This window comes from Gossypium raimondii, chromosome 13, assembly GCF_025698545.1.
Source record: "Gossypium raimondii isolate GPD5lz chromosome 13, ASM2569854v1, whole genome shotgun sequence".
Lineage (NCBI taxonomy): Eukaryota > Viridiplantae > Streptophyta > Magnoliopsida > Malvales > Malvaceae > Gossypium > Gossypium raimondii.
In genome coordinates, this window is record NC_068577.1 from 30,593,146 (window position 1) to 30,665,234 (window position 72,089).

The 72,089-nt window shown below is 33.0% G+C and overlaps 4 protein-coding genes across 10 annotated transcripts in view; 2 read left to right on the forward strand and 2 right to left on the reverse strand.

The window, feature by feature from the left end:
* Positions 1–686: 686 nt before the first annotated feature.
* On the forward strand, positions 687–29,356 carry LOC105784264 (uncharacterized). 3 transcript variants are annotated; one of them, XM_052626532.1, is made up of 4 exons: positions 687–956; positions 1,043–1,243; positions 1,329–1,601; positions 11,153–11,585. In XM_052626532.1, the coding sequence occupies exons 1-4, from the start codon at positions 951–953 to the stop codon at positions 11,216–11,218; spliced, it is 546 nt and encodes a 181-aa protein (XP_052482492.1). In that variant the 5' UTR covers positions 687–950; the 3' UTR covers positions 11,219–11,585. The 3 variants fall into 3 exon arrangements, with proteins under 3 accessions (XP_052482492.1, XP_012465549.1, XP_012465551.1); XM_012610095.2 differs by lacking the exon at positions 11,153–11,585 and adding an exon at positions 28,973–29,356 and having other exon boundaries at positions 692–956; XM_012610097.2 differs by lacking the exon at positions 11,153–11,585 and adding an exon at positions 28,973–29,356 and having other exon boundaries at positions 697–956; positions 1,332–1,601.
* Positions 29,357–40,725: 11,369 nt separating this feature from the next.
* Positions 40,726–43,844, forward strand: LOC105783643 (anaphase-promoting complex subunit 13). 2 transcript variants are annotated; one of them, XM_052625944.1, is made up of 5 exons: positions 40,726–40,893; positions 41,230–41,332; positions 42,075–42,128; positions 42,385–42,490; positions 42,922–43,844. In XM_052625944.1, the coding sequence occupies exons 2-4, from the start codon at positions 41,257–41,259 to the stop codon at positions 42,444–42,446; spliced, it is 192 nt and encodes a 63-aa protein (XP_052481904.1). In that variant the 5' UTR covers positions 40,726–40,893; positions 41,230–41,256; the 3' UTR covers positions 42,447–42,490; positions 42,922–43,844. The 2 variants fall into 2 exon arrangements, with proteins under 2 accessions (XP_052481904.1, XP_012464668.1); XM_012609214.2 differs by lacking the exon at positions 42,922–43,844 and having other exon boundaries at positions 42,385–42,647.
* A 2,087-nt stretch (positions 43,845–45,931) lies between these two features.
* Positions 45,932–50,227, reverse strand: LOC105783641 (U-box domain-containing protein 9). The gene is made up of 3 exons (XM_012609213.2): positions 48,788–50,227; positions 47,927–48,609; positions 45,932–47,217 (listed from the first exon to the last, which is right to left on the reverse strand). Exons 2-3 carry the CDS (start codon positions 48,158–48,160, stop codon positions 46,144–46,146), a joined length of 1,308 nt encoding a protein of 435 aa, XP_012464667.1. The 5' UTR covers positions 48,161–48,609; positions 48,788–50,227; the 3' UTR covers positions 45,932–46,143.
* Positions 50,228–66,192: 15,965 nt separating this feature from the next.
* The window catches only part of LOC105782733 (U11/U12 small nuclear ribonucleoprotein 48 kDa protein), a 6,068-nt gene continuing 171 nt past the window's right edge, over positions 66,193–72,089 (reverse strand). The window contains exons 1-5 of one of the 4 annotated variants that reach the window (XM_012607682.2): positions 70,831–72,089; positions 70,421–70,535; positions 68,708–68,815; positions 67,520–68,287; positions 66,193–66,422 (exon numbers count right to left, since the gene is read on the reverse strand). The exon at positions 70,831–72,089 is cut by the window's right edge and continues 171 nt beyond it. In XM_012607682.2, the coding sequence (XP_012463136.1) occupies positions 67,586–68,287; positions 68,708–68,815; positions 70,421–70,535; positions 70,831–72,089 (2,184 nt within the window). In that variant the 3' untranslated portion in view covers positions 66,193–66,422; positions 67,520–67,585. Of the gene's footprint in view, positions 67,403–67,501; positions 68,288–68,707; positions 68,816–70,420; positions 70,536–70,830 lie in introns of all 4 variants that reach the window. The other 3 variants (XM_012607680.2, XM_012607681.2, XM_012607679.2) reach the window with 3 other exon arrangements.

Here is a 72,089-nt window from a genome sequence, read left to right on the forward strand (position 1 = left end):
ATTTTTTAATTTTTAATAAACCACCATTAGATTAAATCATCAAAATTATTATAAAAAATAATTTACTTATCTTAATCGATGATATAACCTATAAGAATTATCTATAATATTACATTTATGTTTGTTAATCTTAATAAATAGATATTATTTTTATTTTGATAAGATTTTTATTTAAAAATTTGATGATATATCTATAATATGATTTTATTATAAAATTAAATTTTAATGAATAATTAAAAAGAAAAAATAGAGAAAACGCCACTTGACGAAAAAACAAGGCATGTACTTTTTTATATTTTATATATGTATATATATCATATGATATCTAGATTGACTCCAAATCTAATTTTACTAAATATATATTTTTTATTTTGCACAAAATTTACATTAATTTATATAATAAATCATATAAAATTAAAATTATTAATTAAATATAAAATAATTATAAAATTTAAAATGATTATTTTAGTAAATATTTCAAGACAAATTTAGAGAAAATAGCACTTCTACCTCAATTTTTTTTGAAAAAAAGAAAAAGAAAAAGAAATCATGGATTAGGATTTGAGAAAAAGTTTAAGTTGCATATCATATATTATAATGAGACAAAGTTGACAAACCAAGGCCCTAAACATTGACTTTTGCCCCTATTTGTCATTCCTTTTCAACCCTCTTTTAATCCTTCCAATTTATTATTTAATATATATAGAACTGTGCTTCCATGAGAGACAAGAACTGAACTCTTATCCTTTTTTCTGTAAATAATTCATTCTCTTCTTCAGTGTAATTTCTGAAACTAGAATCTGTATCTTCTTTTAACTTCCTTGAGAATCCCTATATCTTCTTTTCAGCTTTTTCATCTCACTTCTTTAAACACAACCCTTTAAAGTCACCTAACACCTTTGCAATTTGCTCTTATTTTTATTTTAGATTCAAAATAACAGCCGACCTCCATGGATGTAAGTTGTGTTTCTCTTCTTGTTTGAATCTCTTCTTTAAAGCTAAATCTAAGGTGGGATTTTTCTTGTTTTGTCTGTTTAACTAGGATTATAATTGCAAGAGAAGTGGGCAGATTCCAGCATTTGGAGACTGGGATCATGCAAATGAACTGCCCATAACTCAGTACTTTGAATCTGCTCGAGAAGCTGGTTTGATTCGTTTCAGCTCTTCAACAGCAAAACCCAAACCTTATCTTACTGATGATTTGAAAACCAAACATCCTCGTGATCATGTTCCAGTTAGAAAGGTTAGCTAGCTCTTCTTCTTCTTCTAAGAATCTTGCTGAATTTGAGATAAGAGAATGAATGGGGTTTGGTATAATATTTAATTAGCAGGTAAGTAGAGTGAGAGAAAAGAGAGAAGGCAGCGGCGGAGGAGGACCGCTCGTTACGGAGGAAAAGAAGGCAGGGAGAGTTGGTGGCGTGACTGACCCGCCAAGGAAACTCCACTATCAATATCATCATCGACATCCCCACCACCATGTGCCTAACAATATTAATGATTGCAGTAAGCAGCATGGAAACGATGTCGTTCCTCATAAAAGATTGCCTGTTGATGAAGATCTCTACAAAATTACCCCTGAAATCCTCCATTCTTCCAAGCCTGTAAGTGCCTTTTCCATCTCATTTTTGTAATGTTTCAATTTTATTTATTAGTAGAAGTAACACAAGCAGATAATCCCCACAATTTAAAATCAGAGGGGTTAAATTGTACTAAATTATGAAAAGGTGTATTAATTTTAAGTATAAATAAAAAAAATGATTTTGTTTGGACAAAAATTAAACCTAAGTGTTTATTTGAATAAATTAAAATTATAGAGTTTATGATAAAATTAAGGGTTTTTAAACTTAAATTTTGTCACGTCATTTCTTAAATATGATGCACCTAACATATTATTATATATGTATTCTCATGCCAGTTTAGTATTGCTCATTAAACTAAAAATTCAGTTAGTAAATTAACAAGTGTCATTTGAATCAAGACTGAAATTTAAAAATTGAAATGTATAGGGACTTAAAATGATCCAATTGGAGAAAATAGACTAAATATAGAACTGTACAAGACTAATAATTAAATTTAACCAAATAAATTTAATTACTACGGTTTGTGTCAGCAATAAAATTTCAAATTTTAAAAACATAAAGACTAAAAGTGACCAATTTAAAAGAATAACTTTTCTAAACTACAAAGACAGGATTTCACCTTTTCTTCTTTTTTAGGTTGAGTAAGCAAATGTTAAATGAATTCTAAGGGTTCATTTCTTATATATATCTATATTATCAATGACAAATATAAAAATAAAATCTCTAAGGCAAATATAACTGTCATTAAAGATATTCCTTTTTCTGCCAATATATTAAGATTAAAATTCTCATAATAATTTATTTTATTTTATTTTAATTAAAATAATTTATTTTATTCTTTCATTTAATTATTTTAAATTTGTATTATTTATTAAATCACTTTCAAAATGGACGGAAAAGTTAACCTCTCTTAATTTTGCTATGTAACATCTATATGGTAGTCCACATGTATACAATGTTAGCAATTAATTAATTTTTTAAAATTTAAAAATATTTTTATACTTTTTAATAATTTAAATACTATTTTATAAATTTTTGAACTTTTAAATTTAAAAATTAATTAATTGCTGACATGTAAGCCACGTCAACAAAGATTAACTTTTCCTCTCATTTTAAGTAATTTGATAAATAGTACAAATTTAAAGATTTTAATAAGATAAATTAAATAAAAATTAAAATTATATTTTTTTATAAAGTTTAAAAGCTAAATAAAACTGACCCTTCAAAAATAATATTATAGTCAAGATTTTGGAACAAATATTTTTACTCCAACATAAGATTCGGATCAGTGTTTTTTTCTCAAAGAGATATGTTAGTAAAATTTGGCAATAAATATTTTCGTGCATAAAATATATGTCAAATTTTATTACCAAGGTTCTTAGGTAATATGAATTATCACACATAATAAATTCCTTTTCTTTTATTATTTTAATATTTAGTTGAGTTGATTTTATCTATCAACTAGATTTAAATTTAATTATGAAATACGAAAAAAATATATTTCTCTTGTAAAATTAAAAATATTACATATTATTTTTATATAAAATTTTAAAATTAAGTATATAATGAAATTTGAATTTAAAAATCTTTATCTTCAACATTTTACTTTTATTTATATAAAATCAATTTTATTACACAGTATTTTCCGCAATCATCAATAATATTTAAAAGATATTATATATAGGGAAGCAGTCAGTAATTGTTGAAATTCAAGTTAAGTAGAAGTATTAAATACCCTATCAATTTCATTTGGCATCACATATTCAGATAATAAGAATATTTTCCAATCTGTCACCAACCTCATGAATCGGTGGTTTATTATCGTTATTATTATGTCACGGGTGATGATGAGGCATGGTGGGGTACAAGGATTACTTTGTCAACATGTCACTAATTCCAATGTGTGGACTTGACCATGAGGGCACTTGGGATTTTCTTTTTCTTATCATAAAGTGTGGAATTCATTCAAAGAAAGTCGATCACTAGATTGTTTTGAGTTGAATAGCTAATAAGGTGGGACAACCAGCTATCTAGTGACCCATTTCATTTTGTAGATCTAACAACATGATTATTAGAAGATAGAAAAATCTAGGAAAAACCTTCTTTATTGAATAAACTCTCATACATACTATTATACTAACCTTCCTATTTAATGCAGTGAATGATAACTAAAAACAGTTAATAATTGTTAACTATTTTATCAGTTACCTGCAACTAACAACCCTAACTGCTAATAACCCTGACAGTTTCTTTTCTTATTCCATAACATTCTTCTTACTTGGGATCTCTTGTCTTCTGCTACTATCATGCACTTGATCACTATTATTGAAGGCTCGAAGCTGATTTCTAAACTTATTAAAAAATCCAGCAGACAAAGGTTTTGTAAGGATGTCAGCAACTTGGTCTTGGCTTGGAACATGACCTATTTGTAGTGTCCTTGCAGCAATCTTTTCCCTGACAAAGAACAAGTCCAATTCGACGAGTTTGAACTTTGAGTGTAAAAATGAGTTTGCTGTAACAAAAATAGCACCAGAACTATCACACCAGAGTACTAACTTGTTGGTAACATCCACACGTAGTTCATTTAGCAAAGCTCGCAACCAAATCAACTCTGTAGTGGCATGAGCCAAGCTTCTATATTCGGCTTCTGCTGTTGACCTATAAACCACTTGTTACTTCCTTGAGCTCCACAAAATCGAATTCCCACCAAGAAATACACAAAATCTGGTAGTTGATATTCTATCATTAACATCAGTTCCCCAGTTTGCATCTGAATATGCTTATAAACACAACTTGGGAACTAGAGTAAACAGCAACCCATGGTCTATGGTGTTTTGTAAATACCTTAAAATCCTTTTAACAACCTTAAAATCAAGATCAAGTGGCTTATGCATGAATTGACAAACTTTGTTCATAGCAAAAGTTATATACAACTGTGTGATTATAATATATTGTAATGCACCCATAATGCTCCTATAGAGAGACTCGTCTTCCGTGGGGCTTCCAACATGGGCTGACAAACTGCATGTTGTGACCATTGGGGTAGGTGATCCTTTAGATTTATCCATCATAATTCTTTGAAGTAAATCGAGGATATACTTTCTTTGATTAAGAAAGAGACCCTTTGGAGTGTAGGTTACCTTGATTCCTAGAAAGTAGCTTAAGTTCCCCAAATCTTTGAGTGCAAATTGGGAGTTCAACAAATGATACGAACAAGGCCGTTGGCTGGACAAGGTGTTCGATAAGTAATTGATCGTTGCTAAGGGAAATGAGAAACCTGGACTAAGTTGGGCAGAGTTAGATTCGAAATTGGCTGAGGACAGTTCGATTCGGGATTGCGACCCACTAACCAAAAAAGAGTTAGGAACCGGCAATAACAAGGGATAGTTAACAATCGGATTGACGCCACAAACAGTGTTGATAAGTCAACTCGAATTTGTAAAAGAAAGAAGAGTGAAAACTCTTTAATAATCTCACTTAGATAAAAATTCATTAACCTCAAAATGTCCTATTACAAAGCCTTATATAGGCACACAAAATGACCATTCGGTTTTGGAATCTAATTGGTCACACTAGACATAAATCTGTTCACACACAACATTAAATTAGGTGCCTGAATGTGATGGATTCATGCATGGCCGAAAATGTCCTTTGATGAGTGCATGAACACTTAGCCTTGAAGAAAACTCTTGGTTCATTGCATTGGCAGATTCTTTGTGCCAAATTTATCACTAAACTCCCCCCTTGGACGTACATGCATTTTGGACAAACATGCATCTTACGAACGGTCACATTAAGCCCCCTTGGTGTGCATGAATCTTTAAGGCTCCATGAATGCAAGATTTATCCTCTCCATTGCCCCAAAAACGTGCATGTATCCTTTGGTATTTAGTCCTTCACGAATGGACACCTTCATGCCCCCTTGTTAGCTTCAAAGGTTGTTTACATGCATCTCATTCATGGCTTGTCTCTTGAATATTCTGGAAGTATTTAATCAGCTTCTTTAAGACACCTAGTAGGAAACATTAAACGACTTATTAGGACATATTAAACATACCAATAATGCTGTAGTAAAATAGACATATTCAATGACTAGTTTTAAGACATAATTATCATGCAAGAAAGTAGTTAATATAACCAATAACTAATCTAAGAACATCCAGAATTAAAATATGGACTAAGAGAATTGAATAACACCAAATTGAGCTGTGGGAAAAACATAAATAAATAAATAATGGTATCATATTAAACTCCCTCAAGGTTCTTGGACCAAAAGATGAATTGGGCCTGAATTTTGGGTAACATTCAAGCATTCGTTCCATGCTTGATTCACCAGGCCCGAAAGGGCTTCCTTAAGTTTCTTTGCCCGTGAACGAGTAATTGGACCCAAGGGAATCATCAAATCGGCATCCTCACTAGCTTGTATGTCTTTGCTAAGCTGGCTCGTATCATCCCCTCCCCCTTCGAAATGATTTGTCCTCAAATCGTCTTCTGCATCAAATGGAGAAAGATCAGCAACATTGAATGTAGCACTAACATTATACTCACCTGGGAGTGCTAGCTGATAAGAGTTGACATTGATTCGTTTAAGCACTTGGAATGGGCCATCGCCTCGAGGTAAAAGCTTTGACCTCCTTTGGACAGGAAACCTCTCTTTTCGCATATGTACCCAAACCCATTCTCCAGGATCGAATACAACTATTTTACGTCCTTTATTTGCTTTGGCCACATAGCGCTCCGTTTGCTTCTCAATATTCTCCCGAACCTTCTTGTGTAAGTCCTTAACAAATTCAGCTTTCTTCTTTCCTTCAATATGAACAAACTGATCAACAGGTAATGGAATTAAATCTAAAGGAGAAGAAGGATTAAAACCATAAACCGTTTCAAATGGAGTGTGCTTAGTTGCTAAATGTGTCGATCGGTTATAAGCAAACTCAATGTGTGGCAAAAACTCCTCCCATATCCTCAAGTTCTTTTTGATGACGGCACGCAACAAGGTAGATAAAACCCGATTAACTACCTCCGTTTGTCCATCTGTTTGAGGGTGACAAGTTGTTGAAAACAATAACTTAGTCTCAAGCTTTCCCCATAATGTTCTCCAGAAATGGCTAAGGAACTTGGTGTCACGATCAGACACAATTGTTTGAGGAACTCCATGTAGTCTAACAACTTCCCTGAAAAATAGATTAGCCACGTTAGTCGCATCATCAGTTTTATTGCATGGTATGAAATGTGCCATTTTCGAAAATCGATCGACTACAACAAAAATTGAATCCTTTCCACTCCTAGTCCTAGGCAAACCAAGTACAAAATCCATGGAGATGTCAGTCCAAGGTGTCTCAGGTACAGGCAAAGGTGTGTACAAGCCATGAGGTTGTACGCGTGATTTGGCCTTCTTACATGCTAGACACCTATCGCAAACACTTTCGACATCTCTACGCATCCTGGGCCAATAAAAATGTTCCTGTAGAGTATTCATCGTTTTTGCCACTCCAAAATGACCCATTAGTCCACCTCCATGAGCTTCCTTTGTCAACAATTCCCGAATTGATCCTTGGGGAATACAAAGCTTTCTTTCCTTGAAAAGATACCCATCTTGGATATAGAAGTTGTTACAAGGGCCTTTCTCACAAACCTTGTAAACTTGGCCAAAATCTTCATCATTAGCATACAACTCCTTTAGTTGAGCAAAACCAAGCAATTTAACGTCTAAAATATTGAGAAGTGCATACCTTCGCGACAAGGCATCAGCCACAATGTTTTCTTTACCTTTCTTGTATCGGATGTTATAAGGAAATGATTCCAAAAATTCCACCCATTTCGCATGCCGTTTGTTCAACTTATGCTGGCCTTTAATGTATTTTAACGACTCATGGTCGGTGTTGATGATGAACTCTTTAGGCCAGAGGTAATGCTGCCATGTTTCCAAGGCCCTAATCAATGCATACATCTCTTTGTCGTAAGTGGGGTAATTCAAAACAGCACCATGAAGCTTTTCACTAAAGTAGGCAATCGGCTTGCCTTCTTGAGATAGTACCACGCCAATTCCGATACCTGAAGCATCACAATCTATTTCAAAAGTTTTTGAGAAATCAGGTAAGGACAAGACAGGTGCATTAGATAACTTTTCCTTAATCAAACGGAAAGCATTTTCTTGTTCAGTTCCCCAAATAAAAGTGGAGTTTTTCTTAATTATACCTGTAAGTGGAGCGGCCAAGGTACTAAAGTTAGGTACAAACCTACGGTAGAAACTTGCTATGCCATGAAAACTCCTTACTTGGCTGATGTTCAGAGGCTACGGCCATTCTTGGATAGCCTTAACCTTGTCTTTGTCCACGGATAGTCCTGTTGAGCTAACCACAAAACCTAAAAACACAATTTGGTTAGTACAAAAAGAACATTTTTTTAAGTTCGCATAAAGAACCTCTTTTCTCAGCACTTCCAAAATCATTCGTAAATGACTCACATGCTCTTCCAATGACTTACTATAAACCAAAATATCGTCAAAGTAAACTACACAACATTTCCCAATAAAATTTCGAAGCACATGATTCATAAGTCGCATGAAAGTGCTAGGGGCGTTAGTGAGTCCGAATGGCATTACCAACCACTCATATAACCCGTACTTAGTTTTAAACGCAGTCTTCCACTCATCCCCTTCTCTCATTCTAATCTGATGGTAGCCACTCTCATTCTAATCTGATGGTAGCCACTCTTTAAGTCTATTTTTGAAAAGATTTGTGCACCACTCAACTCATCTAGCATGTCATCGAGTCGAGGTATAGGATGTCGATACTTGATGGTTATTTTGTTAACGGCCCGACAATCCACACACATCCTCCACGATCCATCCTTTTTGGGCACTAGTAACACTGGCACAGCACATGGACTCATACTTTCCCGTATATATCCTTTTGACATCAATTCCTCTATTTGTCGTTGAAGCTCCTTCGTCTCTTCTGGATTGCTACGGTAAGCTGGCCGATTTGGAATAGTGGCACCAGGAATGAAATCGATTTGATGCTCAATCCCACGAAAAGGTGGCGACCACTAGGCATCTCATCGGAAAAACTTCTTGAAATTCTGTAAAGAGAAACAACAATGATGGAATAGCTTCATCAAGCTCGTTAGAATTTAACAAAACTTCCTTGTACATAAGTACAAGTATGGGACGTTGCATCAAAAGCATTGCCTTACATCTCTCATACTCGCATAAACACTTGTTTTTCCACTCAAATTTTCGTCACCCACTTTTTCTTGCAATCTTTTGTCACTCTCATTTTTTTTCTCTCGCTCTTTTTTATTCTCTTTCTTTTTCTCTTGAACTCTCAATTTTTCTTTTTCAAAAGAATCTCTCAACCTCACTTGATCTTCAAAAACTTGTTTAGGGGTTAAGGGAGCAAGGGTGATATTTCGACCGTTGTGTTTGAAAGTGTGGCGATTGGTGTATCCATCATGAATGACCTTGCGATCAAACTGCCACGGCCTTCCAAGTAATAAATGGCTCGCATGCATGGGAACAACATCGCATATCACTTCATCCTCATACTTCCCTATGGAGAAAGGAATCCGTACTTGTTTGACCGCCTTTATTTCTCCACCGTCATTTAGCCATTGCAACTTGTAGGGACGTGGATGTTTAATAGTAGATAATTGAAGTTTTTCCACCAACAAGGTACTTGCCACGTTGGTACAGCTACCGCCATCAATAATAAGGCTGCAAACCTTGCCTTGGATGTGGCAACGCGTGTGAAAAAGGTTTTCACGTTGTGGCTCTTCATGGGTAATTTAAGCACTCAAGCTTCTTTTAACAACAAGTGCTTCTCCATCCACAGCAAATTCTAACTCTTCTTCATCATCCTCTTTTGGCAAGTTTGGTTCACCTTCCGATTCTGACTCAGATTCTATGTCACCATTGGCCATCAACATAATAGTTCTTTTATTTGGACATTGATTAGCAAAGTGACCTCTTCCCAGGCACTTAAAACACTTTACATCCCGTGCCCTATTTTGAACAACTTTATTTTTACCTTTACTAGAATCTCCAGTTTGCGTATTGGCTTTTGTTTGGATGGGAGTCTCCTTGGGGCGTACGAAAGGCTCCCTTTTGTTTGACGTTTGCCCCCACTTGGTTGGAGCACCTGATTGGATACCCCGAAAAGGAACCTTCTTCTTTAGCTGGCGCTCAATCTTGATAGCCATGTGAACCATGTCCACAAGCTCCACATAATGTTGTAATTCTACTATATTGGCTATCTCTCGGTTAAGCCCGGCTAAGAATCAAGCCATGGTGGCCTCTTGATCTTCTTCTATGTTAGCTCAGATCATTGCGATCTCCATCTCTTTATAGTAGTCCTCCACACTCTTGCTACCTTGAGTTAGGCTTTGTAGCTTTTGGAACAAGTCCCTATGATAATGAGCAGGAACAAACCTCCTTCGCATAATTGCTTTCATCTCGGCCCAACTATTGATAGCGCGCTCACCATTCCTTCTTCGGGTGGTAGTGAGTTGGTCCCACCAAATGCTTGCATAGTCAGAAAACTCTATCGCCGCCAACTTGACTTTCTTACTTTCTGACTAGTTGTGACACTCAAAAATAAGGTCCACCTTCCTTTCCCAATCCAGGTAGACTTCTGGATCAGTTCTTCCTTGAAAAGGTGGAATAGACAACTTGATGTTGTTTAAGTTATCATCCACTCGATCTCAAACACGATGGGGACGGTGTCTACGATCTCGCGGCCGTTCTTCTAAATTAGACTCCTGGTCACTTGTTTGAATTTAGTGATCATAGAAAGCATTTCGTCGGGCCCTAATTGTCTCTCGGCCTCGCCTTAATTCAAGAGGAGATTGGCCACATTGTGAACGTTCTTCTACTTGCTCAAGTCTTTCATGAATTGGCTCAAGTTCTTCTCGCAACATTCTTTTCATTTCTCTTATTATTGCTTGCACTTGGAGATTTGGAGGGGCACCTCCCATATTGTTTCCTTCTCGTATTGGACTTTGGGACATTTTTTTTTGTTTCACACTCTTTCAAAGACCTCACAATTCGCTCCAAAGAAATTTTCACTCAATTGGCTTTTATTCACTCTTATAAGCTCACCACTCGTGCCTTTTTCCTCTCTAGTTTTCACTCGAATTTCTTAAGCAAATTTCCCGTGACTTTATCAACATAGAAATGTAGCAATCGGTCTTTTAAAAGATGAAGGGTTTGGAAAGGTGAAAGAACAGAGGGGTATTTTGGTTTTTTTTTACAAAGTTGGTTCAAAAGGATGTAAATGGGGTTTTGAGAGGGTTTTGAGGATTTTTGGGTGCAAGGGTAAAACGAGAATTTTTTTTGACCCCAAAAAAAAATTGATAGCGTGAAATTTCACTAAGAGGGATATAAAAGAGTGTAGGATTTGATTTTGGAAAAATTTTTATTGAAGTGTCTCCAGACTTTTTTTTTTACGGATCTTTCACGTTCTTTTCGTCCGCACCTAGACCGTATGCAAAATTTTTTTTAAGATATATTTTTTTTTGAATTTCTTCTTTTTTTTTAACAAAAACTAACTCACATTCATTTCCTGACTTAGCGATTGGCTCTGAATACCACCTGTTACGAACAAGGCCGTTGGCTGGACAAGGTGTTCGATAAGTAATTGATCGTTGCTAAGGGAAATGAGAAACCTGGACTAAGTTGGGCAGAGTTAGATTCGAAATTGGCTGAGGACAGTTCGATTCGGGATTGCGACCCACTAACCAACAAAGAGTTAGGAACCGACAATATTAAGGGATAGTTAACAATCGGATTGACGCCACAAACAGTGTTGATAAGTCAACTCGAATTTGTAAAAGAAAGAAGAGTGAAAACTCTTTAATAATCTCACTTAGATAAAAATTCATTAACCTCAAAATGTCCTATTACAAAGCCTTATATAGGCACACAAAATGACCATTCGGTTTTGGAATCTAATTGGTCACACTAGACATAAATCTGTTCACACACAACATTAAATTAGGTGCACGAATGTGATGGATTCATGCATGGCGAAAATGTCCTTTGATGAGTACATGAACACTTAGCCTTGAAGAAAACTCTTGGTTCATTGCATTGGCGATTCTTTGTGCCAAATTTATCACTAAACTCCCCTTGGACGTACATGCATTTTGGACAAACATGCATCTTCTAACAGTCACATTAAGCCCCTTGGTGTGCATGAATCTTTAAGGCTCCATGAATGCAAGATTTATCCTCTCCATTGCCCCAAAAACGTGCATGTATCCTTTGGTATTTAATCCTTCACGAATGGACACCTTCATGCCCCCTTGTTAGCTTCAAAGGTTGTTTACATGCATCTCATTCATGGCTTGTCTCTTGAATATTTTGGAAGTATTTAATCAGCTTCTTTAAGACACCTATTAGGAAACATTAAACGACTTATTAGGACATATTAAACATACCAATAATCTTTGTAGTAAAATAGACATATTCAATGACTAGTTTTAAGACATAATTATCATGCAAGAAAGTAGTTAATATAACCAATAACTAATTTAAGAACATCCGAATTAAAATATGGACTAAGAGAATTGAATAACACCAAATTGAGCTGTGGGAAAAACATAAATAAATAAATAATGGTATCATATTAAACTCCCTCAAGGTTCTTGGACCAAAAGATGAATTGGGCCTGAATTTTGGGTAACATTCAAGCATTCGTTCCATGCTTGATTCACCAGGCCCGAAAGGGCTTCCTTGAGTTTCTTTGCCCGTGAACGAGTAATTGGACCCAAGGGAATCATCAAATCGGCATCCTCACTAGCTTGTATGTCTTTGCTAAGCTGGCTCGTATCAACAAATAAACAAACTCATCCACAAGTCGTGTGTTGTTTCTAATGATGATGATATCGTCTACATAGACCAACACATAGATAAGACTAGTGCCAAACTGTTGAACACACAAATATGCATCGGACTTGGATACCACAAACTTGGCAGCCACTAAATATTCCTTTAGCTTGCGAAACCAAGCTCTAAGGGCTTGTTTAAGACCATATAAAGCTTTTCTCAACTTGCAAACTAGTTGTTGACCATCACAATGTTTCTCAAACCCTGGTGGTTGCAGCATATACATGTCGTCAATTAAGTCACCATTTAAAAACGTATTATTTATATCAACTTGTCTAAGAGGCCACCCAAATGTAACAGCCAACGCGATGACTACCCTGATTGTTGTAGGCTTGACAATGGGGCTAAAAGTCTCCTGGAAATTGATACATGTCTGTTGAGAATAACCCTAAACTACCAATTGCCCTTTATATCAAGCAATAAACCTATCAGCATTCTTTTTCACTTTGAAAATCCACTTACACCTTACTACACATCTATTTAGAGGTATTGGAATTAAATCCTAGATCCGATTTTGAATCAACGCGTCAAATTCCTATTGAGCTACTTTTGTCCATGCTTCGCTTTGAAAAACTTCTTCAACAGTCAACGGTTCTTTGTCAACAAGCCATGTTGAAAACACTTTCGACTTGAATATCCCATTCTTTGATCCTATCTACATGGGATGTATATTTGAAGAAACTAGTTTTTCAAGAACAATATCACAGTGATCATCACAGTCTCAGTTTTGACTAGACATTCACTTTGACAATTACTGTTTTGAGTTAGACTAGAATCTTCATATGAAACCTCCCTATTCGTAGGGAAATTGGAGCCTTCACCTGGAACTGGACCAGCACCTGAATCATCATCTTGACTAGAAGATTTGAATAAGGAAGATAACCTTTTAGGAGGCAAAGAATCATTATGAGGAAATGACAAAGAACTACTAGAAGTAGCAGGAACTATTAGTGGCACACGAGACTGTATAAGACCAGGAAATGATAGAAAAGTAGAACCAGAACCTGACTGTGTTGAGAGAGCCAAAGGAAAAATGGTCTCATCGAATACAACAAGATGAGACACAAAAACCTTACCATCATCACCAAGAAACTTGAAACCTTTAAGATTAGAGCTAAATCCTAGAAAAATACACCTTGTTGACCGAAACTACAATTTATATTGATTGTACGGCCTTAGGTAAGGAAAACATGCACATCCAAATACTCGAAATTGACAATAAGCTGGTTTAGCTTCATATAGCTTCCCATAGGGAGTTTATCCTTATAATGATTCAGCTGGCAACCGATTTATCAAGTGTACATCATGCATAAGGCATGAGACTAGTAATTCAAAGGAACTGAAGCTTGAGCCATAAGTGTAAGCCCAATTCTACTACATGTTAATGCTTCCTCTCAGCTACCATATTATGTTTTAAAGTGTGAGAACAAGTAACCCGATGTTGAATGCCGCTTAGAGATAGAACTATTGCAAATGAGCAATACTCACCTCCCCAATCACTTTGAAAACTTTTTATATGGCAACCAAATTGCACTTCAACATACTTTTTGAATTGAATAAAATAGCTCAAAGCTTCTGACATACTCTTGAGAAAGTATAACCATGTATACCTACTGTACATATCAACAAAATATAGATAATAGAACAACCTATCCAATTTCATTTGTGTTGGTCCCCACAAATCCGAGACTACCAATTCAAAAGGAAAATAATATATTGTACTAGATGAAGAAAAAGGCAACTTGTGAGCTTTGCCTAGCTGGCACGCATTACATACTTGTGACAACTTTGCTTTATTGAAATGAATATTACAACTGCATAAAATTGGAGTAAGAACTCTAGGGCAGGGATGGCCAAGACTCTTATGCCATATTTCAACATTTGGACTTCAACATTAGACACACATGTGGAAATATTCGAACCAAAATTAGCTCCAAAAACACCTGAATGTTCACCAGCAGTTGAAGTGTCAAACTTGTAAAACCTATTATGCATGTGGCCCACTAGTAACATGATCCCTGTCTAAATATCCTTCACAAAGTAATTGAAAAGGTGAAACTCAAAATAAACCCTATTGTCCTTAGCAAATTGGCCAACTGATATCAAATTCTTACAAATAGTTGGGACATATATTGGTAATAGGATCAGACTGACCATTTCCTATCGACACCTTACTTATACATGTATGAGGCACAGAATTTGTGAGTATAGACATATCATTTGTCACATGATTTGTTGCTCTTGAGTCTGGATACCAAGTTTGATCAGGAGAAGTGTTAAAGTAACCTCAACTGTTGTTCTCAGCACATGTTTTTGAAGAGGGTTGTTTAGTGTAGGATATAGGAGCACCATAACAAGACTGCATATTAAAACATTGAAGCAATGGACCAGAACAGTTTTGAATTTTAGAACCATTTTTTATTATCGAAACATGATAGTTTACTGACATTAACTGACCCCGATCATTAGGTAATCTAGAAAATTTTTTATCAAACCTATAGTAACAAGTTTGTACCACATGGCCAACCTTACCGCACAATTGGCATTAAGGCCAAGAGCGAGTAAATCTGCCTCCACGCCCCCTGCCATGATAAGTACCTCTACTTCTTACTTTATGTTTAAACCCTTGATTGTAGTTTCTTGAATAACCACTCAAAGAATCTTGCTTTGAACAATTATCACCATAATCTTTTTGTCTATTTATCAAGTTAGCCTGTATGGACACATCGGTAACTATCTCCAACTATCTTGTTTCACAGTCGAGGAGCATATTAGTTAACATGTCAAGACACACCTGAGTCACTGATGCAATATCCTTAACAGATTCGTACTCAATAGAGAGACATGCCAAGATTATGCTGACCTATTCTTAATTAGACACCATGATACCTACAGTAATCAAACTGTCACACATATTCTTTATCTTAAAAGATATTCTTTTATAGTAAGTTGACCCTTTTTCTGATAATACAAGGCATGACATAAGCTAGATATTTTGATGCTAGACTTCGAAACAAACCTCCTTTGAATAGTCGACCACACCTCAAAACTAGTATGAACACTAGTAAGATAAACCAAAACATCATCAATGACAGTGGATAAATCCAGAATACCAAAACATTATCCTACTGTCGATGGTCCAATAACTCAAAATTCTCAACTAATTGACCTTCTTCATTAACCAAGAATTGAGAAAGAGTATTAATTGTGCCTAGGTAATATCCTTGCAGATTATATTCTTCAAGTATCAAAAGAATATGATGCTTTCATAGGAGAAAATTATTCTCACCTAGTTTAACAATGTCGTGCTTGAGAAAGTGTTGCATCTTCTTGGAGAAAACACAAGAAGTTGATCCTAACTCAGTATGCGAAAAATGTGCCTGGCCACTAATGTTTAAAGAACGACGTGGACTTTCAGACCCTGGAACCATCTCTGGAGCCATGAAAAACTTCTCAAAACTAACTTCCTTCACCAAGAAATCCTAGCTCTCGTACCATATTAGAAGATAGAAAGATCTAAGAAAACCTTCTTTATTGAATAACCTTTCATGCTAATACAACTATGCTAACCTTCATATTTAATGTAGTGAATGATAACTGAAAACATTTAATAACTATTAACTATCTTATCAGTTAACTACAGCTAAAAACCCTAACTGCTAACAACCTTAACAGTTTCTTTTCTTATTCCATAAGAATGATTAAAACAAATTGACCCAATAAAGGAGGTATTCTCATGAGAAACTCAACCTTCATTTCATTATCTTAATAGCTTTTGAACAATCGGATTCATGTTGCTCGATTTATTAAACTATAACCTAACCTAATGCAAGGGTTTCAACCACAAGCATATTTGGGGATCAAGTTTCTGCTTTGATTCCATTAATCGTATCGCCATTACTATTCCATGCCACTATTGCAATACTTTCCGTTTTTGAGCTTATAACAAAAAGATGCATCATAGTTTGTCTTAACCACATTGGGAGGAGACCAATGTGCACCCCTTAGTGAGCCTCTTGAAGAACACTCTACTTGTTGGTGATACCTTAATTGTATTTATCTAAATTTTACTGGGTTCTTCCTTTACTCCACAAAAGAGTCCAATTAGTTCTAGGGTTCTAAATGCTCTATCATACCCGAGCAAGAAGGCTTGTACTTGGGAAAGAGCCAAAATTAGGAATTTCAATGTTAAATTTTTTACCATTATGTTACCATTGAATTGAATCTTGTACAAGTTGAGGTATAACTAATAGTTAAAGCTCTCCAAGAAACATATGTAAATGGGCAAAAAAATAAAATGTGTTTTATCGACTTTTCTTAAGGTCTACATCTAAAGCAACATTTGATGAGGGAGTGATGTCTTTTTGCGAGATTTTCATTGGATGTGAATGTGTTATGAATTACTCGCCAAAAAAACACTTAATCTTTTGGGGGTGTTTTGAGTCTCCAAACAAAGCTCTAGGTCATACCACTCTATTGATGCTAAAAACTTAGTTTGATTGATTGATGATGATTGAGTTCACGTACAAGGATGTGATACCCTTGTTTAACATTATACCTACCATTAGAGGAGAAATGTCATACCAATTTATCATGTTGTTCTTGACCACCTATAGAGAATACGAAAATGGCTTCAACTTTATCATTGGTAAACAAAATTGAAGCAGATTCCTATTCTAGGTTCTACTATTATCCCTAAATAGGTATCTAACAAGGCTCGGGCCTAGATATAGTCATTGAGTAGATGAGACTTTGAACGAAGGTATCAAGGGTACCCATTTTCCTTTCAAATAGAATGCTTTAATCATTTCCTACATTCCATCTCAACCATTTATTAAGGAAATCATGCCACATGATAAGTTGTTCTAGGCCCATGAACATGACTTTCCTCTTCTTGTCTAACTAGGGGTCAAATTTGGAAAATAAATCATCTACGTATCTTTTCCATTTTTGCCTTTACCTCTTAAATGTGCCTCCAAGCGTACTTGGCTAAGAAAGTTACATTAAAGACTTGCAAATCTCTAAATCTCATACCTCCCTTTTTTTATTTTGGATGGATATCTTATCTAATAACATCCAAGTCATTGAGTTTTTTGTAGGATCTAAACTTAATCACCAGAATCTTGAGGATAATATTCTCTTCTTTTTTTTTTTTGCAAAAGGTGGAAGGAATTTTGAAACAATGCATGATATAGATGAGCTTGGGAAGAATGATAGATTTGATAAAAAAAACCTCTCAACATGCTTGTGTAAGAAACTTTCCCTTTCAATTTTTTACTTTATTCACCATTTCTTTAAAAAAAAAAGTGCTTGATTTTTTCTTCAACCCCAGATGGAAGGTAAACAAAGATATTTGGAATTTTCTAACATGACAGACATACCAAGATCGACAACAAATTATTTCATCGTGAGATATAAAATGGGAGAGAATAAAATAGATGATTTCTAACTATTAATAGTTTGTCTAATAACAACTTGGAATAACTCAATTACCTAGGAAATAGCTCCCACATTATTCAAGTCACTTTTGTAAAAAGTAGACAATCATCTGCAAACAAGAGTGGGAGAGTGAAGGGCATCTCAATGTAACCCGATAACCTGCAATCAACCTTGATGGTTTAACTTTATCAATATTATTCGAGAAAACATTCATAATTAAGTTGAAAATACCTAGTGATAGAGGGTCTCTCTGGAGAAGCCCTTTTCTCAAGTGTTATAGTGTTAATAAACTCCCCATTCATATGAATCACAAGAGTAGCTATTGAGATACAAGTCATCACTCTTTGTGTTAGAAAATCACAAAAGCCCATTTGTGTCGATACTTTCCTTAAGAACTCCCATGAAACTTTGATATAAATTTTCACAAGATTAAGTTTAATTACCATGTTGCCTTTCCTATTCCCATTTCATCCTTTTAATAGTGTGAAACGCCTCATGTGCCATGATGATGTTGTCTTGGATGAGTCTTCTAGGGACAAAGGCATATTGGGTTAGAGATATTGTCTCAGGTAAGATTGGTTTTAGTCTTGAAACAATAATTCTTACAATGAATTCATAGATGAAATTACAACACCATATTAGTATGTGTAAAATCGAGAAAGAGGAAAAGAGGGAAAAGAGGAAGAAAACAATGGTTATTAGTAAGGTTTCTATAGTTTTGTGGCAGTCGTGAGAAATTAGAAGAAAAGAGAGAAAAGTAAAAGAAAATAAAGAGGAGAATAAAGAATAATAGTTTGAATATATTTCAATCTATATACACACCCTAATACATAACCTAATTATACTAGCAGACATACATACAAAGAATGAAAGTCAAAGATTATACACTCTAATTATGTGCTAGTCAGTCCCTAAAATCTCTATAGATTAAACTTAACATTACTATCAACACTCCACCTCATGCTGGAGCATACAAGTCGTGGGCTCCTATCTTGTTATATATGTACTCAATCTAAGGCTTCCTGAAAGCATTAGTGAGAACATTTGCTAACTAATCATTTGAATTAACAGAGCTGGTAGAAATACATCATGACTCAATCTTTTATCTCACAAAATGACAATTGATCTCTATATGTTTAGTTTTTTCATGAAACATTGACTTTGAAGCAATATGTAGTGTAGTTTGGTTATCACATAGTAACTTCATTAGGCTAATAGTTTCTTATTTCAACTCTTAAAGCAATTGTTTTAACCATATTAGCTCAAAAGTAGCTAGAACCATTTCTCGATATTCTACTTTTGTACTTGATCTCATCACAACATCCCGTTTCTTACTTTTCAATAATATTATATTACCCTTAAAGAGAACACAATATCCTAAAATGGGTCGTCTATCTAAAGGAGACCCAGCCCAGTTGGTGCTAAATATCCAACAATTCGTGTATTCCCATGATCTTCATATAATAGGTCTTATTTAGTGGCATTTTTGATGTATCGAAAAAAATGTATTGTTGCTTTCTAGTGATTACCACAAAGATTCTAAGGAATCGACTAACTATACTCATTGCAAAAGTGATGTCCGGTTGAGTGATGGAAAGGTAATTAAGCTTTTTGACCAGTCTTTGATATTAACTAGAATCTTTTAACGACTCTCCCTAGTCTGGAACGAGTTCAACATTAGGTCCATAGGTGTTTTCACAGGTTAATAGTCTAACATCCCTGTTTCCTACAAAATATTCAAACCATACTTTCTTTGAGAGATAGTGATACCTATTTTTTTATTGAGCAACCTTAATACCAAGAAAGTATTTCAACTTCTCCAAGTCTTTCATTTAGAAATGATCTAAAAGGTATTGCTTGAGACATGAAATACCTTCATGTGTGGAAAAAAATTTGGTTTGAAAACGGTTTTCTTGAACAATGGAAAAATAAAATTTTGAAAATCGAGCCAACTAGTGATATTTATAGCAATAAACTTTTTTCGAAATCGTACTTGTGTTTTGGGCTAGATGGATCATTATCATTCCCGGCTTTCTACCGAACAACCTTCTCCACTATTCTCATACCATGAATTGCTTTGAGTGTGGGCTCGAACAAATTCGAATCAAACACAGAATCAGAAATTATTTTCTTTACTTTCAGTGGGAAAGTAAAATTTTCTTTCAAATAGAAACCGATAGATTTGCAATTCTTAGAAAATAGAATTTATTATAGAAAATAAATTTTCACTACTTTCTAGCAAAATAAAAATATTGAAAAACTTGAGAGACTTGTATTTCTCTGTTTTCTAAGGTGTGATTTGAAGCTTACCAGTGCCATTTATTTATAGTGAGAGCTGGGAGAATCTTGGTTGAACTGGTAGAAGCATAATAATATTAATTTAATAGAAAAAAAGCCTAGCTCCCAATTATTTAGGAAAAAGGGTGGTAACCCTAGGTAAAAATACTAGGGTTTGTCATCCCATTGTATTCCATATAAGGGGAATTAAGCCTCTCTTATACTAGATCTAATTATATGTGCTTCTTGGATTTTTAACCCAACACTTTATAATTAATTCCAACATAGTACATGGTTTTTCTATTTCTAAAATTAAATATTATTTGCTAAATTAATTTCACACTTAAATAATTTTCTCAACATATACAAGATAGATGCATTTTTCGTGATTGTTGTGATGATAAAAGACTGAATTATCTTATTCACTTTACTTCATTACAAACTCTTGAATAACAACACTTAAGCACCTGAACCAAGCCCTGGGATATTGTTTCAAGCCATAAAGATATTTACATAGCCAATATACTAAACCAGACTCCCTTAAGCAGCAAAATTGAGTAGTTGCTCCATATAAACTTCTTTAGTTAAATCACCATAGAGAAATACATTCTTAATATCCAAGTAATGTAATCTCAATGATGCACTGTAGCAATAAAAATCAATAGTTGAACTGAAACATTTTTAGAAACAGGAGAAAAAGTCACCATAATTGAGACTAGGAATTTATATATACCCTTATGCAACAAAACTAGCCTTCAGTCATTCTATATTGCCATTAGAACTAGTTTTAATTGTACACACCATAGAAAACCAAAAAATAGTTTTGCCTGGTGGTAGAAGAACAAAATTCTGTGTATGATTAGCATGAAGGGTATTCATCTCATCTACTATAGCTTGTTGTCATCCAAAATTTGTCTTAGCTTCACTAACAATCCTAGGAATGGACGCATTAGACAAAGACGAGGTGAAGGCATAATATAAGGATGATAAAGGGTGATAGTTCAAAAAATCATAAATATGATGAGGGTTGCGAAAAGAATAATGCCTTCCAGAGGGTAATAGGTTCATCTATTTGAGGCAAGATCAGAGATGGAAATAATGGTAGTTGAGGAGATGAGTCAATTGAAACATATTATTGTTTTGTACTTACAGGGGAGCTTTTAGAATGATGTATAATAGATCATCTAAAGTAAACTTAAAGGGCTTTTGAAGGGGATAAATAAGGGGAGTTTTTTCAACTTCCTTTTGATAAGAATGTGAGGGGAGAAATAAGGAGATGCTTCAAAGAATGTGACATTACTAGAACAAAGTATTTATTATTAGTAGGATTATAACATTTTAAACCTTTTTTATGTCATGAATACCCTTGAAAAGATGCATTTAATGACTTTTGGAAGGAGCTTATCTTTTCCCAAAGCGTGATTATGAAAAAAGTAAGTAAACTAAAAACACATGTAGAAAGAAGATAAGAAGGTTGATATGGAAAAGCAATAGAATTATTGAGTATGCCACGTATTTTAGTCAAATTTGAAAGATAATCTCCAAGTTAAACTTTGTTTATTTGTTTCAGCTAAACTCTGATTAGTCTAGATTATTTTATTATTATTTGACCTATGAATTTAGTCCATAAATAGGCTCTTTTACAACCTTAGAAAATACACTCATTAAAGATTAGAACTCATAACACTTTTGGAGAATTTTGTGTTTACCTTTTAAAGGTTCTTTCTTTTCGAGTTTCGAGGTTTAACTTTTTATCTCCATCTTTTGTACTCTTCATTTTTTTCCCTTATAGTAAAATTATCTTTACTCGTGGTTTTTTATCTTCTTTGGAGGGGGTTTTCAACGTTAAATTGGTGTGTTCAATTTCTCAATTTCTTCTGTTATTTTTTACTTGTTCGTTGTCTAATTGGGTTGAACCTCAACAAATGGTATCAGAGCTAATTCAATTTTCGTAGATTAGCCCATTTAGATATAACGAAAACAAGGTTTTACATTGAGAAGTCCGATGGTGTCATAAATTTCAATCTAAGGCAAGTTCAGATGATGTCAATTCTAGTTCAAAATGGCCTGAAAAATGTCGTTATCAGGAAAAAGCCTGAGAATCTAGATCAGACAATATGGGAAAAGCTTGATGAAAATGTCCTATCTGCAATCCAATTGTGCCTCTCGAGTAAGGTATTGCAGGAGGTATTGATGGAGGAAATCTCATTCGCTTTGTGGAAAATGTTATAAACTCTTTATGCGACTAAGCCTTTGGCTAACCGTTTAGTGTTGAAACAACGTCTATTTACGTTTCGCATTAACGAAGGTGAACTTCTTAGAGATAAAATTAGTCAATTTTTTACTCTTTTGAATGATTTAAAGAATGTTGAGGTTAATATTGATGATGAAAATCAGACTATGCTATTATTGTGCTCTTTACCCCCTTCATACAAGTCTTTCAAGGAAACCTTGATTTATGGCAGAGACAAACTCTCAATTGAGGATGTGAAGGGTCATTTGTTGAGTAAATAAAAACTCGACAATAAGTTTGGTTCGAATAGCAAGGCAGATAGGCAAGCTTCTATTTTGGTAGCATCAAAGAAGCGAGACAAAAGGTGTCGCTATTGTAAGGAGTTAGGTCATGTCAAAGCAGATTGTTATAAACTACAAAATAAAAGGGCTGCTGAGAGCAACAAAGAAGATGTAGTTGGTACTAATTTGGCCAGCGAATGGGGTGATGATTTCTTGTTAGTGTCAATGAGCAAAAGCTCCGAGCTTACGTCCAAGTGGATCTTAGATTCAAGATGTTCTTTCCATATGTTTCTAAACAGAGAACGGTTCTCCACATATAGTTCACTTGAAGGTGGAGTTGTGCACATGGGAAACGGTTTATTCAGAAAGGTAATCGGTATTGGTATTGTTAAAATCAGGATACATGATGGGACGATCAGGACACTATTAGATGCCATGTATGTACCTAATTTACAAAAGAATCTCATTTCTATAAGTACTTTAGATTCAAAAGGTTTCAAAATCAACATCGAGTCGAGCGGCATTAAGGTATCTCATAGGCCTCTCATTTTGATGAAAGGTAAAAGGATCTTTAGTCTTTATATTTTGGAAGGTTCTTCAGTGACCAGTGAAATCGGACGCCCCCTCGTCCGTTACAGAGTCAAAATTAAATAATTTGGAACGGAGGCAACTTGGTCATATGAGGGAAAAAGGTATGACCGTTTCATTGAAGAAAGTTTCTCTTTTGGATATAGGTTTCGAAAAGTTAGAGCACTGTGTTAGTGAAAATCATACCTGAGTTAGTTTTGATTTGGCAATGCACAAGGCGAAAGCTAGAAGTCTTCTAGGTTCTAAGCACATATTCAACTCAGTTAATTCCCTACATAGTTCAAGATAAGCCTGTGGCAGGCTTTGGCAAAGATGGCATTGTGGAAATAAGAGTCAAGGTGGAGATTTGTTGAGTATGCCACATATTTCAGTCAAATTTGAAAGATAATCTCCCAGTTAAACTTTGTTTATTTGTTTCAGTTTAACTATGATTAGTCTAGATTATTTTGTTATTATTTGACCTACAAATAGGCTCTTTTACAACCTTAAAAAATAAACCCACTAAAGATTAGAACTCATAACACTTTTGGAGAATTTTGTGTTTACATTTTGAGGGTTCTTTATTTTTGGGTTTCGGGGTTTAATTTTTTATCTCCATCTTTTGTAGTCTTCGTTCTTTTTCTATTATAGTAAAATTATCTTTTCCCATGGTTTTTATCCTCTTTGGAGGGGTTTTTCCATTTAATAATAAGTTAGATGGATGATTCCTTGACTGATGAATTCATGTAAAAGAATAAAAACATTATATTCACATGCATTATCACTACGTAAAACTTCGATAGAAACACTAAATTGATTACATATTTTAGCATAAATTTCTTGAAAATATCAAATAACTCACGTCTATTTTTCATGATAAACAACCATGTGCAACAAGAATAATCACCAACAAAAGTAAGAATGTAATGAAATCTCAAAGTTGAACTAACTGGACTAAGACCCCAAATGTCTGAATGAATAATGTTAAACAAAGAAGAAATTCTAGAATTTATTTTCTTTGGAAAAGAAGCATGAGTGTGTTTCCCAAGCTAACATGATTCACATTCTAAAAAAGACTTTTTTTGAAAAACTAGGAACCATCTTTTAAAGTCTAGAAAAACATGGATAACCAATAAAACTATGAAAGAGGTCAATAGAAGAAGCAAAATCAAAGGTAGTAGTAGGGCAAGAAAGGTAGTATAATCCATTTGACTCACATCCTTCACTAATCATCTTCCCCAAACTCCAATATTGCACAAACCAAAGTGAGAATCCAAAATGACTTGACAATTAAGTTGCTTAGATTTTTCACTAATGAAAATAAAGTTATAAGGACAATCTAAAGCATATAAAACTAACATCAAAGATAAAAAGGAGATAGGATATCCTTTTCTAACACCTTTAACCAATGTTTGAGATCCATTAACTAAGGTAATCGTAATGGAAGAAGCAAAGAAGACGTAAGGGTAGAAAAAAATTGTTACCATTCAAAGAAGACTAAGTTATACCAACAAAAGAATTACTCAATTAAGCAATAGAAGCAATGGTAGAAGATTGTCATTTTGAAACTTGATACTGTAAATACTATATTCATAATCTAATCCAAACAACATGAAAAATTTAACTCCCTATGTATTAGCAGTTGGAAGAGGAAGAAGTCCATATTCTTGAACTTAGGCTACAAGTGTAGTGGTTTAATTGTTGTGAAAGGGTCTCCCATGTAAAGCCCAACTAGTTTCATGTATGTGACCACTTTTTTCACAGTAAGTGCTATGAGGCCTGGGTCCTTTTCCTCTTCCTTTTTGATTATCACCTCGTAGACCAGTTTTCTAAACTGCTAATACGAATGATTCTTCCTCTAATTAAACCCGATTTGAGTAGATATAAAGTAATCAAGTAGTCACCTTATTAAAAGTAGAATGGTTGGGTTGATCAGAATTTGATCTCTCACCAGAGCTAAATCTGTTTACAATCCAATTCAAGAAAGCGCCATAAAGAATTTATCCATCTACTTCTCCTGATCCACAAAGTTTTTAGTAAAAGGTATAAGAACATTGAACTCATCCTTCAAAGATTCAACTTTACCCAAAGAACTTGTCATATATTGTTGATTTTGCTGCAAATGGACAAAATTAGAAACAACTTTGTAGATCTATCGAATATCCTTAATATATAAATTATTAGCATTGGTCCAAACTTTGTAACTTATTTTAAAACGAAGTTTGGCTCGAGCAAGCTACATAATTGGGCATCAAGCTTAGCCCATGTATCCTTACTCTTTTCATCAACAACATTAGCATATTTTTCGAGATGATCTTGATAACCTTGATCTATAAACCACAACTCAATAGAAGCAACCCAAGAGACATAATTAGTACTACATTAGAGTTTGACAATAGTAATAGTAGGAGAATTAAAGAATGCAGAGAAAAAGGGATTAGTAGAACTTGAAAGATCCAAAAATAAAAGAGAAGGAAAATTAATTAAAAATAGAAGTTATGGTTGAAATAGTATGGGGAGAACACCATTGGGGGTAACGGAATGGTAGCCGAAGGGTGCCACACGCGCTCTCACGTGTTAGCGTATAGGAGAGGAGTAGAAAACTTGTAGTGGCGCATGAGGGCTACTGCGTTGATTTTGGTAATGGGGTTTTAATTGAAGGGTCAACAGGGACTGGGCAATTCAATGGTAGGGGCGATCAAAGTTGTTGTCTTTGGTACCATGTAAAATTGATAGAGAGAGAGATGGGTGAATAAGAATTTAGTAAATTTTTTGTAGTGGCTATTACAACTATGAAAATTTAGAAGAAAAGGGAGAAAAGTAAGGGAAATAGAGAGGAGAAAAGAGAATAAAATTTTTAATATGTTTCATCTATACTAGAGGCGATCATGGGTTGGGCTACCCGGCTAGGCCAGACAGCCCGCCCAAAAAATGAGAGGGTTCAGGTAAAAATATAGGCTCGAAATATGGGTTTGGACAAAAAAACAAGGCCTGTTTAGAAAACAAGCCGGGCCTCGGGTAAAACTTTTTTGGCCCGGGCCCAGCCCAGCCCGAATTATATATTAAATATATATTTTTATTTTTAATCAAATATACTTTTAAAATTTTAATATGCTATTTTCTTTTTAAAAAATGTTATTTTGGTGTTGTAAAATTTAATATGGGCCGGGTCAGGCCGGGCTCAGGCTTAGCAATTTTCTTTCGGGCTGGGCTTGGACAAATTTTTAAGCCCATATTTTGGGTCGGGTTGGGCCCGGGCCTAGAAAACGAGCCTAAAATTTTGTCTGGGCCCAGCCCGAACCTGACCCATAATCACCTCTAATCTATACACACACCCTAATACATAACTTATTAATACTAGTATACGTACATACAAAGAAGGAAAGTCAAAGATTATACAACCTAATTATGTGCTAGTCAATCCTTAAAATCTCTATATAGTAATCAAAAGATTATTATCAATAATCTGAAATCAGTCACATGCTCTAGGTTAGAAACTTTTTGGATGAAAATCATATTTGTAGCATTTATTCCTGTCGACATAGTTTTGTGGACAAAGAAACTCTTGATGAGAGCAATCACTTCATCTTTGATTATGTCCCAATATTTTTTTTATAAAAGATTATCATAAAGCCATTAGAGCATGGGGCCAAATATCGTCTAAGATGGAATAGTGCTTCTTGAATTTCTTTAGGTAACACGTCCTTTTGTAATGATTCATTCAGTTCATTGAAGTCTTTCCTTTTGACATTCTTCAATATTTCATCAATTACACTATTTGGCATAGACTTGAATTTTGTAAAATGTTTTTCACATTCGTCTACTCTTCTTCCCATTCTTCTACTCTATTTCTCGTTCCCCTGTAGGCTTTTAAATTTTGAAAATAGCATTATTCCTCCTATGGTTGGCAGTAGAAGCATGAAAGAATCTTTTGTTTCTTTCACCAAAGTTAAGCCATTCACTTATTGCTTGAACAAGTAGTGCTCTTCCCCTAGCCATAAAACATCAAGTTTTTTTAAGATCAAGGATCTTCATTTTTTATGTAGAAGTTAGAGGCTTAGACTATAGTTTATCTATGTTCTTAGTTAATATCTTTCTCCTTTCTTGGGTATCTAAACTTTTTTTGCTCCATTCAATCAGCTTTTGTTTAGTTACATCCATTCTAGTGTAAAACTGATCATTGAGAAGGCCGTAAGTATGCGTCTACGTATGCTTTATAATATAGTCTATTTTAGGATCTAATGTCCATTTGTATTCAAATTTGAAACCTTTCATGTTTTTTTTTGTGCTTCAAAAAGACGACAATTGGTTTATGATCAGATTTGATCATTAGTTCAGCTTTGCCAAAGACATTAGGAAACAGATCACTTCATGGGATATTAAAGAAAAATATATCAAGTTTTTTTTCCTAAATGCACTCTATTGTTAGACCATGTCAGACCAACCCTGCTCACAATGAGTTCCATAAGATCGTAACCTTCAGTGCATCCCTGAAAGTCTTTGCAAGAATTGAGAACAACTAGCCTCCCACCTTTCTTTTTCTTTTGTTGGAATTTAACAAAATTAAAATCCCCCATGTTGCACCAAGTGACATGGTAGCTTTGATTGCCAATTGATGCTAGTGTGAATATTTTTTATTATCAAATATTAGAACCTCCATTCAAATATCATTAGTCCACTACAGTGCAAGTCCTCTTAACAAACCTTCAGGGAATTCCATTTTGTATTTGGTCCTGTCCATTTTATCTTCATTCTATTTTATTTCCTTAAGGAACACAATACTTGGTTAGTTTTTTGTTGAGGAGCTTTTTAAGAGACATTGTAGCTGTCAATTTGCCTAACCCTTGGGCATTCCATACCAACATACTCATACAAAACAATAGCCAAAATCATACTCACAAATCAGATAAAAAAAACAAATAGAGTGCTCGAACAACAAAGGAACAATCAAAAAGTAATTAAAGGTGAGGGAACTATTAAGTACTTACAGTAACATCTCAAATCATCTCATGTTTTCTTAGATATTTCAATAAACACCTTCTAAGCATGAGTATCACTTTCATCCTCTCATACAATAAACCCCAAATGATATTCCATATATGCTTAATGGAGAAAGGGGACATCATACATGAAGGACGAGTGAGCGAGGAAGAGATGCAAAATAGAAATCAAAACTGGTTGAGCTTCAACATGGGAAAGGAAAGAATGCTTAGCTAGAGTGGCATTAGGAAAATTTTGGTAGGTGGGTCTTATGCATTTAGGGCAAAGGAAAGAAATGATCGGGAACAAAACCGATTAGAGAAGTCCTACTCTAGAGAGAGAATGGAGAGTTTTTTATATGCCTTACAAGCTTTTCGACTTTGTCCGAAATGTTGACGTCTTTTTACGTAGGATATTTTTTTAGTTATTTATTTAGAACAATAATAAAATATTTTTAATAATTTTTTAATTAACTTGTAACACCAATTGAATCGAGCATGTTAAATTTGTAAAAATAAATAAAATATTTGGATTTTTATTTTAATTATTAAGTTAAGGTCTAAATTGAATGGAACATAAATAATAAAAATAATATTTAAAGAATGTAATTTTAAAATAACAAAATGAAGCTATGGATGAAGTTGAGGGGTCCAATGAAAAGCATGAAATTATTTGTTGATTTTGAAAAGTGATTCTAACATGTTTATTGTTGTTGCTTAAAATGTAGAAAAAAATGTCAGGATTCTTTTCATGCTTGCTTCCAGCCTGTGCAACATCAACTACTTCTGAACCTGATTTAGCTTGAAATAGAACATTTGTGTTCCCAGAAATTTTATGTTTACAGTAGAAAGAGAAAATGTAGTTATAATCTTAGTGCTTTATTACTTTTTGTTTTCATCAAACATATTAGCTTCTACTTGAGGGAAATGGCTATGAAAATGGTGATTTTACCCTTTATTTAAATAACACCATTTCTGGGATTTAATTCCTGATAACCATAAAAATCAGGTTAAGTTATTTCTGAATTTAATTCAATTAAACAAAATTAACCGATTTATTGTATTAACTAAATTTTGATATTTGAATGTGTTAGGTTATCGGTTATGTTTAATCTTCTTAATTTTTATGCTTTTCTTATAATTTAGTATGTTCTAATTCTTTTTGTTTTCATTAAAATATGCGTAAACTATTAAAATATTTACTCAGGTTATATTTTAGTCACTTATGTTTCAAATGTTACGTTTTAGTCACTTACGTTATCGTGTTGTAACATTTTAGTCACCGAGCGTTAATTGTGTTAACGATGTAACAGTAATCTGATGTAACACATTAGACCACCATTTCAAACAAAAATGTTAGGTTAAATTATGCAACTAGCCCCTATATTTTTTTTCATTTTGAGCAATTTAATTCTTTCTTGTATGTTATTTGAACTTTCCTTTTTTTTTCCATTCTATTCTCCTTCTCCCTCTATTTTCCTCCATTCTCCATTTCTTTTAACGCAATTTTTCTATGTTTTCCATTTGTTAAAATTAGTCCCTATACTTTTATTTGTTTGAACAATTTAATTTTCTCTTTTTATTTATTTATTTTCATTTTCTTCTTCCCTTAATTTTCTCTCTTCTCATATTCTTCAATGCGAAACATTATCTTTGCTCACCAAATAAACCAAGTCCTTGTTTCTTTCACATTATTCCTAAATTGAATTTCACGCAAAATCAAATATCAATCATTCTTAATCAAATCTTGATTTGAATATAACCTAATTTTGAAACTAAAATGGATCTAACTACTCAATATAAAAACCATATCATTAATCAAATCTAAACATAAATTGAATTCTTTATATTCAAAACAATTTCTTTTCCGTTTCCAAACTTTTATAGAATCGTGTAGATTATTCCTTTCATTTTCTTTTATTTTCTAACAAATGAAATTAAGTAAACGATAAAATTGATCTAAACCTTCTTGGATATTCCCAAGCAACCTTGATTGGAAGCCAAGCATAGATGAACCGAAGAGAGAAAGGGAGCATGGAACCAAACTAGTTTGGGTAAAGTTGAGGGTTAGTTTCGTATGGTGGTCGTTTTAGTCATTGAGAGTGTAGAACTCGTTTGAAGAATCTGTGAAACAATGTAGTTCTGAGAGGGCAAGAATGTTGTAGGTAAGATAGATAAGGTGGTCATGGGGGTTGGTTAGGAGGTTAAGGGAACGGCCTCAGAAAACTTTGTTGAGGGTGGACTGCCATAAGTCACGACTGGTGAGGTCTTCGAGTGAGGCGAGCTTGTGGACCAGGTCATTAAGAGATCCAAATTGGTTCGTTAAAGTGATGGCGGACGATGAGAGTTTGTAATTGTGGGGTGAGAATATGCGAAGCAAGTTTTATTTTGGTTTCAACTTTTACCTTTTCTTTTTTCATAAACATAAAAAAGTTTTAACAAATAGAGAACATAGAAAAACTACGTTAAAAGAGATGGAGAACGAAAGAAAACAGAGGGAGAAGCATAAGTAAAAGAAAGTTAAAAGAACATAAAAGAAAAAAATTAAATTGCTCAAAACGAAAAAATATGGGGACCTATTGTATGATTTAACATAAAATTTATGTTTGAAATGATGATTTAACGTGCCACGTCAACTTATCATTACATCGTTAACAGCAATTAACGACTCAGTGACTAAAATGTTACAACATGTTAACATAGTGACTAAAACGTAAAATTTCAAACATAAGTGACTAAAATGTAACTTAAGGTAAACAAAATGACGATTTTAATAATCTACCCTTAAAATCTTCATTTTCTTTGTGTCATTAGTTTTTCTTCTTTTCTTTTTCTTTTTTTCTTTTCTACCGTGCTTACTCTAATATCGCCACTTGGATTGTTTAGGTTGAAAACTAAATTTAAAAAAATTTAAAGATAAATTTGATTGCTTGAAATACTTTTAGACGGCTTTCTAATTTGAATGGCTTAAATGATAATTTGACCCTAAACTGTAACACTTTTCACATTTAAGTATCTACTCTCTCTCTTTTAGTTACATTTTTGGTCTAACTATTAGCTCTTTATAAAAACTCTCTTAATCAATTTATTGTTGGAAACATTGGTTACAAAAAATAGTTTTAGGCGACACGGAATTTTTAAAAATTTTCATAAAATTGAACCCTTATGTTACCTATGGTAATAAATTTTATCAAATTTAATACATGTGTTTTAGTTTAGCAGGATTTGTCAATTCCTAGCTTTCAACTAAACAATCTTCTCAATGATCCTCCAACCTTCGATTGTTAAAAAAGTGGACTCTAATCTTAAATTGATCACAAAATAAAAACTTTAATTTTCCAGTAGCGAAAATTAATTTTCTTTTACAGGTAAATTAAAATCAAGATCAAATACTCGAGTTCTCACAAAAAAGAATTTATTTTAAGTAAATAAATCTTACTCAATTTCAATAAAGTAACTATACACAACATGTGTGTCTTTGACTTTACCCCGAGTCCCTATATATATATATAAGAAAAACCGTAATAATTCTACTAGAATAAGAAGAGATCAAATAATAATATTTTAACTTAAAGCAAGGACTCTTAAGTGTTGGGCAGCACAATGCAACCCACCTTTTAAAGGAATGGGCTAATAAGGCTTTTTATGTATTGGGTACAATTATATGTATTATTTAATTTTAAATTAATTTAAAGCAAGCTCGTATAATTATTCAACCTAATAATTAATTTTCTATTTCAAAAAATATTTTTATTTAATTAAAATTAGTTAATCCAATTAAATTATTTTTCAACTCAATTCTAATTCGTCAATTCATAATAATTTTACCATATTAGAATCTATGAGTAAATATATTTAATCATCTTGTTTAATAAAAATATGATGACTAATTACTTTAATTTTCACTTGAACTCAATTATTTAATTATGATCAATTAAATAATAATTCAAAAATTAAATTAATTTCTAAGTCATTTCTTGTTCCATTCGAGAAAATGCATTTACTATGGATGGTAATAAATGCAATTGGTTTCTTTTTCATTGTTTACATTCATTTAACATATTAGTTCTAATTGCAATTCATATAAGGTTGTATAAAGGGAATAATTGGACATATATAAGTAGGCCTTAAATAATTTGTAATTAAATTCTAACTCTTCGTATATTAATTATAACATTATTAAGTCATGGAACAAATCTACTAAAGTACCATGATTGAACTTCCTTTTATATCATTTTGAAAGCAACTTAAATTTATGCTTTGTCTAATGTCATTAGTATGTTACCCTCTTAGGATATCCTTAACCTCTTTGGGTTATATTTGTTCACCCAATATGGTCATACTTTATCTCATGATTATCATTGCATCTTTCACAATGAAAAAAATATATTACTAACAAAGAGTAATAACAATCATTCGTCCCTAACAAACGACTCATGACCACATTCATTTTTCGCAATTCAAGCGATGCCAACGAGAGGATATCATTTACTCTTTAATAGATCTATAAATTGCACAATTGTCAGTGAAGTCAAGCCATACATGATTCATATGCTCAACATGTGACACCCTACACTTGACCCAATCGTCAAATCCAAATGTGTGACGTCACATTACGTTGTCGGAGCAACTCAGACTATTTCAAATCATTACATCATACCAACTAACATTTTATCATAGTGATTTCCTTACAATCACAATTATATGCATAAACATGAAGAATTAATGTTAAATGATCTCATATAAAATGTTTCAAAGTTAAACGAGGTTGAATACGAAGTTAGGATTTGAATCCAAACTCGGTAGGCCAAATTTAAATATGTCTTGAAACATAAAACTTCATATCTCGAGACTTAAGGCATAGTTCCCCTATTTTAGACCGTCAGCTCAATGTTTGGATGTCTTGAGGCAAAGGGGTTCTTGTCTCGATACCTAAAACAGAGTAAAATTATTTTTGGTTTAATGTTTAGAAGTCCTGAGACAAAGTATCTATGATCTTGAGACCATTGCTTAAAAATACTTGGAAAGGTCAATTTGATCTTAGTGTCTCAAGACCAAACGGTAAAATGCCAAAACTATGCAATATATCGAGCATAAAAATGTTGCCTATAATCCACCTAATTCATACAAATGTAATACCATAGCAATACATACCAATTTGACCTATGAAAATATAATCAAGCATATCAAATTCATACAATTCCATGCATCACATTTTAAAGTAAGCAAATAGATGGTTAAGCAAACTAAACACCTACCTTTAATAACTTAAGCCAAGCATCATAACCATCAAACTACTAATGTCACGGGGCTAGATCTTTCGTCTCACAATCCATGCGGCCTTAGGTGATCCGTTCGCTCCAAACTTGCCTAAGTCAGCCTTTACTCCCAAAAGTGAGGATTCTTTTAGAATTCCTCTAAGGCACCAATTTGTATAGCAGAAGTGATTATGCCAAAAGAAGCTACAGACGAACAATAGAAAGCCAAAAAAAGAATGCACACAAAGTGTTTGAGTAAATGCTCAAAGAATTCTATTACTCTTAAGAATTCAACATACAATGGATGATTTACAAATGAGGGGGAGGTTCTCTATTTATAGTTGAGCTCCCCCAAAATCGACGGTCAAGATCAAATTACATCGACGAACGAGATTAGTTTATCCCTTGATTTTAGGGATTTACAAGACTACATCATATCAAATCAAATATACAAGATATGATTCCCCTACTTACTAAAAATAGCCTAAGTTGTCATATCTTCATTATCGGGCCAACCAGACTTCAATTTGACAGGCTTCTCCAACAGTTCTTTGAATCAGGCCAGTTCTCACGGGCGAAATATTTCCCATCTAATCGATAGACCTCCATGGGATGCATCTTGTGCCATGGTCACGGGCTTTACACTTTGGCCCGTGACATTCTCCCTCACCCATTCTCGTAACGTCCTCATTACAACTTCTGAATGACACTGACTTGATTCACCTTGAAACTTTCTCGTTGCCTTGGCTTCTTCTCTACTTGTCTTGTATTCGGGTTGCCCCTTCTTTCGAAACCTTACTTCGGCTTCTGTCGCCTATTAACTTAAATTGTTGCATTCATTGGTACATCTCGTTGGCAAGGAGTGTCTACTCTAACTTGCCTCAATTTTGACTTGTTCCCATTGGAATCCCCTGGATTGTTACATCTTGGCTTTGTACCGCCCACAATCCCTCGGCCTCATTGCTTAAGAACTTTGAAAGGGCCCCTACAACCTTGTCAAGCCAACAAGTCAGAATTCAAAACACTATCAGAGTGTTTGCAATGTACCTTACTCGTAAAATTTACCCGTTTCGACTGCTTGTGCATTGCTTCTTTCCTCTCGAAGTCTGGTACACAATCCACCTTCCCCAAAGGTGACGGCTCCACAGTCGACTCCACAGGTCTATTATCAGTCTCATGCTCCACTAACTTTTCCGAAAGGGGCTTTCGTAGCATTTTGTTCTATCGAGTTAATGTTTCTCCCATATAAAATATCTTTGACTAGTTGGATTGACGACAACACCTTGGTCCCAACCTTCATATCCTGATTCACTAGCACAACAATCTTTGATAATGGACCAGTGACAATATGAATTTGATCGGCCCATGGAAACAGAATTGTCTGAATCCTGTTAAGGAAGTTTAAGCTAAGTACATAATTGTAATCATCTAATTGGATTACCTCAAAGTCTTCATTTCCCTTCTATTTGCCAATTTGTAGCTTCATATTAAGAACTACTCTCATAGTTGGGGCCTCCTCAAAATTTACTGTCTTGATCTTCTTATTCGTTTTCTTAATCAATAGACCAAGCTTCTTCGCAGCCTTTTCCGATATGAACAAGTCTGATGCTCTTATATCAATAAGAGCACTTCGCTTCTGACCCGCAATGTTGATGTCCACAAACATCAACCCTTCTTCACCATTCATTTTCTTAGAAATGAGCACCATGGAATTGACCCTCGATGTCTTTCCCTCAATAGGCTTTGCCTCTTCCTTCGGCTCATCTTTCTTTTTGATCACTGAAATCATCGATTTCTTTGGACATTTTCGTACCATGTGTGGTCCTTAACAAATGAAGCATTTTATCATCTTCCCCTTGTCCCTTGGGTTGTTGGATTCCCGCTTCGCATCTCTTGGTTTCCCATTGCCACTTGTGCTATCAGTACTGTTGTCATCATCGCTATGTCCCTCTTCATCTTCCTCATGGTTTCTCTCACCATTGCCCTTTCCATTGGGCTTAGACGACTCGAACTTGTCTCTTGTTGGACCAAGCTCAACAAAGGACTCTACTTCAACCATGGTTACAGTAAGTTCGATGATTCTTTGTCTACGCAACTCATGCTTTGCCCACGGCTTTAACCCATCCTCGAACCAATAGAATACTTCTTTCTTGCTCAAGTCAGAGATTTAAAGCTTCAACTCGCTAAATGTCTGAACATACTCCCGAACAATGCCTTGTTGCGTGAGACGACGTAACTTAGCCTGAGCCTCTTTTTCGGCATACTGTGGGTAAAACTACTTCTTCAACTCTCTTTGGAACTCCTCCCAAGTCCCAATTGCTTTCCCACCATGTTTCTCATCCATGGACCTACGATGCCACCACACGAGAGCCACATTAGTAAAATAGATTGAAACAGTGTTTACCTTAATGGCATCATTCTCGATGCCCATCGCTCGAAAGTATTGCTCTATTTTCCACAAGAAGTTGTCCACATCCCTTGCGGACCTTGAAGACAACATCCCATTACTCAAAGCAGCTTTGTAAATCGTGAGCTCCTCCTTGAGCTCTTCAATTTCCTTCTTCATGGCTAACACCATATCCTCGAGATTCTTATCCCTCTCTGCTAACTTTTTCGTAGTGGAATTGACTAATTTATTCATTTTTTTCACATTGGCACCGAGAGAATCCTACACAAAATCACTGAGTTACTCCTCCATTGAGTCAAACATATCTGTGCGTCCCTCGACCAACTCAAGCATCTCCTTCATGTTCTCTACGGACTCCTCGAGATTAACCACTCGATTTTCTGAAGCTGTTAGTATGTCCCTTGAGCGACTTGCTTTTCTGGCCCTCCTATGGGTCTGCATTGGCTCATTCTGATCAACAACTTCTTTCGACATCCCAATTGTGCCTCCAGACCAATAGCTCAGATACCACTTGTCACGGGGCTAGATCTTTCGTCTCGTAATCCGTGTGCCTTAGGTAATCTGTTCGCTCCAAACTCGTCTAAGTCAGTCTTTACTCCTAAAAGTGAGGATTCCTTTAGAATTCCTCTAAGGCACCAATTTATATATACACACAAAGTGTTTGAGTAAATACTCAAAGAATTCTATTACTCTTAAGAATTCAACATACAATGGATGATCTACAAATGAGGGGGAGGCTTTCTATTTATAGTTGAGCTCTCCCAAAATTGACGGTTAAGATCAAATTACATCGACGAACGAGATTAGCCTATCCCTTGATTTTAGGGATTTACAAGATTACATCATATCAAATCAAATATACAAGATATGATTCCCCTACTTACTAAAAATAGCCTAAGTTGCCATATCTTCATTATCGGGCCAACCAGGCTTCAATCTGATAGGCTTCTCCAACAGTTCTTTGAATCAAGCCAGTTCTCGTGGGCTAAATGTTTTCCATCTAATTGATAGACCTCCATGGGGCGCATCTTGTGCCATGGTCACGGGCTTTGCACTTTGGCCTGTGACACTGATGCATGCATCATTATAACATTTACATATCAAAATATCTTGAAGACTTCAAAATACTTCCTATTAACTTAGGTACATGTCATATATAACTTATTAAGATAATCATATTACAAATATTGTTGAGATAAGAGAGATGACTTCTTATATTCTACTAAACTCATGACCACTTCAAGACCCTAAAGTCAAGCCTGGGCACGAAAACAAATAAATCTGTACGCTGAGTATTGTCTATTCAGTGGTGTTAACATAATTTGAAAGTAATGCATATATAGGTCAAGTATATAAATTAGCTATACAAAGCATTTATAAACATGCCCATATCATTTTTAATTGTCTTATGGTTTGTTCCATTCAAACTTGATATGATTCATCTTTCAAATTATGCCTTCAAGGCTTATAATTTGGTTGTTAGTCTCTATACATGAGATCAGACCATATTATTAATGTTATCTTAATAAATTTTACGAACATATAGGATTCCCAAATCACTATCAATGTCTCAATTTCACCAACCAAATAATTCAATTCATTTTCATATCATCTTCGGCCCCAAGGACTCATATTACAATTTTACATAATTTCTCAACTGTTATCATTCAATATCGCAATATTTGTATGCAATTACCCAATACAACATGAATAACTCAATGTCCAATATCAATTTCATAACCAATCACATATTATACAATTTATAAGCTCTATTAATCGGATGTGGACTCAAGAAGAATGCAAGAATTTAGACCTCAGACAATCCATGTATAGCACCAAAGTGCTAATCATGCTAATATACACCGATCCCCCTAACACTTCATAATAAAAATTGCATTGTATTGCCAGTATCAATCGCACCAAAGTGCCAATCACAATCGCACGAAAGTGCCAATAACAACAGCACCAAAGTGTCAATAAGCTCCCACAAAAAATGTATACACATCCTATGCCATGTCAACTATACCTGACTCTATCTGAGACCGTTTAATAGGGCATTCACCAATTCAAAGTGTACAAGTTACATGTCAACTAGCAATCATATAACAATTTTATAACACTTGCATTACATTATCATGCTTTCAGCATCGCACAACTAGTGTATCACATATCCATATAACATGTTTTCATTTAACTAGCTCTCATATCATTTACATTCAATCACACTTAGCATTTAATCACGTACAATCCATCATTTTTCACTAATACAATATAACATAACATACTTACCATTCATGAGACAAGGTAGTTTTTTATTACCTTAATTGAATTAATATTTAATAGGTAATGTATTGAAATCAAGATCATGAAAGCACAAACTAAAATGAGTTACTTGACTATAGCCTTCGCCCTCATTTTATCCCTCAACGTCCCGATGTTGTCTTTAGCTACATATGATAATTCCGATTATGAAAAACTTATTAGTTTCACACAAAACCCATAGGAACACATCAATAATTCATGAAATGCAATTTATTCATTTTAGTCCATCTAAGCCCTAATTTCTGAAATAATATCTTTTGATATTCATTATAAAATCAAATTCCAACTTTGAATTCATTCACTAAGGACCTCGTACTTTCAATCCATAGCACAATTTTCCAATAGCTTTCAATTTATTCAATTTGGGCTCTAATGTCATAAAATTAACTATATGGCTAAATTCAAATTCTAACTTAATCCAACACTTTCCACTAACATAGTCCTTATATAATCTAAACATTTTATCCATAATCTCATCACTAACAAGCTTCATTCTCAATAAATCCCATTAATGGAAACTTGATAAAAAAACTCAATAATAAGAAAATCTAATACATGAGATAGCTTAGTCAAACTCAAATGATCATAAATTTATAAAATATTTCAAGAAAATGTCTTATCTACCTTAAGAATTCAATGTTTGAAAATGAAGAAGAATTTCTTCTTCCTTCTTGCTTGGTTCAACTATGGAGAAATATGAGAATGTTTTTCTTCTTCTCTCCCCAACAAGTTACATACGTGCGTATATACGTATGTATGTATGTATGTATGTATGTATATATGTATTAGTCATTAATAAATTAATTGACCTTAATTAACTTAAAATGAATTACCATGATTTTATATTTATTATCTAAGTCGCAAAGTATGGATAAGATCTTCTCATCCACTAACCAAGTGGTAATAATGGTAAAATAAACCATTAGGTCCTTAGTTTAATTGCTAAGTAATCCCACCTGCATTTTCTAAATTAAAACTCAATAGTAAATACACTTTCATAATTTAGTCCCTGTGCTATAATTAACGATTTTCTCGATTTAATTACTCGATAATTCCATAATATATTCTTGTTCTAAATATATTAACTCCTTAATTAATAAATTCACTAACTAAATTTATAGAATTTGGTTTCGAAACTGCATTTTTTGACATTGGCTAAAATCAAGTCATTACACAACCTACCAACTTTCGGCTCTGACATTGACTAAGCTCAAGCTTTCAATATATCAAAGTATGAGTTACATATACACAATCATTCACTTGCTCAGGATTGAGGTAAGCCACACTATGAATGTCAAAAGTGAATTTATCCATAAGCGAATTTAGGATTAATTCAACTTGGCTCATGTCCGATGTAGTGTCAATCCGGACAACCATACATATGTATTTATCTTTCTGGGAGTCATCCACTCTGATACCCAAGACAAGGTATCTCCCAAGCTGGACTAGATAGACAACATAATAGTCCCTTGAACCAATTGTTCAATTTTGATTCCTCATACTACGAACTATTTAGATCACCTACTATTACAAGTTGTCTTCCCGCATAATAATCTGACTTTACTATGCAACTTAGTATTAGTTAAATCTTAGGTAATCAATGAGTCAATATTTACTTTGTTCATTTTACTTTTTGTGCAAAAACCAGAAAGAATAATTATAGAAAAGATAATAATTGAACTATTGAATTTTATTAATCAAATTGTTAAAAAAATTACAAATATAAATGATGAAATAACTATACTAAGAACACAAAACCCAACATTTGTTGTGACATGTGGAAAAAACTAAATTAAATTTTTTTTCTTTATTATTTTTCCTCCTCTCTCCCTCCCCCCAATGAGCAACGATACATCTCAGTGATCCAATCCAACCTTTCTTTTGATGATTTTGCTTGTCAATTAAACTTTCCTTTCTTTCATTTCTTTTGGGGGTGGGGGAGGGGAAAGTACAATAAAAAAGGAGGTGATGGTCTATGACTTAGTTACTTATACAAGGTAAGTTGCAAGGTAACCATGTTGCCTTGATATAAGAAAGGAAAGACCTGGTTAACTATGCGTTGATTAATACTATTGCGATGAAAAGAAACTGTTTCCGATTTTAGAGTTTGGATTTTTGATAGTATAGCCCAACTACCATTCAAGAAACAAAAAGGCTTTAGTCGATTTTTGAAACAAAATTGGTTTCAGAAACTGATTTTTGATTTTTAAAGAGTTTGGTTAAGGGGGATTCATTAAAACACAACTATCCATCTTGGATTCGAAAGGATTTGATTTTCAAATTATAAAAGGGATTCTAATTTTCTAGGGTTTTCACATTTTCAATCAATATTGAACAGTTTTGGGTTTTGGATTTGTAAGGTTAATTTTTTATTTTATTTCTGTCAATTTTACAATATTACTTATTTGGACTATAAATTTAAGCACCTATTTGAGACAAAAACAAAGTTTAGGTACCTCTATATGAAAAACGGGTATAACTTGGGAGCTAAAATGTAAATAAAGCCTTAATTATCTAGCTACAGAAAACGCTAAATGTGAGTATCAATTTAGGGAAGAAAGGGTGAAGAACAGGGAAAACAGTTCAACCTTCAGACTGCAAGAATCAATTCAGAAGGCCAAAAAGTACAAAAATTTCATCATCCCCATCACCTCTGGATTAGGTATCTTTCTTTTCTCTCATCCTCAATTATATTATACCAGCTTCTTCGCTAGTAAGTTGTAAGTGCCCACCGTTTTTTATGCCTTTAACATGCTCGATAAAATGTCTTTTAACCAAATTCAACGCTAAAAGAACAATCTTAAACACCTCCAAAACTTTCCCGCTTTTGGTAAAAGGAAGAAAATCCGTTGAGTAAAGTTTTTTTTTTTTTCTTTGGGTTTCGGTAATTCAAAACAAAAGAACTCTGGATATTCTTTTGGAAGAATATTTATAGTTTCAAAACTTTAAAATACTGGTCTTTAACCTTTTGGGTATTTATATTTTTGCATTTTTGAAGGGTAATTACTGAAGTGAAGCGCAAAAGATGGCAGAACTGAGCCTTGGTATACTTATAGATATTGTTGATGAGGAATGGATGAGAGATACTCTGCCTGATGACGGTATTGATTATTTCGAAACCCTCTTGAAAATTTATGTATAATTGTTTTACGTCGGTTATAGATAATATGGTTCATATGTTGGTTTGGTATTCGTTATGTTAAGGAAACTGGTTTTAAACATAATACTTTTTTGCCCGAGTAGATTTTTGCGTAATATCGAGTTTAATATTGGTTACAAAAGCAGTTAAATTTCCATATAGATCATGTGTACTTTTGTTATTTATTATGTTAAGATTAGGTTGCTAATTCTCACGTAGATGTTTCATTTGAGGAGATTATACATAAGATGGTAGTTTAACATTGATTATGGAAGTTCCATGCTGCCCCTTGTGCTCAAAGGTTGCTGCTTGTTGCGCCACAACCATGTCATTCGGACTTGATGTGAATGTCGGACATGGGTATCTGCCCAACACCATATGTTCACTATTTTTCTAGATTTCCATGTATTTGGTGCATAGATTCCCAGACCCATGTCTAGATATATGTCGGATACAAGTATTTCAAGAAAGGTGAAGAGTTGAGAAAATAGCACCATAATGGTTCATTATCATAAAGGTGAATCTCAATTGGATGTATCATTGAGCAACTTCCCTTTTCTCTCTTATATTTCCCATGAAAAACAAAGACCTGTTATCTGCTGGTTGTGTTTAGGGGCACGGAAAGATATTCCTATTTGATTGTCATCCCATTTCTTTTTTCTTCTTCATGGATGATTTGTTTATCTTGTTACTGATTAATGCAGATCTTCCACTGCCACCTGTAATGGTTGCTCGAACTGATGATACCGAAGACTCAAGTATGTTTATGAATATTGGATTTTCCATTTCCTTTTTGATCAATAGCATTAGGAAAATGCATATATCTTTTTGTTGTGTAAATGCTCATGTTTCTTTCCTTTTTATGGCGGAGAACATACAAGGAATCTTTTTGTCAATATAAGTTGAACTTGTAGAAAAATATAGCAAGTTTCTTTTGTGAATTCTTGTAGTGTCATCGAACAGATTTAATTTATCTAGTCTGTCTTTTTCTTTCCGAATTTGCTAAATTTTCAGATCATGAGACTCAACAAGTGGATGACAATACCTGGCATGATCTTGAATTAAGTACTCAATGAGGGTATTGGATGCTGGCAATGCTTGGAACCTTTGTATGAAAATGGTACTCCCATTACTTAATTTATGTCTCATTCTTAATATGTTGTAGACCTAAGTTATCATTGGATCATTTAAGAAGGTTTGTTCACTCATTTGAATTGATGCTGTTCATCCTTGGTTAATGATTACTATGTTTATGAAGAGAAGATTTATTGGTTTCATCTTACTTCTATGTTACTCGACTCTCCGTTTTTTGTATTCATGTTTGAAATCCGTGTACGACAAATCCTTAAACATGAGTAGAGTGGTATGATCTTCCAAGAACCCTCTAAATACATTGATATCTTGGAAAAAAAATTGAATATACCTTTATGGGAGACATTCTCATGTGTGTCACTTGCACCCGAGTTCACATAACATAGTCTTGCATGCATAAAAAGAGAGTAAGACACGCAACACAACTGTAATATCTTGCCTTCTTATTGGTCATCTCAGGTTGCCATGTCTATTGTTGATTGTGTAGCCACAAGCCATTGATGTGAAGGGTAATTTGAATTTTACATATCTGAGCTAACTGCATTTGAGTATTCAAGTTCTTATGCATTGTGGTCCAAGCTGCTTTTACTACATTGTAGATTCACCTCTTTTATTTGGCAATACTTTGCATGATGGCGGTTTTTTACTTATATAATATATAAAAAAAAAATACTGAAATGGTATGTTCCAAAAATTATGTGCCAAAATGGTACATTCAAAGGGGTGGAGGGTGGTGCATAGGCGGCACCACCCTAATATTCTGACAGCATTTGTTAAAAAAATAATAATAATATTTTAGTAGTGGTGCCAAAGTGATAGGCGGCATTACTTTTTCTTTGTTAGTTTGTAAGCAGAGAATTATGTATCCAAATGAGTAATTATGTGAAAATTTTTAATGATATTTTTTTTCACATGTTTTATTTTTTTTATTTTTTTAAATATAATTTAAAAATAAATGGTAGAATTAAAAAAATACCATAAATGTATTAAATAATTATCATATTTAAATTATTTATTTTTATTAATTGAGCCGGATGGGGAGGAGGGAAAATACTATTGGTGCCGCCTATCAAATAGGCATCAAACCCCTATATCCCTAAGTGGTGCCGCTTATCACTTAGGCACCACTACTAAAATATTATTATTATTATTTAACAGAATGCTGTCAAAATACTAGAGTAATGTCGCCTATGCATCACCCTCCACCCCTTTAAATGTATCATTTTAGTACATAACTTTTGGAACATGCCTATTCAGTATTTTTTTTTAAAAAAATATTATACAGGTAAAAAAACCCGAATGATAGTTAAAGCTTCGGAAGCATTCGTGTTGAACATATTTTAAGATGAGTATAAGAATATGATCTCTAATGATTTTAAATATACGAAAAAGTAAACCAGGCATACCCAAGTTGGATAAAATTTCATATCTGACATCAATGTAGAATGTTGATTACCTTTGAAAATGACATTTTCCCAAGAGTGGATGTTTCTAGAAAACGGTCAGTTGAAGTGAGTGCATGCTGTGGTGTAAATCAATAATAACTGAGACTAGGCAATTCGGCATTAAAGGCTTTTAGAGCTTTCCTTTTAAGTGTATTGGGATATTGAGTTGAAAATTTGGTTATTGTCAGGAAATGAAGGTGGGTCTAGAGAATTAATCAAAGAGATAAGAGTAATATCCTATGTTTCAAACTTTGGTTACTATTAGAGTTTGGCTTAAAAGCAACTTGACTTAAGTTGTATGATTGTTTGGTTGAGCTTGAGTAGGTCAAAATTTTCTTGATTTTAGTTAATATATGAGTTTGATTGATATATATACATATTTTATTTTTTTTAAACGTACTATAAAATAGGGGTGAGCAAAATCCGATTTGATTCGAAAAATTCAATAAAAAATTCAAATTTTGAATTAAATAGTTCGAGTTATTTAAGTTAATCGAGTTATTTGGATCAACTCAAATCAATTTAACTTAATCGAATTACACGATTCGAGTTATCCGAAAATCTAAATAAGAAAAAGCAAAACGACGTTGTTTTGATAAATGTTTACATTTTCTAAAGTTAAGTTAAAACTATTAAGTTTAAAAAGCAAAATTATTATATTGTTTATGTAGTTCAATAATCTTGTACTTTGTCTACTAGTTAAATAATTGATCCATGTAATTGTAACATTAAGTATAAATAATAGGATTCGTTAACTTCACTTGATTTAACTCGAAATTTTTTGACTTGACTGAATTCAATTCAAAAAAATTTCAAATTGAGTTCGGTTGTTAAAATAGGATTTGTTAACTCGACTAACTCAAATTTTTTAACTTTAGTCGACTTGACACTGCGGTAAAATTTGTGATTCAAAAGTTTACTACAAAAGAAAAAAGCTTTTCTCTCTCAAATCGAAAAATGTGTGTTGAATTAGATTAGGCACATACTTACGTATGATTGAGAGGCATGATGATTTCTTTTCGTTGAGTGTATTTCAAGACGTTTTCGTACCGGCCAACAAAAAGCAATATTAAGGAGGGGTATACATGAGTTCAAGTCAAATGCTATGTGACTAAAAAGCTTTTAAATATTGATCAAGTTAGAAGTCAAGGATGGGAATCAATTGGACTCTAAGCAATTCAATATTTATCATTTCAAATAAAGCTGGGTTGGTCAGAGAACATTTAACAAGTATGGAATTGAATTTTAGCCTCCTTTGTATATTAAAAATGTAAACCATTTCATAAACTCCAACACTTAATGCCTCGCAAATGCAATGAACAGCTCCCATGCCTTTTTCCAGGACCACTAGTTAGCTCTCGCAGTTGGGGATGATGCCCACCTCCACTCTTTTTTAAATGAATTAGGTATAGTTTCCCTATCAAAAAGATCTGTCGCTTGTAGTTGTAGGTCGGAATATGTTGTATGAAGCCAGAGACGAACAACATTATTTTAGTGAATGCTGGTCACCGACAATCAATTTCTAAGAAGGAAAGGACCTGGTGATTTGATTCAATTTTCCAACCCAGCCCCAATTATCTTCTTCTTTTTTCACCTTTCTTCAGTTAACAATAGAAACATGATTATATGTAGATATAAAGTTGGTAATCTTTGCCCGTAAATGTTTATTTACTTGGGTTAGATGGTGGAATTACAAGTCAGTGCATGATTATTGTTTGTCAATATCTTTATGCATAGCCGCCATTGAACTTCATAAAGAATGCAGTAAAAGTAATCCACTTTCAATAATAAGGGTGCCGACACTCTAAAAAGGTGGCGCTGACACTGACACTCTAACCCCACTTTCAGGTGTCTACTTCTGAGGTTGTGTTTATGAATTTAGAGTAATTGTCGGATATTATTATAGATTATTATCTTTTAAGAATAAGAATATCTGTATATCTTTTAGGTATATGTTTAAGAATATATGTAGAAATACATTGTTATATAAATATTATATATATTCTTGAAGCCTATTAAAAAGATTGAAAATACTCTGTTTTTTTTCTCAAATATACACACTAGACGGAATTCAAAAGAATTTATAAAATGCCTAAAATGTACAACTTCCATTGATGCTAAAATTTTCAATGTTGTTACCTTTTATCTATAAAGCCTGATTTTGGACCAAAACTTGCCATTTGTTGCGTAAAAAATGTCAAAAAAAAAAAGAAGAAAGATTTCCCTCCTCAAGTCTTTATAGTACAGTTGGGAAAAGCTTACCTATCTTAGTAGCGAGGGCAGTTGCCTTCCTTTTAGCCCTTGCAGTCCCTGTATCTACAAGCTTAGCTAAAGTCTGGTGTTCGATTCCTTCCGTCCAGATCACCTTCAACAAACCCACATCGTTCAAGCATACATTGTACAGGATAGCCACGCAGTTCTCCTTAGTACGCTCCGACTCAGTCTCTCTTATGATCCCAAGCAAGCAGTGTACTGTATCTAGTTCACTCAGTTCATTGACCGCTTTGGGATGTGTAGATAGTTGCGCTACAAGGTTGATAAGCTCATCCACAAGTTTGCCTTCCCTGATCTTCTCTAGTAACACCTTCACTGCACCTAATTCAATAAATTTTTCTTTGTTACTATACTCCACACATTGGTTGAATATTGCTGAGGCTGCCTCCTTCATTGCTATGGGATGCCCTTCCCGTAGGAGTTGGAGCAACGGCATGGGAGCCCCGGCATTTCCGATCATTAGCCTCCTATCATTGTTGGACGATAACATGGAGAGAGCAACTGCAGCGTTTTTTCTTGTTTCAATGGTTCCAAACTCCACGGATTTGATAAGAAGAGGAATGGCATCAGGATGATCAGCCACCAGCTTCATATTGTCACAATCAACCAACAGGTTCATAAATGTTGTGATCAAATCCTCCTGGAGTTCGGGATCCGAATCTACACTGCCTTCCAATAGTGGACCGATCAATCTAGAGATGGGATCAGTAAACTCGAAAAAGACGGCCCTATATGATGGTGCGGCAGTAGTTAGTCTCCGAAGCTCTTTTGCAGCTTCCTTGCGATCAGTAAGGGAAGAAAACATCTTGGTGACCAAAGAGTTAAAGTACAGGCGGTCGAACTCAGTAATCATTTCTCCATTGGTATCCTGATGGGATCTCGGTACGGCAACGCCATGTCCTTTGCACCAGCTTGAAATCAATTTTCGAACCAAGCAGTTAGGGGTGAGGATAGTGTGGGAGAGCACTTCCTTGGACTGAGGACATGTTAAGTTTCCTTCATTCAACCACTTCTGGATTGATGGCCTATCATAAGTCTGAAAAGCCATAACATACCATCAATACACATCCAAAAGAAGGTAAAGATAAGAAATCATAAAGATCTTGCAAATATTTTAAGCTCAAATTATTGTTTCCTAAGAACTGGAAATTTATGCTAAAAAGATCAAATGATGAAGCTCTAAGTTCATGGAAGTCATGAACTGTTAACAAGATCTACTGAAGTATGTTCAAAGATATATTTAGACATTGGTCTAAGGATACAACCATTCAAATACACACGAAATAGAACTTAGAGAAAACCAAACATCCTCATATTAAACACGAGCTAATATTCGACACTCTCACTTGAATCCCAAATAATCTAACTTTTTCCTAATCTCATTAAAAGCATGAATATTTTCCACAAACCAGATTCATTTCCAACCGAAACAAACCAAACCAAGTTAATAAATATGGGGTAAGAATACCTGTCAACATGAATATATTCGGTTATTCTTTAACCTTTTTCACATATTTAAAAATAAAACAAGGATTCAAGTAACACAAGCACCTATAATCCACATGCATGATACAATTTATTTATATTCCAAAAGCAAATCCTCGATAAAGCAATGGTTTTTTTTAACATAAATAACTTTTGAATCTTCCATAAACAAACAAGACTATTAACATACCATTCGATAAAATGATAAAAAAAGAACAAGAAAGAAAATGTTAAGAAAAGCAAATATACAAAAGTCTAACCAGGCCGGAACTCAAGACCACAGGGTCGCCCATGATTTCACCCGAAATAGGACACCTGAATTTCTTAGTCAAAACTGTATCACTCAAATCAGACAAGATGCTTATGGCTTTAAGTGTTATCTCAGTTCCATAGTTATCTTCATCAACAATTTTCTTTACAACGCTTTGCAGTTCTTTCTTTAACTCTTCCTCTCGTCCTCCTCCTGCTGCTGAAGACTCCTCTTTTTCAGCCATTTCAAGGAACAATATATTCTGGGTTATTTCCGGGCAAGAAAATGGGAAAAAAAAAAAGAGATTGAAAACCGAGGTGATTCAATGGATTTTCTGGGTTTGCTCTGTTTTTTACTCTGTTTTCACAATTGAAAAGTAACTGGTTCTTGCTTTCACAGGAAGGAAAATGGAACCGAATTTTTAATACCCAATAAAGAAAAAAAAAAAGTGGGATTCTGTTTGGGAAGAGAGAAGAGAAAAGAAATAGAGGGAAAGTTGGACTGGATTTTCTTCTTGTTCTTCTCTCTTTGTTAGTTAATCTTTTGAAAAAATGTCAGTGTAATGTATTTATACTTCAATAGTTCTACATCAGTATTCAGCCAATGATGCCAACCAAAGGGAAGATGATCCTCTTACCAGGTAAGGTACAGACTTTAGGTCACAACACCAATGATCTGTTGCGACGTAATCATCTGTTATTTGCCAAAAAGAAAATCATTCTTCTTGTTTCAAATAATATTGTTTGTTTGCTTCTGTTAAAAAAATTAATAATAAATAAATAAAAGAAATGTTTAATTAATGCAATAATGGTTTAATTAATGCAATAATTATTAATTTGCCAATCGTGTGACAAATGGCTTGGGAATTTACCTTGGGGTTCCCATAATTCACAAACGAGTAACATCCGAGACTTATGCTGCACTTAATAGACAGAGTAATGAGAAAGTTGGATGATTGAAAGGGGAAGGTTCTTACATATGCGGGTCTACGTACGCTGATTCAGTCGACAACTAGTGCCATACCTTTATACACTATGCAAACTGCCTTATTATCGATGGCCACCTGTAACCATCTTGATAGAATTCAAAGAAATTTTCTTTGGGGTGGCTCTTCAAGGTAGTCGCATAATCACTTGGTAAATTGGGAGACAATTTGTTGACCGAAACGTTTCTGTGGTCTAGGGTTGAGGAAATCTAGGGAGAACAATTCAGCTTTACTTGCTAACCATGGTTGGAAATTGCATACAAAGGCCGATGCACTTTGGTGTGAAGTGTTCTACAAAAAAATACCTGCATTCTACTCAGTTTATTGACAGTACGGAGACTGCACGTGCGTACTAACTACCCAAGAATGCATCAAAAAAGGGGTTAAATGGCGAATTGGTGATGGCTTCATTGGTGGGTTGGAGAGAAAAAGCTAAATTCACTCCTTATCTACTATTGATTCTGATTGGAAGGTTGGGCATTACTTATCGAATTCAAAGACGTGGTGGCTCCATGAGGTTCAAAAGGGGAAATAAAAGCGGATCCTATTTCTTTAAGAACTGAAAGAGATAAATGTTGTTGGGGTTTGGCAAAGGATGGTCAATTCTCGATCTCCTCTGCTTATAATGTGCTATGTAATAGACAGGAGGAGGGTGATTCTAGAGAGAATTTGATGTGGGTTTGGAAGCTTAAATGTCCGGAACGAGTGAGGTTCCTTATATAGCTTATCATCCTTAACAAAGTTGATACTAATCAAGTAAGATATAGAAAGAATGGTGTGGTGATCCAATCGAATCTATAGATCATATTCTTAGAGATTGTTTAGTTGCCAGAGAAGTCTAGAATGCGGTTCAAGCTCTCTCACAAGAACCGAGTTTCTTCAATATGGATTTCAAGCATTGGGTAAAAAACAACAGTAGGTCTGAACAGCTAATAAGTTTGCTGCTTCTTTGGGGGATCTTTTTTATGGGGACTATGGAAGGGAAGAAACATAGAAATTTTTCAAGGACAAAGTCAATCTGTTGTGCAAGTGGTGGGCTATGCTAGAAGGCTTGCCTTGGACGTTTATAATGTTTGGAAGAAATCTGTTACATGCTTCATTACTATTGTGCGAAGGGTTAGCTGAGAAAACCACCTTCAACTGCATACATTCTTGACATTGATGGCAGCGTTTGAATATTGACACGAAATGCTACAGCGAGTGGCTCGATTCAGGATGAACATGGTGGTTGGCTGGCTGGTTTTTGTATAAGATTTGGAGTGCTAACAGTTTACATGCCGAGCTTTGGGCTGATACCATTTAGAGGGAGGACGGATGAGAGCTAAGGTTACAAAATGAGACTGATAGTAAAGGAAAGATTTACAAAAAAGAGAAAGAATTTAAAACTTTTGAGAAATAACTTAAAAAGGAGAACTTGAATCAAACTTGAGTGCCCCTTTTATGCTTCTTCCGCCTCCTTTTATAAGAGAAATTCAAAACTCTGTTTAATTGAATTTGAATCTCGTATAGTTTCTTGATAAGGATGATGTCTCATCTTTAATTGATAACATTTTTATCCAGTCGTGATTGCTTCCACGTTGCTTCTTTTTTTGTCTTTTTCTTGGTTAGCTTTTTCCATGTAGCTTTCTCTGCTTATGTTATCCTTTTTGGATATTGTCCAGATTCATTTTTTCAATTTCATCTAAATTTAATGAATCCATTGACAATTTTGGTGGGTTTCAACTTTCACATATATTTTTGATGTCTTCAAATGTATGAGAAGGAAAATCATCAATCTCCATTTCAACTATCTTTTTTAATAGTTGAACGGATTTTTTATTTATATCATCTTGGTGATATCCAGCATCATATGTCAATATTCTTCGACCATCAATCCAAAAGCTATAAGTTTTTTTTGTTGAAATAGATTTTGGGCTTTGGCGATTAGATCTATTCCTGCTTGGATTTGATTAGGGGTGAGCATTCGATCAAATTGAATCGAATCGAATGAAAAAATTTCAAGTTAATCGAGTTAACGAATCATATTTTTTCATCATAACTAAATTTAATTTTTTCTCGAATTGAGTTGAGTGAGATGGAATTCAAATCGAATCGAATATATCTGTTCGTTTAAATTTTAAAAAATAACTTTAGATCCTTGTAACCACTGTCACCCACCATAATCAAATTTGCCCACCGTAATCAAATTTGTTATTAACTTTCATCTCCTAATAATTTATTTATTAATATTTTATATCTGGGTTAGATTTTTATTTGCTTAGTTGCTTCAATTATCTTCGATTTTGTCACTATATATTTTGAAATTAAAAATATATTAAATATAAAAATTTTGATTTTTAATAAAGTTATCTTAAAGATAAAATGTGAAATTGATACCAACATAAAATTTTAACACGAATATTTTATGACATCATCAATAATTCAATTTTAACATAAATTTATAAAGATTTAATATGATTAAACAATTCAATAATATAAATAGTAGATATAAATAAAATTATTACTATTTAGGTTTAGAGATTTTTGGATGATTTTTTATTTGGGGGTAAAAAGTGAAAAGTAAGAGTTTAAAGGGAAAATAAAAAGTTTTGAGGGTTGATGGGGTTAAATTTTGGGGGGGAGTAAATGGGGGGAAAATATTCAAAAAAAAAAAAGGGGGATGGGTTTGGGCTAGATAGGGGTGGGATTAGAGGTGATCATGGGTCGGGTCGGTCCAAAAGAAAATTGCTAAGCCTGAGCTCGGCTTGGCCCATATTTTTAAAAATATATATTTAATATATAATTCGGATTAAAAGTCAAAAAATATATATATTTAATAAAAAGTATATTTGATTAAAAATAAAAATATATATTTAATATATAATTCGGGCCGGACTAGGCCGGGCCAAAAAAGTCTTACCCGTGGCCCGGCCTGTTTTCTAAACCGGCCTTTTTTTTTGCCCAAACCCATATTTCAGGCTTATCTTTTTACTCGAACCCTCTCATTTTTCGGGCGGGCCGTCGGGCCAGGCCGGGTAGCTCAACCCATGATCACCTCTAGGTGGTAGGGGTATTCAGTCGGTTAACCAACCGAAAATAACATTAACCGAATTAACTAATCTTTCAAAATTTTTAAACGTTAACCGAACCGAAATTTTTTCGGTTAATTCGGTTGGTTAACCGAATTAACCGAAAATTATATTTTTTTTATTTTTGGTTAAAAATTAACCTAATTAACCGAATTAACTAAATTACCCGAATTAACCGAATTACCCGAATTAACCGAATTATCCAAATTACCCGAATTAACTGAATTGAATCACTACATAATTAAAAATATTATATAAGTCTTTGAATTTTATTTTTATTTATTAAATTTTTTGTTTAGACTTTTAGACTTTAGTTTTAGTTTTAGTTTTAGAATTTTGTTTTTATTTATTAAATTATTTGTAATTTTTATGATTGGGTTGGGTTGGGTTGGATACTTGGGTTTGGATTGAGCTTAGGTGAATAGTGGGCCTATTTATATATTACAATTTTATTTATTAATTTTTTCGGTTAAATCGAAAAAATTCGGTTAACCTACCGGTTTCGAACCGAATTAACCGTTAATCAAAAAATTAAAAAATAATTAACCTACCCCCAACCGAAAAAATTTTGTTAACCAACCGATTAACTGAATTCGGTCGGTTAACTGAATTTTTGCGGTTTTATCCGAATTTTGCACACCCCTACTAGGTGGGATGGGAGGGGAGGAGAGTAAAAGTTTTGGGGGGAAAGTGAGAGGAAGTAAAAGTATTGGGGGGAGTAAAAAGGTTTAAGGGTTTGAGATAAAAAATGTAAAATATTATAGTTTTATTTCAGTTTATTCGAATTATTCAAGTTATCCGAATTCGAAAATTAAACTCGATTCGAACTTGAAATTCGGAAAAAAAAATTCGAGTTGTCTTGAATAACTCAATTCATTTAACACGAAATTCGAAAAAATTTTAATTTTTTCGAGTCGAATCAAGTTTTGCTCACCCCTAGATTTGATAATAACCAAGATTACTATAACATTTATCAACATGTTTTGTTAAGTGTTCTTTCTCTTATGTAGCTGCATATAGGTTTCTTCCTCCGAGTATTTTTGAGATAGACTAAATTTGATATAGTTGATAATTTTTTTTCTCTTTCAGCTATACCAATAAGGCTACTGATTTCAAAATGATAATAAAAGAAATCATCTTCATATACCATTTGTAATAACATAGATTTAATAAATGCTAAAATTCTTTTAATAAATGAAAAGAAAAATTTTGAATGGTTATTTCTTTAACAAAACCCCATTCAATATAGCTTATATCGAATAGTCCATGGTTAAAACTAAATTTTATAGTAGGAAATTTTTCATCTCAATAGTTTGTAAAACATAAGCTTGTAAAAATATTTAGAAAAGTTTTTGAAACTAAGTTTCTTTGGTTGCAAATAAAAGATTATTTGTTCTCTTGTTAATAAAATATTAGGATATATCAAGAAGATTATTTATCTCCTTAATAACTAAGGAACTAATTTTAGTTCTTCCCAATCACGGTATAAAATAGATTTTAACAATAAATCGTGAATTTCTTGCTCTTTAGTTGTTTTTCAATTAAAATTGTGAAAGCTTAGTAAAAGCTCTTCTAAAGTTTGCTCTTTACTCGATAATATGTGTTTTCCATATTTCATTAATAAAATTATATAATTCTAATGGTAAGCATAGATTATAAAAATCTTTTATTTCCTGAATTTGTTGTGGTTTTAACAAATTTTCTGTCGCACAAAATTTTTCTACCTCTCGAATAATTTTAGCATAACTAGCTTGATACATTGAATTTGGATCTTGTGACCAAGGTAGTTGACTTACCGATGTGGTGAAAATGATAATTGAGTTGAAACTCCAACTAGTTGTCTTACCATTGGATATGAAACATAATATCCTTAATTATGATAAAATGGTGCTTGAGAAGGTATTGTCACAAATCTTTTATTAGGATTTTTTTATTTGAAGGTGTTCCATTTATTGGGCTTTTTATTCACTGTAGTTCATTCACCAATTTTTTCTAGATGTTGTTTATTTGTAACGACCACATTTTGACTTGGAGCTAGGTATAGTGATGGATCGGGTCAAGAAATAGTGAAAAAAAAATTAAATTTACTAAATAAGGATTTTTGGTATTAAATTAGGAAGTATTTAGACCCAATAGGAATTAGAAAATATTTTCGAGATAGAAAAGATTTAAATAAAAGCTTAGACTAAATTGAAAGAGTAAAAATTGTTGTGGTGGAATTAGAAATTTAGAAAGTTAGGAGATATATAGTGGCAGTAGAAATGAAGGAAGGATTAAGAAGAAATTTAACCAATGTAAAGTATGAGTCGTTCTAGGAATTATAAAAGATGAGTTGGGATAAAATGGTAAATAGCCAAGTAGATATTTTAAGGTGTAATGATGATGGGTAAAAGTGTAAAGATGGATGGTGTAACACTCCTAACTCGTATCCATCACCGGAATAGGGTTACGGAGCATTGCCGAAGATTTCATTGCAAAACAATCAAAAATTTTAAATCATATATTTCACAACATCAATCATAGCAAACTCCATTGATAACATACATATTGTCCCTTATACGAGCCCTCGAGACCCTAAAAACTCATTAGAAACAAATCGGGACTAAATCGGGAACATATAGAATTTTTTGGGAAAAGATGAAAACTTTCAAACTGTAGGGGTCACACAGCCGTGTGGTCAGGCTGTGTGACTCACACGGCTATGACACACACCAATGTCTCACGTCGTGTGAACATTCGGAGTAGGGACACACAGTCGTGTCCCAGTTTGTGTCCCTGCCCGTGTAACTCTCTAACTTGGGTCACACGGCCAAGCCACATACCCGTGTGCCAAGCCGTGTACCCCTCGAAATGGCTTCACAAGCCCGGGTGTTAGGCCATGTGCTAGGCCGTGTAACGGCCTGACTTGCAACCCTTAGTAAGCTACAGGGACACACGGCCGTGTGTCACACATGGCTGAGACACACGCCCGTGTCTTTGGCCGTGTGGACGAAAAATAGGTCATTTCCAAGTCATTTTTCTCACCCAAAGTCTAGCCACTTACACAACCCAAATGTACCTATATTCATACATTCAAAACACACTTAACATATGTATATTCACTATTCAACCAATATGCCAAAATGGCACCTCAATATCAACAATCAATCTTGATTAAACATCTCCTAAATTCCTTCATAATTCAATCAACCAATTGCACAACTTAAATACTACCTTTACCATAATGTTCACATATCAATCTCATGCACAACAAATACCATTATGTTAATTTCCACATATACCATCTATCTTAATAAATTTACCAGATACCAAATACATTCAAGGCTACCAAAACTAGCCATTAACAACTTGATATACCATCTCATTAAATACCAACCAACATTCCAAATACACATTCTAGCATAACAAGAACAACTTATGACATACATATTTTAACTACCATACCAACTTCCATCATCTAATCACACAACACCAAGATAACAACCATTATAAGGCCAAATATACATGATATCATATCAACTATTTCATCACCCAAAATAGCATATATACAAGCCAAGCATAATGGCTAATTTCATCAAACAAAGAGACCTATACATGCCATTATAACCATGACTCAAACTCATCAAAATCTACCGATATAGCCGATGGATAGTGTGATCGATCTTCGACTAGCTTCCAACCTGATCAAGCTTTCAATAATCTGTAAAGTAAATGAAAATAACTATGTAAGCAATGAATGCTTGGTAAGCTCGTATACTTTAAGCATATAAATTCCATTTCAATAATGAAATTTACAGGTTAAATATAAACCTATACCAATGTCTCAGGATTTATCAAACCATAGTTATCAACTTACAAATGAATAAGTTCATTAATGTTGCATATTTACTGACCATTCATAACATGATAGGATTTCATGAGACATAATATATAATCACCAACCTTTTTATAATATTATATATCTTTCTATTTACTTACTTTCAATTCCGTCCCCAATGCTTATCATAAGTCTAAACAACATTATTAATTCTCAATTCAGTGAATTTATCCATGACATAGGTAGATTCATACATAGCATAAGCAATTTGCTCATATATAAATACATCATTTACCACATTAAACCTTTTATAACATTATAATACATCCCATATACGTACTAATCGTTTCATTCTCTTTTCTTACCCGTTTCATTTGTATAATACCAGACATGAGCAAAAACATCAACCATAATCTCAAGCTTGACATAAGCCTAATCACCATCATCAATACACAAGTTAGTGTTTTTATGTATATAACTCATTTGGGGTCAATCACATGATAAACCATTTTATAAGAAAATACACTTTTGAATCTTACCACATTTTCATGAACATAAGCATATTTCCATTTGACCACTTACCATCTCAATGTATATCATTAATATTAAACATGACATAATGCAACCATAAGCTTAGCACGAACCTAAGCATCAACCACAATCTCAACTGATGAATTTATTTATGTTCAAATCAATATTCAATAAATAACAAATATTTCAAATTCATTAAATAGATTAACTTACCGAGATTTTCCATTCGAAGAAAAACTTACGGATAAGAGTACATCGTCAACAGAATCTCATAAGAGCTGGTCCACCCGAACACGCCAACAGAAGCTCCTAAGAGCTGAACAAAAGCTCATAAAAGCTAATGCACTTGAATCACGTCAAACAGAAAGTATAACACTAGAGTTCGCAACAAATGTTTAACGTCAGTTTACTTAAGTAATATACCGATATCTCCCTCCAATACCATCTCCACTCCAAACCCTTGTAATACACCAAAGCACGAATGTACTCTAATCCCACATTTAATCCAAACCGAGTATCAAAATCAATAATATATCTCAATTTATTATTCAATATCCACAATTAAAAATAAATATATAAGTTGTTCAATGATAATCTACTCAATAATTCATATTGATATTAAATTCTAAACCGTACGAACTTACCTAGCTAAATTGCAGAAATGTCAAAGTACAGGGACATTTTAGTAATTTTCCATTCTCCACGATTTTTCACTCGGTCTTGATCTAAATTAATAATTTCATTCAATATATTAATCTATTAATCTATTAATTTAGACAGTAAAATAATATGTTTTATGCAATTTAGTTATTTTTGACATTTTTATAAAATTGCCCTTAAAGTTTTACTTTTATTCAATTTAGTCCTTCAGCCCAAAACAAGCAAATTAACCATTTTTACCCAAAATTAAGACTATAAAAATACTCATGGTATCCAAAAACAGCCCATTCATGCAACAATTTCACATTAAATCCTTGCATTTTTACTATTTTAACAATTTAGTCCTTAATCGATAAATTTATCAAAAATCACTTAATAAAATACTTTTAAATAACAACTAACATCTCAAATTTATCATTTAACATCTAAAATCATAAGGGTCATCAATGGCAACATTCAAAATCTTTAACAATTTCAAAATCGAAGGTACGGGCTAGCTGAACCTAGTTGCAACGATCTAAAAAATATAAATTTATTAAAAACAAGCAAGAATTGCTTACCATGCATGAAAAAATCACCATGGCCAAACCTAGCTTAAGGTTTTCCATGGAATTTCGGGTTGTTGAAGATGAAAACAAAAATATAATAAGAATTTAACCTTTTGTTTTTATTTTATTTTAATTTAATATACCAAATTACCATTTTAACCTTGGTTAATAATTAAAAAAACACCAAATCCATTCTCGTAATTGTCCACTAACTCCTTGAATAGTCTAATTACCATTTAAGTCTCTTTTCCTTTATTCAATTAACCATTTAATCACTCAAATCAAATAATGATCAAATTTTACATCTTTTACGATTTAGTTCTTTTAATTAATTAACATTCAAAACGTTAAAATTTTTTGACGAAACTTTAATACCACATTAATGACACTATTTAAATATTTATAAAAATATTTACAGCTTGGTTTATAGAAACGAGGTCCCAATACCTTATTTTCTAAAACCACTTGACCTTAGGGTCTTACCACTTGAACTTAATAAATCGCTTATATAACAAAAATCACTATATCAAAAACCTTTTTAAAACCATGTTTGGCTCGTAAATATTAAATAATAATATTTACAAACTTACTCATCGAATTTGGTGGCCCCAAAACTACTATTTTCAACACCACTGAGAAACGGGCTGTTATAGATGGCTTGAGGACTTATTAGCAAATTGACCATTTAATAAAAAGGTGAGATATTTTTAGTGAAAATGTGTATAAAAGTGGAGAAAAGATGAAAGATATTATCTTTTCCCAAACACTAAACCGTCATTCACCCCCAAATCCATCCAACTTTTCTTTTATTTCCTTTCATGTCCTTCGTCCATTGTTGAACTGTCCAAGTTTCAAACCTTCCTTTTTCTTTGAAATTTATTTAGTAAAAGCTAAAAAGAAGACTAGTGAGAAACTTTATTTCATGAGGCAACTTTTATAGATAGGTTAAAAGAGAGAAATGCATGAGTTAGGGTTTTGGGTTTTCAAAGAGCTAAGAAAAAGAGAAGAATTTTGAGGACATAAGTGAAGGGAAAGGAAAAGAAGTGGCCAAGGAGTAAAAGAGAAGAAAAACTTATCATCCAAATTTTGGTTGTAAGTACTTCAAGTAGTAATTTTGTTTAAGTTATGCTAATTAGGTAATTATGTTAATTAATTAGCTCAATTACTAAATTAATGATATCATAATAAGTATTTAGTAGGGTAAGTAATGTAAATGTATGAATTTTGGCTTTGGTGTACCATTATATGACATATTGTGGTGATAATGAAAAGGACTAAATTGAAAGAAATTCAAATATGTTATGATATTATGAATATGTGGAAAATGGGTTTAAATGAAGTGGTGTAAAAATTATAGTGTTGTATGTGGCAAAAGTGAAGAGAATTTACAAGTTTTAGTGTTATTATTATGATAAGGACTAAATCGTGAAAAATACAAAGTTATATTATTTTCTGTCAAGTGAATGAATGAAAAGATTTAATAATAAGAAAGGCTCATGTAGGCGAGTCTCGAACTATTAGGATATTGATGGCATGCCATTAGGGAAAATTAGAGCGCTTATCGTATTATTTCGCACTTCGGTGCTTATCGTTGTAAAACTTTGCACTTTGGTTCTTATCATTATTATTTTGCACTTCGGTGCTTATCGTTATTTACACTTTGTGCTTAGTGATATATGATATGCATTAACAATGCATTATTAATTTATTTCTGTATATCCTAAGTGTTTAGCTAGTCTACATTGGGCTATAGTGTCATAATTCAGCTATTATCAATTAATGGGTTACAGTAAGTAATGGAATGTACAATTTTATAAAATTGTTGAACTCTAGGGACTAATTTGATATGAATGATATGTCTATAAAATGGATAATGGAAATAACAATTTTAGAAAATTGTTGAACTCTAGGGACTAATTTGATATGAATTATATGTCTATAAAATGGATATAATTTTATTTTATATTTTTATTAGTAGTAGATTTTAAAAATCTTGAAGTACTTTCTAAGTCTTCACAAACTTACCGCGTTAATTATTTAACGTGTAGCTACAGTAGATCTGCTTGGGCTAATATCATGGTCGAGTGCATCCCATCTCATCACCATTCCAAGAGGCAAGGTTGTATGCATGAATTTTGGGGTTAGTATAGCATGTACATAAGTTCTTGGTATAGGTGAATGTTAGATGGACTAAAATGCAAACTTTGGAAACCTTGTTATTTTGGTGATCTAATGGCATATTTTGTTACCTTTTGAAAGGAATTTATAATATTTTAACATATGCATGCATATAAGATGTTATTATATGGTTTTTGTGGTGAATTTTAATGAGTTTGAGGTTCATTGAATTGGTTTGGAAGTGTTTGAATGTTTTGAATTAGTGCCGGGGCTTTTTAGCAATTTCTCCATCTGTTTTTGTGTCATTATAACCCAAGGTATCAATACCTGAGGGTAAGGTATAGATACCTACCAAAAATCAAATTTTTGCGAAACAAAAAAGTAATTTTGGTATTGTTTTTGAGGGGAAGGTATAGATACCTTTTGTTTAAGTATCGATATTTTGCCCTTGTTTTGAGTAAAAACAATTTTTAAATCATTTCCAAACGCAGTCGAACATCCATTAATAACCCCAGATGTTTATATTAATAATTTTTGGGTTAAATAAGTTAATACACTATGTAAGAATGATTGAATTATACAATTTCTAGCCAAAACCGCTTTGGCACCAAATGTAATAGTCTTATATCGAGTCCGTACAGTCAGACCGAGTATAGGGGTGTTAGATTACTTCTATCCATAAGTCCTGCTAAGATAATCAGCAATAATATTATCAGTACCTATGACATATAAAACTTCAAAATTAAAAGTACATAATTCATTATATCATCTAATTCTTTTTGGTACAGTTTCCAAACTTTTATTAGTAAGGAAACGTTTAACTGCCTGATTATCAGTTTTTATGATAAACTTTTCAGTGCTAAATATATATATAAAAAATTTATTCCTTTCTTTATAGCTAATAATTCTTTTTCAAATATGACATAATTAATTTCATTTGGTTTTTCTTAAACTATATCCACATATTAATTCTTCATTATTTATTATTTTTGCTTTTAAAATACATCCCCAATGATTTTGTGAGGCATCTGTTTCCAAAATTAAACTATCTCCTTATGTAGGTAAATAAACTTTTGGAATCTGATTTTTTCAGATTTTAAAATTTTATCTTTTTTTAATTTTTCATATAACATACCTATTTTTTTATAAGTTTGGAAAGAAATTTCTTTCATAATTTATAATTCCTAGAAATTGTTGAAGCTACTTTATATCTTTAACCTTTTCAGGATATTCTTTTATTTTAATATAATATGATATTGTAGTTTAGGACCATCTGTAGATAATTTTAATACTAAAATTCTATTTCTATTTTTTCTAGCTCCATTTTCTTAGGGCCTAATATTATTCCATGTTTTATGAATTCTTTAGAAATAATATTTAAATGTTTTCTATGTAATTCGAGAGTATCTGAAAATGTCAAAATATCATCTATATAAACTACACAGGATTTGTTATATTTACTAAAAATATAATTCATCCATCTTTGGAATATTTGTGGTGCATTACATAATCCAAATGACATCACTTTCCATTGGTAATGTCCATTGGGTCCACTAAAAGTTATTAAAGGTTTGGATTCTTCTGTTAGCATGATTTGTCAGAATCCCGATTTACAGTCAAATTTACTAAAATATTCTACTTGTTTATCCTGATTAATTAAAATATCTTTTCTTGGAATAAAATAACCATCAAAAATAATATTTTGATTTAATCTTTTATAATTAATGTCCATCCTAGCTTTTTCTCTTTTTATTTTTGCATTATTTCTAACCATAAAGGTTGTACTAGAATGTGGATTGTTAGGTTTTTCTATTAATCCTTTTCTAATAATTCATTAATTTGTATATCAAGTTCTTTCGTATCTTGTTTAGTATAGAACATAGGTTTTACTCTAATAATTTTATTGGGATTTTCCAATTTAATACTATAATATCTAGGGCTATTTTGCCATAATTTTAATAGTTCTTCACTAAAATTATTATCTAATATTTTAAACAACCAATGCTTGTTTCTAGTTGTTTAATTTGTTCCTTTCTTGGTTTTCTACTAATGGTATTTCTATAGAAGTTTTGTTTTATAGATAACATAATTAAATTTTTATCAATAGAAAATGACAACTAATGATATATAAAATTATTTCTTAATAATATATCTCCATGCATTTCGGAAAACATAATAATTTAGGTATCACTAATATTACATTATTTATGTAGATTGTTACATTTCTAGCTTTATTTTGAATAATGGTTTCGTTACCATCTATTCTTATGTTTTTATTGGATACTTGTGAGGTTCTCATTTTTATAAAGAAATAACATTTTTTCGCAGCGACTAGTTGTTGCTCTAGTATCTAGTAAAGCATGTAAATAATATGTTTTATATTCTCTAAATTGAAAAGTAATTTCAATATGTGTAATATTCTTTGGATTGGAAATTTGAGAATGTAATAACATTACTTGTTCCAAGTTTCATTTGTTGGAGTATTATTGAATTTTGTGTTTCTTACATTCTAATGTTTCTAGAAGATATGGAATTTCTATTTGGTTTTGTAGGAAAATAGGAATATGAACTGTGTTCATTCCTATTGGTGTTGAAGACATAGAACTTCTACTTGGATTTCCTTATATTCATCTATTTGAATATTTAAGGGTAAAATTAGATTATCATTTGTATCTGTTATTTTCATATTTTTAAAATATAATTTATCACCAAAAACACATATTCTATTGTATTAACTGGTTTATATGTACTTGAACTATTAATTCTTTCGATCATCCAGTCTCTTAGAATTGATAGATCTCTTAGAATGTAATAATTTTGGTTGTATCTCAAGAGCAATTTTATCGATTCAAAGAGTTCAATAATTTTGTTATTATTTTTTGATTTCTACTTACATTGTATTAGTATATTTATAGAAATCCAACTGATTGCTAGATCTTTAGCTAAATCATTAACTTCAGAATTTTTGCCTAAATTCTAAGACATAAACATTCTTCTATCAAATGATCTATAATAGATTTTAATCCTCTTAATTTTGTCTTTAGTAAATAGTGAGATTTCATTAATCCTCCTCTAGTATCTTTAGCAACTGTATTACTAATTTTTCTATATGTCTTTGACACTAAATTTTATATTTAGATATTTTATGTATTTCCTCTTTAGAAATATGATTTTTATTAATATTTTCTATCATTTCATCGAAAAGTCTTTTTCTTCTCCAATTATATTTCCTAATTTTAGATCTTGTTGTTCATTATTAGGAATTTCTTCTAACTGATTATTAGAATTATTTCCTATATTTAACATAAATATGTATTCTTCACTATCTGTATTAGAATTTGTTTCGATATTAATTCATATAATATTTCCTCGTGATTTATTTCCTCTTGAACATATTTTTAAATTTTTTTCTTCAAATGTTTTAATCATTTTTCTTGCACTTTTCCCTTATTGAGACAATTTGGTGCTATATGACCTTCTTCATCACATATAAAACAATAACAATTTTTTTTAGAATTTTTAGAAGTTTTCTTCTAATAAATATTTTCTTCTTATTATTACTTGGATTTTTTTTATCTTTTCCAATATTTCCATCTAACTAGCTTATATCTCCTATTTCTCTTTTATAATTTTTATAAGTATTAGGACATACTGATTTACATCCAAATTCTCATTCATTTTTAAGACTTTTGTACATTGTTTATCACTTAGTTTATTCTTAACTTTGTTTGTAAGCCTTACTTTGTAAACAATAACTAGTTATTCTTTCTTTTGCAAAATTAATCATATTTTCTATAGAATCTATAGTTTCGAATCTACACCAGATATTTTGCTATATTTTTCTAAATAAGAATCATATTTTTTATACAAATCTCATCTCATAGTGGTGGTAATTTATAGAAATATTATTTTTTTCCAAAAATCTATATTTTCATTTTTTTAATTTTGATATTCATGAAGAACTTTTTAGAAAAATCTTCTAAATATTTAATGTCACATAATTTAATTTTTGACAACACATAACTAGATAGGTTATCTTGATCTTTTTATCAGTATAGCCACAAAATTCTGTTTTTAGAATGCATGTTAATCCTTTTAATACATCTTTGGGAGTTTGAATCCGGTTGATTAATTGTCCTTTTTGATCTTTTCCTTTTTCTTGTTCTTCACATCTTCTTGAAATGTTCCAACAAAATAATTTAAAAAATTTTCTTTAGACCAAGTGTTGTTGTTTACAACTATAGTCTTAGACTGTGCCCAATCATCTATGGTTTTTTCAGTCTGCTATAGGAATATTTGTAAGATCTAAATATATTCCTTCTTGAGCAACATTTCTTTTATTTAGATCGTCTATCCTATGTGGAACTGGTTGGGTAGACGACTCCTAAATTTTCAGATTTTATTTCAATAGTAGCAATATTTTCAGTTTGATTACCAAAAATTCTAGTTATATTTTCAACTTGTTCATATTTTTTATTAAAGAATCTTAAACAACCATCTTTTAGAATATCCAAATTTAAATTTTTTTTTCTATTAGGACCTTGATCTGTTTGATCAGTTTTCATTGGTTCGGTATGTTTATATTTTCATCTTCATCTGTTGAAGAATTTTCTTCATTAGATTTATAACTTGAACTTTTATATCTTCTAAGTTTATAGAATTATTAGAACTACTACTACTACATGGAGAATCATAGTTTAGCATATAATGATAATTAAATAATACAAATAGATCTTTATGTTTTTCATAAAGTTATTCTATAAGTTTTAGATATTCTATTTTTTTCATTTTATCGGATGTCTTAGTAAATTTATTCTTCAAATGTTCTATAAGTTGTTTATAAGATTGGAAGTCATATTTTTGTTGATAAGTAAAATTTCTTTTCTATTTTACAGATTTTATATATCTTTTATTTTTAGTAGATGAATCTTTAGAGGAAGTGTCTTCTTCTTCTTCTACAAAGCTAATATTATATTACTATTACCATAATATAAAAGACCTAAATCTATTTCTTGTTCTAATTTATTATTAACTTTAGATAAAATATCTTTAGATTCGTTCTTCAAATCTAATTCAATTACTTGTCCTAAATTATTTATTTATTGTTCTATTTTATTAACTTTATTATATGACTTATGAAAATATATAGAAGCAATATCTATTAAGCTATTAAAACATTTACTAATTGATGAAATATTATTTTCGTTTTAGAGTCAATATACATAGTATGATTGCAACTCTTATCCTTATATAAACAATCAGTTTCTTCCATGAAATTTATCTTAGGTATCTAAAACCGTCTGTAATCTATTAAGTTCTCTTACTTTAAAACGTCAATCGTCTCAACCAAGACAAAAACAGGCAATAGTAAAACAGAATAATGGATATATAGGTTTTAAGATAAATAATCCTAAAATAAACAGAAATAAAAATAAAGGATAGTTGAAATGGATTCTACGATGGAGACAATGTTGATACTCACCCCTTAGTTCATTGGTTCGAGATTGCATGAAACTTGTCAACGCATACATAAATAGAGGAATCGATGTGCAGATCATCTAGCTAACTTGGCACATGATCTTTACTCGAGGGATATTCTTTTATCTGCAACTCCAGACAACTTATTGTCTTTGCTAATTGAGGATGCTAAATAGAGCAGGCTAGTTGTTGTGATACTTTTCATTTGATACAAAGTAATAATAATAATAATAAGTGTGATCGAAAAGAGAAATGTGCTGAAATTTGGAACATAATGAAATAATTTCATCTAAATATTTTCACAATAAAACTTGGTTGATTTACATAACATACTTTCAAACTTTTTGTTTTTTTAATATATATAAATAGGGTACTTATTATAAAATATGTCATACATAGCTACATTGTAGAAAGGGATAACATTTTTTTTCTACACCTAAACCCACCTTAATATTTTTACTTAAACAATTAAATTAATTTTTCAATTAAAATTTGATAACGTAATCAATTGAAGAAAAAGATTGTTATATTGGTACAAACAAAGAGTGAATAAATTTAATAAAAAACAACTCAAAATTGATAAACTAATAGTTGACCAAATTGATCTTGGTTAACAATTTTTTTAAATCTATGAATTTTAATTATTTATTTAATATCTTCAAAAATTTATTAATTTAATTATTATTTGTTTAACTATTCAACCAATCAAACCAATTAAATTAAAAACTAATCCAACCAATTCCACCCATTATTAAAATATTGTATATGACACTCTAAAATTATACTTTGCTATTACTTACAATTTTATATAATTTTTAATTTTCAAATGATGTGACACAGCATCAAACTACCTAATCATCAAACTTTGATATTTTTCAATTTCAAGTATCAAAATGGATAAAAAAAAAAAACATAGCCGTCAAAGTAAATCCCTTCTAGAAATTACTCCCCAAAGAATAAATTGGGAGAAAGAAAGTTAAAAGAGGAATGGCAACTTGTTGGTCAAAGCATTTTACGACAACAGATTACCACCAACCCATTGTAATTTGAGAATACTAGTCTGCCTGAAACTTCTTCAAACAAACAAGGTAATAGGTACATAAAATTAACATAAAAATAAACTGTATACAATATTTTACACCAAAAACGAAAACAAAGAACTTCGTTGTTTGTTAAAATTCAGGTGCAAGTAGATTTTCATAGGCAAACAGGGCAAAAGATTAAAAAAGAAAAGTAGATTTAATTTTCATTGTCAAATTCCATACTCTCCATCCGTAAGGGCCAATGTCATCCCTTGCCATCTACAAGTAAAGAACATCAAACTGTAAGAAGGCATCCTTTACAAACACCCTATACATGAATGAATGACAGCAACAATATACATATGACAACTATTACGATGAGAATGACAAGATGAATATAACATGGGAGTCTTTGCCTGAGAATTTAGCAAAATGATAGTTTGCGGCTATCATATACCATAACAAACCTGTAAAATCTTCAATTAGTATGCAACTAAGATACTTTTATGTTTTTCAGCATTAGCCAAAAGACTTGCATTGCAACCTTATCCTTCTGCTAGCTTTTTAAATATTTATGCTTTCTAAGTTTCAACCATGACACAACAGAAAGAAAAGAATGATCTCAATAGTAGAAAGCCATAAAATAAGTTCACAGCATAGCAACACTGCTAGCAACTTGAATCGGGCAATCAGCTATGTAGAATATGGTACCTGCAACATCCTGAAAGTATAGCAGAAAAAGCGAAATTGACACCAACACAGAATATTTTGAGTTTTCATTAACCCAATGCTAAAGACAGACAGGAGCTAGAACAATGATTTAAATCATATCATGTCTTCACCTTAAACCAGCTATGAGTATAGTTAACAGTATTGTAAAATTCTTCGTAAGATCTTAAGAAAAAGTAATGCTAAGACTATAGATAAATTATAAATACATAGCAACCTATAATGATCACAAGAAAATGAGGATATGAATAAAGCCATTAAATATGCTCTTAATGGCCCTCAAGAAAGTTCTAAGATGACATAACTCATGATATTGAAGATTTTAATGTCTCAGAGAAAAAGGATACTGAAAATGCTGAGGCCAAAATTAAGGCTCCTTTGTTACATAAGTTAAGAATTGGAAAAATCAAGAAGCACAGATCAAAAAGACAAAAACAAAAAGTGCCAGCGCTAAACTGGGAAAATAATATACAATAAAGGATACTAAGGAGGATACATATTGAGATATGCCGAAGCCTCATGACTTATTACTGCAAAGTGCAAAGTTATTGAAGTAACCATGTCAAAAAAAACTATATATAAATAAAATCACTAGATCTGATCTAAAGGATAATAGCTGATAAACTCACCCAAGGAAAGGAACCTACTCAAGATTTTCCACATCAATAAGGATATAGTTCATTTGCAGAAAACCCGCAGCCACATCCATGATATCAATCTGGTCTGACATACTTGCCACCGAGTACATCATCATACATGTCTTCAGATTCTAAAGGATTATATCTATCATCAAATCCATTTTGTGCCCTGGAGCCTGAAGTTTGATTCTCATAGGAGCTCCTTCGATTCTGGTCTCTACTGTCCAACTTCAGGTCATTCTTTTTTTCATGAGAGTCATCAGAAGAATTAGAAACAGAATAAGATGATTTGTAATCCCTATATTTAGAAATACTAGATCGACTTCCTCTCTCATAGTGTGTGGCTCTTGTGGGTTCTACATCATCACGCTCCCTTCTATGGCTTCTTCGTCCGTCTGACCCCCCATGACTTCTGTGTCTCGAGGTTCTGGAATGGTCTTCTCTGTGTTTCTCTTCACCAATTCTTCTCCTTTGATCTTCAAGATCACGATGCCTTCTCGATTGCTCAAAATTGTTCCGTGAGTAATTTTCGAACCTTGAAGATCTACTATGCTGGTCATTGTGTGATCTTCTCCCATAATGGTTTGGGCTACCACTCACTGCTTCAGAAATATCACTGGTACCTTTTCTATGCTCACCAGCATTCACAGCATGATCATAAGGAACTGGTGATTCAGATGACAACCTCCTTTCTTCTTCTGCTCCTTTGACAAAGCAACCAATGCCACCAGCTTTCTTGATTTCCTCAGTGTATTCCTCTATTATATCCCTCATAACCTATAAAAATATATGGAAATAACTTAAAGCACTACTTAAGAACAAGAACCTCAAATTTTAACTGATCCTACATTTACCTAATTTAAATCCCTTGTTAATAATGACTCCTAAAAGCCATCCTTCTACTAAGGCATATAATTTGAGGGAATATTTTGGAATTTCAACACAGGCACAAGGAAGAAGATATTAATAAATGGAAATTCCTTCGCTCTTTTGAGCAGGCATGAAGGCATCTCAATCAGCTGTGTTGAAAGCTCTTTTCTTATAAACACACACACACACACATGCACGCACAAACACACACTCTAAAGAAATAAAAAGAAAGGCTCATTCATGGTTGAAACATCAGTTAGCAAATATAAGATAACAAATGGGGAGCAAAATCCCAAAAGGCAATCGCAGTTCAAAAGAACTTCAAACCTCCAATTTTGTCCGCTTCAATTTCTTCCCACGATATGACATTCTTCGCCTTTTGTAGTCTCTTTCTTCAGCCAATATCTCCTCTCTTGTTTTAGTTCTATTTGTTTCCTTATATAAACAAAAAAGGAATCGTGAGGAAATAAAGTAGTTGATGCAGTACACTGATAAGCTAATTGAGGGGTAAGCTTACTTGAGATTTTATTTTGAAACTCTATTTTTTAGGGGCTAGTTGCAATATTTTATTGATCCAGAGCTATATTTTAGGCATTTTACAACTACATTAGTGTTTAGTATCTTAGTGTTTTCCAATCCTATTAGGTTTTGTTTTTGAGTTGAGTTTACTATTTTACTAGAAGTCTTTGAAGTATTTCTTCCAAAGTCCTACTTAGGATCAGAATTCTAGATCTTTTAGGATTAGGCTTGGTAGTAGTCTAGTAGCCTATATAATATCAATATACTATTACATTTATGGGAAAAATATAAGGATTATGAGAACATTTTAGCATTATTGCTATTAGATCATGCAATGCAATCATCCTTAGGTGCAACTCCTAGGGGACCCTATGCGTGATGCTTAGGTTTTGTCAGTGTCGTCAAGGGCGCTAGATGCGCTCAAGGCACAAAGTCCTCTATATAGCCCGAGGCGCAAGGTGCAAAAAAAGCACTCGCCTGAGTAAAATAAGGCACATGCTTATACATATAAATATATATTACATTACATTAGGGTTGGTCTGTTAGTTAAAAAATCAAAAATTTTACATTGCTTTCAGGTCTTCAGCATTACAATAATGGTTAAGAAAAGGAAATATATCAATCTTTGCTCCAAAATTATTGAAAAGAAATTGCAATAGAAAAATAAAATCGAGAAGGAGAAAAGAATTAAAAGAATAAGAAACAATAGAATAGATGGAAAATAAAGAAAACATGTTTACCTTTTGCTTGGTAGTGTCTGTATCTGGTTTTAACTAATAAAGTTGAGGAATAGTGGGTTTGCAATTAATAAAATAAAGAGAAATAATAATATTTTGAGTTTTTAAATATAAAATAAAAATAAAAAAGTTAAAAGTCAGCTTAGGAATTAATAATATTTCAGTTTTTCTTTAGAAAATAAAAAAGAAAAAAGAAACTTAAAAGTTTATAGTGGGCTTCAATGAGTTTTTGGGTTTTCTACTGAGTGGGTCTTTGAATTAAAAAAGAAAAAGTTAAAGTTGCCTCTCCACCACTTCACTCTAAATAGAAAAAAAAAAATCAAAATCGGCTCACCACTTCACTCAAGCTAGCTTTTCTGTGGCCTAGCTTAGAGCCCAAAGCACAGTAAAAGCACATTAAGGCGAGCGCCTAGTAAAATCACTTTGCCTGAGAATGTTAAAAGCGTATTGGTGATTTTTGGCTGTACCTCAGCACCTAGGCGCGCGCCTTAACAACACTTTTGTTTCTTCCTGGTTATGTAATTCAAAGAAGGAACCATAAGTGTGAAGCTTATTCAAAGAAGGAACCATAAGTGTGAAGCTTAGGTTATCTTTTCTTTTCTTCTTCTCTTATGTTCTTTTTTCTTCTGTATTAAACTTCCCTCTTTTGTTAAAAATTCCAAATTATAGTTATCATAAGCCCTAGTACCCTAAGCTGTGCCGGTAGAATCAAGTGAAAGATGCATAGCTTTAAATTCTAAAGCAAAGTGCAGCTCAAAACATTTTGCGAAATATGATGTTGTACCTCATTAGATGATGCCTGCCGAGGAAGCCCATCATGATCAATTATGGGTCTATAGTTGGGACGTTTTTTCCTCTCTGCATCAGCTCTCTCTGAAACATAAGCATGCTCGGCCATCCTACACATCAAGGAGGCCTCTATTAGCATGTCACCATCAATTATCCTAAGTAATGAGCAAGTCTGAGACAGTGATGCTTTTTAATTAACTAAAATATAATTAAGTTTATTTGTAAACATAAAACTAAGAGACATCATTACAATCAAAATAATAATAGATAAAAATAATATCGGATTGCAAATGATACAGAAAAATGAAAACAATGAAGAAGATAGCAAATGGGGTTATAAGAACCTTTGAGAAAACAAAAGCACGCAGATTGTCTTAAGACAAAGAACTGAAAAAGGTAACTAACCGCTCATATCTTGAAGGAGGTCGGGAAGCCCGTAAATGCTTTATTTTTCCTTCAAGGAAACACCGTTCATGCAATGCAGCAACTGCTGCTGCTACCTGGGATACAAGTATCGTCCCAGCACCAATGCTTCCGTCAACTGTTTTAACTGGTTCATTACTTTCCTCAGTTGGCTCCTCAAGTTTAATTTCCTCAACACCATTAGTAACCAAACTTTGTGACTCTTGTCCCAAATTAAGTGAATCGATCACCTTTTCTTCCATGGGAAACAACAACAACCTTGATGCTCCTTCTAACACACATTGCTTGATCATATTAATTGCAAAGAATTTCCCATTTAATTCACCATACAAAACAGAAAGCTGAGAACCTAACCACATTAAAACTTGAAGCAAAACAGGACAATCAAACATTCTCCTCGCCAAACACACATCCGATTCTTTCACCTTATCTTCTTTGTATTCCATCCCTGCTTCCACTAAACTGGTAGCTTCCCTCGCAACAGCCTTCAAACACAACCTAACGAGCAAAACGATATGATCCCCCATATACTCATCAATCACAATACCATATCTTGGTGAATTAGCAACCAACCATTTCCTCAAATCCCCTCCTTTCATCATTCTCGAACCCAATATCCCGCAAGCAATATTAAACGAATACGAAGCAGGGTAATCACCCCACCCCTCAACTTCCCTCCCAATATCCCATAAACCCGAAGCTAAAACCCTTAAACCCTTCCTTTCACTGGCCTCACTCTCTCTTTCATTAGAACCCTCAGAACTAACGCATTCAACCGATAAAAAAGCGGGTAAAGTAAACGTGGCTTTAGTGTTGTTATCAATATCAAACAAACTGACAGCACCAGGACAATTTTTGTAAAAGAAATGAGACCCAAAATCAGAAAAGTAATCATCTAAAGAGAGGCAAAGGTCCGAGCATTGCTTACCCTGAAAAATGGAGTCTTGGGGATGTAAATGTAAAGCGGATTTGAGGGTATTACGGTAATTTGGGGGGTGAAGGTCGATAGTTCGTGGGGAAGGGCAGTGCAGGAAATGGGAGAAAAGAGACCCTGGGGGAAGTAGATGGTTAGGGTTAGAAGGGCAAGTGACAAGGCCAGAGTTTAGGGATGTGGTGAGGGTAGAATGGGAGTCGAGGGTTCGGTGGGAGAGAGAGACGAGGGAGGTGAGGGAGCATAGAGCGGCGGAGAGGGATGGAGGGCAAACAGGGTTAGGGTTTTGCGAGAGGGGAGGGAGTGGGAA

What these genes read in the sequence shown, in the direction of transcription:
- LOC105783641 (XM_012609213.2), bottom strand. Translation starts at nt 48,160, where the DNA reads ATGGCTGAAAAAGAGGAGTCTTCAGCAGCAGGAGGAGGACGAGAGGAA. An exon ending in TGGTCTTGAGTTCCGGCCTG is followed by an intron (nt 47,218 to 47,926) that starts GTTAGACTTTTG and finishes ATGGCTTTTCAG; the next exon opens with ACTTATGATAGGCCATCAAT.
- LOC105784264 (XM_012610095.2), top strand. An exon ending in ATCATGTTCCAGTTAGAAAG is followed by an intron (nt 1,244 to 1,328) that starts GTTAGCTAGCTC and finishes ATATTTAATTAG; the next exon opens with CAGGTAAGTAGAGTGAGAGA. An exon ending in TCCTCCATTCTTCCAAGCCT is followed by an intron (nt 1,602 to 28,972) that starts GTAAGTGCCTTT and finishes CTTAAAATGTAG; the next exon opens with AAAAAAATGTCAGGATTCTT.
- LOC105783643 (XM_052625944.1), top strand. Translation starts at nt 41,257, where the DNA reads ATGGCAGAACTGAGCCTTGGTATACTTATAGATATTGTTGATGAGGAA. An exon ending in AGATACTCTGCCTGATGACG is followed by an intron (nt 41,333 to 42,074) that starts GTATTGATTATT and finishes TGATTAATGCAG; the next exon opens with ATCTTCCACTGCCACCTGTA. An exon ending in TGATGATACCGAAGACTCAA is followed by an intron (nt 42,129 to 42,384) that starts GTATGTTTATGA and finishes CTAAATTTTCAG; the next exon opens with ATCATGAGACTCAACAAGTG.